Source organism: Manis pentadactyla, chromosome 9 (genome assembly GCF_030020395.1).
Source record: "Manis pentadactyla isolate mManPen7 chromosome 9, mManPen7.hap1, whole genome shotgun sequence".
In the NCBI taxonomy this organism is placed as follows: domain Eukaryota; kingdom Metazoa; phylum Chordata; class Mammalia; order Pholidota; family Manidae; genus Manis; species Manis pentadactyla.
Window position 1 is genome coordinate 16087555 of NC_080027.1, and position 68548 is coordinate 16156102.

Sequence of the window (68548 nt, forward strand, 5' to 3'; positions counted from 1 at the left end):
CCAAATGATGCACGCGGCCCCACAGGTTCCGTCCTTCTAGCCCTGGATTGTGACTGAAAGACGATGCAGCGACAGTGGGATGCGGAGAATGACACGGAAGGCGGGAAATATCCCTCCAGGCTCCGGGAGGGCAGGCAGAGAGGAGGGAGGAGGTGGCAGGTGGGGAAGGAAGGGAGGTTTTAGAAAACTGGGCAGGCGGAGATCCTGTGACCCTGGCTTTCGTTTCTCTTTCACAGTCCAGTGTGCCACGTGATGCAATCCGGTCACAGAAGGAGTGAAAGGGGAAGCGGGGGGCGCCCAGAATTGCTCAAGAGGCAGAGAGTTGGACGGAGGCTGAGCCGGGGGGGGGCAGAGCCAGAGCGGCCGGAAGGGGAGGCGGTGGAGGCAGTGGGGGTACCAGGAGGAGGAGTTAGGAGACAGCCAGGGCCGGTGGGGGCAGAGGGAGCCCCTGTGGGGGGCCCCTTCCCCGGGGTGCAGGCCAGGTGTCACAGGGGGAGGGGACATAGGTTAAGAAAGGGCGGCCAACCGGGAGACCAGCAGGAAAGGAGGTGGGGCGGCAGCCAAGTGGAACGAGGGAGGGTCGGCCCGAGGGGGCCAGAGAAGAGGACGGAGGGGGGGGGAGCGGGTGGGAGGAGCGGAGATAGAATCTGGGAGCAGCAGAAGCCCGAGGGCTAAGGACAGGGGGCACAGGGGTGAAGGAGCGCCAAAGGGGGTGAGCAAGGGGCGCGGCAGGCGGGGCGCCGCAGAGGCCGCTGGGGGGGGGAGGCGGCCCAGGATGCCCGCGCCGCGCGCCCCCGGGGGGCCCCGAGCGCCCGCGGAGCGGAGGCCGCTGCTGGGGCGCAGGCCGCGGGGGCCGCGGCGGTGGAGGCGGGCGGCGGCGGCCGCGGTGCTCCTGGTGGAGATGCTGGAGTGCGCCGCCTTCTTCAGCGTCGCGGGCAACCTGGTGCTGTACCTCAACAGCCCCGACTTCCAGTGGGCCGGCGAGCAGGCGTCCCGCGCCGCTCTCGCCTTCCTGGGCGCCTCCTACCTGCTGGCGCCCGTGGGCGGCTGGCTGGCCGACGTGTACCTGGGCCGCCGCCGCGCCATCGCGCTCACGCTGCTGCTCTACCTGGCCGCCTCCGGCCTGCTGGCCGCCACCGCCTTCCCCGACGGCCGCCGCTCCTTCTGCGGCGAGGTGCGCCAGGCGCCGCTGGGGCCCTCCTGCCCCGCGTCCGGCTGCCCGCCCAGCTCGCCCAGCTCGCCCTCCCCCTACTGCGCGCCCACCCTCTACACCGGGCTGCTGCTGCTCGCCCTGGCCACCAGCTCCATCAGGAGCAATCTCACCTCCTTCGGTGCCGACCAGGTGAGTGGCAGAGGGCCGCGCCCCATCTATTGCAGCCTGGGGTGCAGAGGGGAAGCAGTGGACTTCGGGCTGAGATCCCGGAGCCGGGAGGCCCTGCTGCCAGCGTGACCTCAGAAAAACCCCTTGCGCTCCCTGCGCCCAGTGCCCCTATTTGAAAGAAGAGCGCCGTGCTAACTCTAACAACAATAAAGATGGCAACGATAGTAATGACCATAGTTGGCCTTCTTTGACTAGGGCCACTTTCAAAGTTTTAGCTCATTTAATCCTCTCAGCTACACAGGTGGTAGGTGGTATTCCTATATCCACTTTACCGATGAGGACACTAAGCTTTCAGAACGTTAATTGAGCTGCCCAGGGTCACGTAGCAGGTCAAGAAGCTGTAGCTGGACTTCAGGCCCCACCAGGAGCCCCATCTTCGTGGGTCATAGGGGCCTAGGGCCGGAGCAAGCCTCTTGCTTCCAGCAGTACAGATGAAGTCAGGCCTACTGGTTCAGATCCTCAGTGGCAACAGCTCCTGTTCATTCTCCCTTCCACCGAGCATGGACTTTGGGCAGGGCTGGAAGGCAGCCGTAAGGCTACCCCAGGGCTCTGAACCTGACCTCAAGGGCGGTTCAGAAACACTGAAATGATCCGAGGCAGGGATGGACATCGTTAGATTTGGGTTCTTTAAAAATGGTTCTGGCTACAGTGTAGAGGGTGGATGGGGGTAACACGGTGGGTACATGAGAGCAATGAGGGGGCTGCTGCAAATTCAGGGGGCAGGTGGGGATGTACAGGTGCAAGGGGTTGGCATTATCTGGCAGACAGCTAAACCCAGGAGCTTCATGTTCAGCACAATTGCTCACTTCAGAAAGGGCCATCCATCATTGTTGGCAAAGAGCTCATTTTGGAAGAGCTCATTTATATCCTGAATGGGCTGCCTGGTCTTACCCTTTTAGTTGTAATTGTCATATCATTTACATCCAATTAATAAATGCAAGTGGCTGTCCATAATGGTACTTACTCAGTTTTCTGCTTGAAAGTTTACATCAGGGATTCTCAGTGAGTGGACATAGCCCTCCCTCTCTGTTGCCAGGAGGACCCTCAGAATCTCCAAGGGAACGCACCGGTATGGACTGTAATTTTACATTTGGAAAAGGAACAAAACATTTACCTTTTTCCCAAAACAAGTGCAGAAAGTAAAGCTTGACAAAGTCACCTTGGCTAGTGGAAATATGTGTCTCTGAGTATAAGGACTGCAGTGGATTCTGAGATTTGGGGACTTACAGACAGGATGGCAAGTTTAACAGTGTACAAGATCATTTATCTAGAGAAGTGACTGCCTGTCCTCGCTGCCTTTTAGAAATGCATATGCCCAGACCTGCTGAGTCAGAATCTGGGACCAGAGTCTAGGAGCAGTAGGGGCAGCCAGGGCAGCTGACCTGAACCAGCAGACCAGAAGGAGGCCTGGGGCCTGTCTGTTGCAGATCGATCCAAATCCTGATAAAGATTTTCTGCCTTTCTGTCCTTGCCAGCAGAGGGGGCGGGGGAGCCTGAATTTTTTTTTCCACCAGGCCAGAACCCACTCTCGGGGTTGTGTCCTGGATCACCTCTGCTTTCCCTGATTATGCGAACATTGTTTAACTGAGTGTATATCAGAGGGAGGCAAGTCAGGGGGGGAAGGGATGGGTCACAATAGAAAACTCTGTTTGTATCTCCAAACTGCAGAGGAAATTCTCAATTAGCCCTCGAACTGCTCTTTCAGTACTGTGCGTCTATTTATTATATTTAATGATGCAGAACAAACCTGAGATCTTTATTGGCTTTTTTTTCTGATAATAAAGGTGATACAAATTGTAGGTTGTTCAGTCAAAGACAAAGGGATAAATCAACCAGAAATGAACAAAGTAGCATCAGAGACATCTGTTGTGTGCGCTATTTGGTGAAAATAAAAAAGTGAGGTGTGCCATGGGCATGAAGAGACAGCTGTGCCAAAATGTCCCGATCACTAACAAGTGACTCCCAAGAGAAAGGTTTAGTCATTCAAGCCACAAATATTTACTGAGCATCTATTGAGCCATCAGGGACTTGGAAAATGCCAGAATGCCTGAACCACTGACCCAAGAAATGTCTCTGCGGGAGAGGGGGTGCAGGTACAGAGAGTGCGTCATGGCAGGGTGCCCCTGGACTTCCTTGGACCTCAGCCTCATCCCTGCCAAACAGGTGATGGAGCTCGGTCGCCATGCCAGCCGCCGCTTCTTCAACTGGCTTTATTGGAGTATCAACGTGGGTGCCGTGCTGTCACTGCTGGTGGTGACCTTTATCCAGCAGAACGTCAGCTTCCTGTGGGGCTACAGCATCACCGTGGGCTGTGTGGCCTTGGCCTTCTTCGTCTTCCTCTTTGCCACCCCCATCTTCATCACCAAGCCCCCCAAAGGCAGCCAAGTGTCCTCTATGCTCAAACTTGCTCTCCAGAACTACTGTCCCTGGTTGTGGTGCCGACACTTTGCCAGGTAAGGAGGGGGCTCTGGGTGAAGGGCATCGAGCTGCTCCTGGGGAGGTGTGTCCAGGAGATGTTCCAGTTCAGCTGCAGCGGTGACCTGCCCTCCAGCGGGCCTAGCTGCCACTGTGACTGAGGATGGTGATGAGGTCAAGGCGGTGGTGGTGCTGGCCGTGGACTCACCACAGAAAGTCTGAGGACACCGATGGTCTTGGCAGTGATGGTGGTGATAGATAGGGGTGATGGTGTTAGCAGCCGCAGTGAAGAGAAAGGCCTGCAATGGTGATAACAATGGCAGGAGGGACGATGATGGAGATGATGGTACCAGTGAAGGTTGTTGGGATATAATATAAATAAATCAACACTCCCCTGATATTAAATAGAACGAAGTCTAAGGAATCAGCCAAACGTGCTTCTCCCCCATTAGTTGGCATTCAAGGGAGGAAGGTTTGAATGTCTTTGCATATGCACCACGGCTTTCTCTTGCCCTGTCCTTCCCAAGTTCACTGATTACTTAGGCTAAGCAAACCTGTCTCCAGTTTCAGCTCCCGTATGCAGGATCTAGATGGAAAAGAAGGGGAACGTGCTCTCCCCCAGCCTGGTGCATCACTGAGGGCTTTGTCTTAATGATCCACTGCTGCCTGGCAAAGCACCCCAGAACTCAGTGGCTTAGGCACTGTGTGTGACTGCGCTCAGCTGGGTGATGTCACTGGGGGCTGCAGTCATCTGGGGACTTGAAGAGGCTAGAACATTCAGGATGCTTCCTTACACAGCTGGCCGTAGATGTTAGCTGTCAACGAGGCAACTCGGCTCCCCTTCATGTGGCCTCAGAGTGTGGCTGGAGCTTCTCACAGCAAGGTGTCTGGGGTGCCAGAGCGGGGAGCTTTCCAACGGTGAATGTTCCCAAGGGAAGGCAGTGGAGGCTATTGGTCCTTTTAAGGCCTTGAGGTTTGAAATCCTAGATTCGCTTCTGCTCCTTCTGTTGGCCAGCACAGTCACACAGCCAGCGCAGAGGCAAGGGCAGAGAAGATAACTCCACCCGTTAGTGGAGGAGTGGCGTCACACGCTGGGAGGGGAGGAGCCGATGGAAAGACCACACTGGTATTGTCTCTTTTGGCCTCTCAAAGGATGAGGCAAGGCTCTCGGGCAAGAAGGGACTGGAAACCTCGAAGGACAAAGGGCAAAGGGGAAGGTCGCAGCAGCGGTCCATCCACCCTGTTTCCTAACAATTTTCCCTCCCCCCACCTCTTTACTCTCTACTCTCCCTCCCTCCTGCTCATGCACAGGGAGAGTTGCCTGGTGAGGAGGATGGACTTGGAGAAAGCAGGCTGAGGAATTTAGGGGCGTCAAACCTATGACAGGCTCTCTGTCAGGCTTAAACTGGGACCTCCCTGGTTCCTGTGGCAAATTGACGCTATGAGGCAAAAACTCCCCAATGCTCTGCTTGCCGCAATCTTTGGTCTTACTTCCTCCAGGACCCAAGGGGCTGCAGCTCCAGGGTGGAGTGGGCATTGATCAGCCACCTTTGTGACAAAGGAGAGGGTTGTGGTATATTGACAGTGGCCGTGCCTGCGCTGCACAGGGAGGGTGAGGGCACTGGGAGCCCCACAGAGAGGGCTCCTCGGTGACTGATCACCTCACTGGTGGTGATGACGCTGGCGTCGGTGGTGATGGTGACAGTGGCTAAGGTGATGGTGCTGGTGGGGAGGAACAGATACAGTGGTGATTTCTGCGGTGACGGCTGTGGTGCCGGGTGAAGGGGAGTAGGAGTAAATTGGGATAATGGTGGGGGCAGGGGTGCTGATGACAATTGACATCTTATCTGCTGCTCTTATGGCCCCACAGAGATGCTCAGGATGCCCAACTGCCTACCCAGCATTCTCCCCAGCCTGGCCTGTCCCCGCAGGAGGATGTAGCCAACTTCCAGGGGCTGGTGAAGATCTTGCCCATCATGGTGACTCTCGTACCCTACTGGATGGTGTACTTCCAGGTGAGTGCCCCATCCCTGCACTCTCGGGGGACTGGCTCCCCACCTCTCTCTGGTCTCCCGTCTCAGTGTAGACGCCCAGGGCATGTGGAGAAGGGGAAAGGGGCTCACAAAGTGAACTGCGGCTCTGTAGCACCTGGTGCAGGCCAGGCACAAAGCCAACCCAACAGCTGAGCTCCCTTTGGTGGTAGAGCATGGGGAATCCTGGAGATGGGTCTGAGGCCCGGTGACTTGAGTAAATCACCTCCACTTCTCTGAGCCTCAGTTTCTTCATGTGTAAGATGGGTGGCTTAGACAAGAGGCTCTATCAGACGATCCTGATTCTCAGCCAGGTTTGTGAACCACTGCTTCCCACCTCTCCCCCGGTGAAGGTTAGCTGGGGGCATGTGCATGGTGTGTCTGTCCCTAACCCCAGACCTCAAGGTCATTGCCTCCCATACCTACTTCATAGGAACCTTGTTTAAAGCCTCAGAAGATGGGGGGCATGCAGCCTGCCTCTTGGGGGTGGCACAGATGTAGAAAGTGTCCATGATGAGACAGGGACATGGGTAGGCATGTGTCCATGGCTGACTCTAAGTCACACTGACCTCAGCACATTGAATCCTTCCATACCAGTTGGTAAACAGCGGCTGTCCTCAGCAACCCAAATGCTCTCCCCAGCCTCAGACCCTCTCGCGGGATTCTCCCAGGTCCCTGCACATCACATAGCAGCCAAGGGGACAGCGCCTGGCGTGGCAGGGGCCCCTGAGCCTGCTCCTGTGGCTATGTCCGGAGCCACTCTGGTGGGTCAGTGTCTATTCAGTTCCTGGATGTGTCAACCTGTAGGACCTAGCTTGGCCCCAGTGTCGTGAGAGCTCCCTGTGGGGACAGTTGTGACATTATCTTCCCCATGTCAACAAACATATCCATGCCTACTCTATGTCAGCCCCTGGAGACACAAATATGAGTCAGACCAGCTGTGCCTGGGCTCTGGAATAAGGCTGCACACACAGCTCACAGGCTTGGGAGCAGAGCAGAGGAAGCTCCCCAGTAAGCCTGGCTCCCAGGGATGAAGGGGGGAACACTTCCCCCTGAGGCTGGGACTGCCCTTGTACTCCTGCTGCTGAAGCTGGGGGCTGGGAGCCTGCTGGGGCTGGAGGTGTGGTGGCCAGCTCTCTCCAGCCTGACCTCCATCTCTTGGCAGATGCAGTCCACATATGTCCTGCAAGGTCTTCACCTCCACATCCCAGACATTTTCCCAGACCCCCCCGTCAACAGCTCGGTGGCTCTGAGCACCCAGCACAGCAAGTACAAGGTGAGAGACGAGGCATTGTTTAGCCCCCACCTCAGGACAGGCCAGGGCTTCCTCTGAGAAGAGTAGGAATGAAGCCACCCCACACTCCCCTCCCATAGCAACAGGGTGTCCTCAGGGTACAGGAAAAGCACCTGGAGGTTTGAACTCCTGCCATAGCCTCGGTGTCCTGCCAGATGCTCAACTGCTTGCAAGAATTTAGGGGACTGTCACTCCTACTCGCTGCTGCTCTGAGGCAGGCCCCTCAGCCCTATCTCATTCCCTTCCTCTCTGGGACCACTGGATGCCCAGATCCCTTCCTTTCACCAAGACTTTCAAACAGGTTCAGACTCCTAAAATCAAGCATCTTCAGAGCTGGCAGATGAATGACACGTTCACCACTATACCTCTCTTGCCCTTGGCAGACATCACTAATCAATCATGAATTTTTTTTTCATGCTGAACCCATGAAAGTTTCAGGCAGCCACTACCAACTGATAGAAATTACAGGAACCTATTTGCCATCCCTGATCTAATCCCATCCCCTAGTTACACAGCTAAGGAGTGTGCATTCCAGGGAGAGGGGATGCTTGGCCCTGGGCCACCCAGGGGCAGTGTGGAGTCCAGGTCTCCCAACTCCAGTCCAGAGCTCCTCCCACTCTGCTAGCATGCCTCCAATGCCTTCTCTTGCCCAGATCCCAGAAGCCTGGCTCCTCTTGGCCAATGTCGTGGTGGTGCTGATCCTGGTACCTGTGAAAGACCACTTGCTCGACCCTTTATTGCTGCGGTGCAAGCTGCTTCCCTCGGCTCTACAGAAGATGGCACTGGGGATGTTCTTTGGTTTTACTTCCGTCATTGTGGCAGGTGTGTGGGCCGCAGTGGAAGGCTGCAGAAAGAAGGCTGGCCTTTGTCTGGGACTGGGGGGAGGCTGGCTTCCCTATGGGCAGACGCAGGAGCCTTGGGCTTGAGCCAAGTACATCCTCACCGTGGGTGCCTGTCTTGGCCTCCCAGAAGGTGTGGACTGGAAGGAGACCCTCCTCACTGAGTGCAGCCTTCCCCCATCTTAACATATGAGGAAATGTAGGCCAGAAAGGAAAAAAGACTTTCCCTAGTGGTATGCAACCTCTCTGAAGACAGGAACGATTTTCTTTTTTATTTACTGCTATGAATAATGCACATGGCAGTTGAGTGAATGGTGCAGACACAAAGGACACTTAAAAATATATTTATTATTTATTATTTATTCTTATCCTTCCATTTCATAAGGATTCGAAGTCACCTGTAAAAAAAGGGCTCCAGTATAAAAAAAAAAAAAAAGGGCCCCAGTAAAGAAGGCTTTCATGCTATTGCACAAACCCCAGCCCTTTTCACTTAGTAACTTGACTTACAGCCTCCGAGCCTCGTCTTAAAAGTGGGCACAGTAATTCAGTCAGACCTGGTGTGGAGCCCAGGCTTTGCTGTCAAGGAGTCTACTCCTCAACACAGGCCAGCAGGAGCGTCCTGAGAATTAACAAGATGAAGTCTGTAAAGCAGCCAGCACTGTGCCTGGATCACAAGGAGGAGCCAGAGAGATGAAAGCTTAATAAACAGTATGATGTTGCCCAGGATGAAAACCAAACTAGATTCTTTGTTAGCTCCATGATTTAATGCATTTTGTCCTGTCTGGTCCTCACAATAATCTTGGGATTTTTATGCCTACTTCTTGCATAAGGGAACTGGGTTTCAGAGAGGTTAAGTGATTTGCTCAAGGTCACAGTTAGCCTGTGGCAGGGCCAGGATTGGAACCCAAGTCACCTAACTCCACATCCCGTGTTTATTCCACCATAGCACACCTGTCTCCTAAGCAGTGAGGGGGAAGGAGATAAACTTGAAAGCCAGCTTAGAAACCGTACTGGAATGCTCGATGCTGCAGTAGGCGTCATGTGATATCATGGAAACTAGGCCAGCTTTCATACCAGGCATGCTGGGGCTCAAATCCAGCCCCAGCCACGTATCAGCTTGTGACTCTGGGATGGTTGTTTAACCTAAATTTTTCCCTCTATATTTGCAAGAAATGCATATTAAATGCCTAGCACAAAACAGGCTCTCAATTAATGACAGTTGTTATTGCTACTGAGTGCAAAACCTAGTTCTAAGCTTCCTAGCAGCCCAGGCACAAGGGGAAGAGTTGGAACTCCAGCCTTGGACACACCCCTAACCCCAACACTGCTCCCAAGTCAGTATTTTTTCCTTACCTTCTGCCCAATCACTGGCTACTTAGTCAATACCCACCACATGTCAAACTCTGCCCTGGGCTAAGCTACCTAGAGTAGGCCTCTCTGTAATCTTTGTTTCTCCCCTACCAGGATTCCTGGAGAAGGAGCGTTTAGAGTACATCTATCACAACCAGACCGTGTCCCAGCAGATCGGGCTGAACCTGTACTACGCAGCACCACTGTCCATCTGGTGGCAGATCCCTCAGTACCTGCTCATCGGGATCAGTGAGATTTTTGCCAGCATCCCAGGTACCCTGGATGCCTCCCCTACCCTCGCACCAGTGATGGGCTCTGCCCAGGGCTGCCTTGAAATCAGAGGTCTCAGGGGCACAGCCTTAAGGCTCATCTGCAAGGAGGAAGGCGGGGTCTTCTGAGCGCAGTCCTCCAGTGGGGACTTAATTGTACCTGGTTTGTGCCAAGCACTGTCATTGGCACTGGGGGTTGGAAGTGAGACACTTTCCATGCCAACATCCCCCACTATCCCCTTAATGTTCCCCACCCTGTGTGTCTGTGCACTTGCTGTTGCCGGTTTCAGACTGAAAGTGAAGCCGTATTTCCCCTTTCCTTCCGAGCCTCAATGCCATCTCCTACACGAGGCCCTCTCCAAGGCCCCTGGCCAGAGGGGTTCACTCCTCCCTTTGTTCATCTATCACAGCACACAGGCCACTGTGCTGTAATCATTCAGTTGTATGTTTGTCCCCTCGCTGGGCTGGGCGGGCTTTTCAATCAGCCAGGCAGCAAGGGGTTTCACTCTGCTCCAGGCCCAGGGCTAGGCTCAGGTGGGACTCATTCAGGGTTGGGGAAAACAGTCGTTCTGACAAACCCAGTGGAGTGCTGGAGAAGCGGCCATAGGGTGTTGGGGAAGCCTTGGGCTAAGATGGGGTGGTGGCAGGTACAACAGGTGGCAGGAGGGATCTCACAGGCAGAGGGAAGAGCAGAAGCAAAGAGCCAAGCCTTGTGGGGGGTGTAGGGGAGAAGGCTGGGGAGGCACAGGGCCCTGGGGGCCAAGCCTGCATGTTGAGGTTTCTCCTGAGGGCAACAGCCACCCCTCAAGGGGACTTTGGTAGGGACAGGACTCCATTGGAGATGCGTCTGGCAGTGTGAGAACAGGAGACTGGAGAGTTTAAGAGGCATTTGCAGGGGCTGAGCAGGAAATGAAATGGCCAGGGCTGGGGTTCAGTGCAGGGCAGAGGCAGCAGAGAGGAGGGCAGACATTGAGAAGAAACTTCTGAAGTTGAATCAAACAGGTTCACAGATGACAGTGACGAGGGGGCAGAGAGGGTTGGGGAGAGAACGGGAAGATCCTACTGGCTCGGAGGTGCCCCTGACCTGGGAGACCCAGGCGGAAGGGGAGGATGGGAGGACAGCACCGGGGGAGTGCCCAGGTGGAGGTGTTCAGCCACCGGGTGAATGAGCAGGGCGGAGGCAAGGCGCCATCACAGCCACGGAGTAAGTGGGCAGTTGTCCAGGGGAAGCCAGGATGGGGACTTGGTGGGGGTTAGGGGCAGGCTGTGGCCCATCATCATCTGCTCCCCCACCGGCCCCTGGGGCTGCCCCCTCCCTCTCTGCAGGCCTGGAGTTTGCATATTCAGAGGCACCGAGATCCATGCAGGGGGCCGTCCTGGGCATCTTCTTCTGCCTATCTGGGGTGGGCTCGCTGCTGGGCTCCAGCCTGGTGGCACTACTGTCACTGCCAGGGGGCTGGCTGCACTGCCCCAATGACTCTGGTGAGTGTGGGGGCCTCCCTGGGGGTGGGACACTGATGGAAGGAGGCTTGGAAAGGAGGTGGCAACTGCTAAGTACTTTCACCTCAGGCGGAATGAAGTAGCAGGCGGGACGGGGGAATGAGGTTATAGCCCAAATCTGGCCAATCGCCCACAGTGTGGCCTCCCCTCCTTGGGCCTGTTGCCCTGAATGTAAAAAAGGAATCCACGAACTCCATGGATGTCCAAGGCTCCTTCCTGCTTCTGGAACTCTGTCACCCTGGCTGAAGGGTCACCTTTCTCTGTGGTATTTGTGTTTTAAGCCCCTGAAAGAATAGCCAACAGGGATTTATAGACACCACTGGAGATGCCACGGGCAGCCACATGCTTTAGGCCCCTCAGATCCCACCCACTGGCCACGGCGGTTAGGCTGCCGCCCAGGGGAACCCTGCCCTGATTCCAGGGCCAACCCCTCCCTTCCCCAGGGAACATCAGCAATTGCCGGATGGACCTGTACTTCTTCCTGTTGGCTGGCATCCAGGCCGCCACGGCTCTCCTGTTTATGTGGATTGCTCGCCGCTATGAGAGGGCAGCTCAGCGCCCGCCCGCCCGCCCAAAGCTGTCCCAGCAGGGACCGGGGCTGAGCACGCCCCCTCCCGTCCTGGACACAGACAGCAGCAGCCCCAGCCGGGGTTTCCTTCCCAGTTTATTCTGTGCCCAACAGTAGGGTGAAATGTTCCCATAAATAAGGGGCAGGGCCCTTCCTCACAACCATGGTCCATGACAAGGGGCAGGGCCGGGGGGCCAGGGGGGAGCCCTTGCAGGGGCCGAGGCAGGGGGCTTGGGCCAAGAGGCACCAGAGGGAGAGAGCAGGCCGCCTGGGCGGGCGGCTGCCAAGGCCGGGCGGGGGTCAGGAGCTGCCCCGGATCCTCTCCATGTAGCTGCGCAGCTCCTCGGGGTCCTTCAGCCCCATGTCCTCACACACCCAGCGGATGTCCTCCTCGCCCGCCACCAGGATGGACTGCACAGCAGGGGCCCCTGCAGGCTCCTCGGGCAGCTGGGCTTGGGGAGCTGGCGCGAACGTCACAAACTCTACCCGCTTCCGCCGTCCCCCAGCTTCCTTCCTGGCCAGGGTGCCCGAGGAGCTCGTGGTGCCCCCAGCAGGTGCCTGGGCCAACTCCCCCCTGCCCCCACTCTCGCAGGGGCAGCCCCCTTCCCCCTTGGGTGGGCCAGGGGGCTGCCGGTCCATCTGGCGGCTCAGCTCCTCCTGGTCGGTGCCCAGCCAGACCCAGTTGTGTGGCTGGGGAGAGGCAGGGTCAGTGGCACCGTCGGGAGGCTCCTTGCGCTGGTAGCGCAGCACGAAGACCACCCCGTTAACCAGGAAGATGAGGATGGCTAGACAGAAGACGCCCAGGAGGGCGTACATGCCCAGCTCGAGTTCAGTGACCTGCTGAGGGGCGGGGACCATCTCCTCCTCCTCCTCCTCCTCCCCCCCCACAGCCTCTGCCTCCTCATTCCCGGCCTCCTCTGTCCGCTCGAACTTGCCCCTCACACCCCCGTGGTCGCCCACGCTGCCTGCCGCCCACCGTTCACCACCGAGGCTGGCGCCCGTAGCTGCCGAGCTCCGAGGAGGGCTGGGTGGCAGGGCAGGGGCCGGCGTGGGAGCAGGGGGCAGCCCTAGCCAGGCAGTGCCAGAGGCCAGGGGCACACGGTGGCGGCCCCGGCGGCAAGGCTCAGGTGCGTGCAGAGCCACATGCAGGGGCAGCCCCTCGGCGCCTGCCCCACTCACCACCACCCCAAGCTGGGCACCCTGCTCCTCGGCTGGCAGGATGGCACCAGGCTCCTCAGTCACGATAGACAGTCCCAGGTCCTGGTGGTCGTAGAGCTCAGCAGGGGCCAGAGTGTGGTCAGAGAAGGACAGCCACAGGGAGAGGGCCACCTCCTGTGGGGCACACGGACACAGGCAGAGACACGCGAGGGCAGGCACGCATGCACACAGAGACCACTCCCACAGAGACAGGCCACACGGAGGAGGAGAGACCAGAGAGAGAACAGACACAGGCAGATGGACAGAACACAGGGAGAGAGGGGGCATGTGTCAATCACCTGTCACTCAGCCCCAGGGTCTGAGTCATCAGGAGGGTCCTCGGTTAGAGCCATCTAAACCTCCCACTGCCACACACTCCAGCCAGCCACTGCGTCATCACCTCCAGTCGCAGAGAACTCACTACCTTACAGCACAGTCAGTCCTTGTTCTGGAAACCCTAGGGTGAGGGCTTGAGGTACCTCCCATTCCCCCCATCGTCAGTCCCCATCTGAAGATGTTCACCTCATCCCCCTGACCCCCGGCTGTCACCTGCTTTGGGGCGGGAGGGGCTGACTGTGCCCAGCACGTGGCTGTGACCTCCCCAGGGTGGGCAGTGCCCCGGCTCAGGGCCAGTGTGATGCCCATCACGGGCTGCACCTGCAGCTCCAGCACCGAGACCTTGTCATCCGTCACAGTCAGCGCCTGCTCGCCCAGGATGGAGTCAGACAGCGGGGAGCGCACCTGGGGGTGAGAGGGCGCTGGAGGGGTGCTCCTCCACAGACAGCCTCTACCCTCCGAGCCCCTGGCACCCCACTGGGGGATCTGTTTGTTCCCAGCATCTGCATAGGCTGCTCTCCCCTACCCTTTGTACCCCAACCATACGTCCTCTACATACCTGAACCCCAACTCCACACCTAGGGGGAGTTTCCTCCTCTCTCAAGACCTGGCCCCCACATACCCAACCCCAGCCCTTCAGACTTGGAGGACTTCCCCGGCACTTTATTCTCACCCGATCCCCAATCCCACTGAGCTCACACCTCCCCTAGTACACTCGTCCCCTCTGGCACCCTTCACACCTGCTGATGAACATTCTAGGGCCACTTAGTTCTTTTCAGGGGGTCTGCTCACCTCAATGGAGGTGACGCCAGGCTCCCGGCCCACCAGGACATGGCCGCGCTCCAGAGAGGCCACGCGTACATCCTGCACGCGGGCGTGTGGCACCACGAGGTGGGACACGTCCAGCAGCCAGTCGGGGCCGAGCAAGTGGGTGAGGCGGTGGCCGCCGTCCAGCGGGTGGGCCGCGAAGGGCACAAGGAAGCGCACGCCAGCGCGCTGGTACTGCAGGCGGCAGCTGCGGGACCGCCTCTCTGACTCCTCTGCCACAGGGGCAGCCTCAGGCTCTGGTACCCTGGGGAACAGCCGGGTGGTGTCAGCGTCAGCGAGGGCCCCGGCCCCTGGAGACCCCAGAGTCCACTGGGCGCGCGGTCCTCTGCCCGCAGCCGCACCTCTGGGGTCAAGCCCTTCCACCTGCAAGCTGCGCCCCAGCCCTGTTCTTTCGGAGCTCTGTGCCTGCAGAGGGGGCGGGTGGGCCCTGAGACACCATCCCCTCTGCATAGTGAGCTAGTTACCCCCTCAGGCTTTCAGAACACTGCAGTGGACAGAATGCACACCCCTGCCTTCACGGGCTCATGTTCTAGGAGAGGAGTGCGGAGGGGGAGACAGACCACAAACAAGATCCATCAGAGTATACAGTCCCTTAGAAGGTGATGCGTGCTATAGAGAAGTGGGACGGGGAAGGCGGGGAGGGAATGTGGAGGTCGGCAGTTATAATCGAGTGGTCAGAGGCTGGGTGGTGAGGGGCGGGGATGCATAGGAGGAGCCGCAATGGGCAGTTTTTCAGATGCCAGATCGACCCCATGACTGTGTTCCCTGCACCCTCTCGCAGTTCTAGAGCGATTTCGCCAAAGCTGCCAGTTTCCCCAGGCCTCCACTCACCCGTCAGCTGTGCTGGGTACCCTCCAGCCTCGGACCTGCTCGAGGGTGGTGTCGGTCAGCTCGATGCGCAGGGGAAGCAGTGGGGCCCACACCGTCATCCGCAGTGAGGCCCGCAGCCGGCGCCACCAGAAGTCCACCCGCACCCCCTGAGCACCGCGGCTCTCCTTGCCAGCCACAAACACAGCATCGCAGGCCTCGGACACCTGGGCAAGGCAGAGGGCGGCGGGTGAGCTAAGCCGCAGAAGACAGGTGTGGAGCAGAGAGGGCAGCCCTGACCCCAGCCATAAGAAGGGGGTACAGCTGAAATTCATTGTGTAGTTTACTGTAATGGACATTCTGAGACTAAGATTTCACCATCGTCCAAGATTCGTTCCTCCTGGAGGAACCAGCCATTCCCTGTGTTCATCCAGATTCAGTTGGGGAAACTGGCTGCAAATCTTTCCTTTGAACCCACTAATTTGGCAGATCTGTCCACCCCAGAGCCCTCGGGGAGAAACCAGTTACATAGGGGCAAAGTGCCGCCACAAGTAGTAAACAACAGCTTCTCCTCGCGGGTGGCCAGGACTTAAGAAATGCGGGTTCCGGGCTTCCCCTCTTAGAAGTTCAAAATGGGAAAATTACCCTGCCCTTCTTTTCATCTCATGGGTCATTATGAGGCTCCAGTAATAATAATTAGTATTTACTTGCCATCATATAATATTTATATTATGTATAGCAGCAGTAGCTACCATTGTTTCAGCAACTGCTCTCTACTGGATACTGTCTTTAGGGTGCTTTTAATTCTTACAACATCCCTAAATTATACTCCCTTTTTAAGCCTAGGAAACTGAGACTCAGAGAGGTTAAGAGACTTGTCTATGATCACACAGCTAGCTGATAACAAAGACGGGTTTCAAACTAAACCCTTTTGATCCCAAAGTACATGCTCTTAACTCTCCTACGCCAGTTCCTTTGCCGGTGCAATAATGAACTTGAAAGTGCCTGAGCTGATCTGGGGGTGCTTGGGGTTCCATAGCTCGCACCTGCCTCTGGGGACAGGTAGTGGGATCAAAAGAAGTGAAAGCTGTGGTTGCCCCCGTGAGGTTTCTGGTGTCAAGAAGAAGCTGTTCTCCTGAGGACCTGAATGGGGAAGGACGGTGGCCGTGCAGCACTGCGCACAAATGCGTACTCACGGGGCACACGCTGCTTACCTGCAGAGCCTGGGTGTTGGCCGACTCACAGCCGATGTGCTCTGTCACCTCCGCCAAAGCCCCCCCACTGTCCACAGTGACAAGGCGCACAGGGACACGCCGAGGCACTCCAGTCAGTGGCGCTGTGTTCACCAGCTCCTCGGCCTGGGGGTGCAGGAGGAGCTCAGCCCGAGCTCTTCATCTCACTCAGCCTGCAGCCTGGCCGGGCAAAGGTGGGTACCCCTTACCTTGGCCAGTGGGATGAGGGCTCTTACGTCCCGCTCTGACACCAGGATCTCCCACACCATTTTGTCCTTCTCTGCTTCGGGGGCCTGGCCTGGGTACTCCAGCTGCCAGGTGACAGGGCGAGTGGTGGCCACGCCCCCACTAGTGCCATTCTCCACCAGGAAGTCCACCCACAGGAACTCGGACAGTTCAAGGGGGCTGCTGGCCAGAGGGACAGAGAGACTGAGTGCTTGTTAGCAGCCGGGCACTGTCGTAAGCACTGCGTGTATTCATGAAGTAGGTCTTGTAGTTACCCCCATTTTACAGATGAGGAAACAGAGGTTATGTAAGATTGCTCAAGATCAGGGCAAGGATTAAATCCCAGCATCCCGGCTCCAGAGCCTAAGCTCTTACCCACCCTTGGTCTCTCTACAAGATCCAGAAAGCCACTTCATCTGCCCCTCACTTCCTGGATGCTTGCGTGCTCTCCTGCCTTCCTAGGCCGCCTCTGCTCAAACCTCTGCCTTCCTCAGCCATCAGGGTGGCATAAAGCACCTGATGCCAATTTCTACCAAGGAGGAAGACTCTCATTCAAGCCCCAGAACTGACACTCGGCCCCATGAATAACAGCCCTTACAGCTTCCTTCCTTCCAGGAGCTGGCCGAGATGCTTTCTGTGCACCACCTTATTTCCACAAACCTTAAGTGACCCATATTATCCCATCGTATAAATGAGGAAACTGAGGCTCTGGTGATGGGGGTGGGGGAGGTTAACTGGCTCACCCACAGTTATCCAAGAAGTGTCAGAATAAGGATTCAAACAAAAACGACAAAGCCCATGGCCTTGACCCAGGCACAGGGCATGAATAAGATTTCATAAATGTTAAAAACTACTGGGCTTTTTGGGGGGAATATAATGGTCCAGAAAAAGGGATCCATTTGGTGGCGATGGGAGGCTGGGTAGTGGCTCTGAGGGCTGTAACTGGAGAGCCAGGATAGGTTGGCATTGCCTGGAATGAGACTCAGACATTCACTATACCTGGCACGTGGCTGGGGATGGAGAACTAGTAGCTGAGTGCGGGAATGATTCAGCTTTGCGCTGCTTCCTTGAAAGGCTCTGTTCTTGTGTCTGCTCACATGGGCATATAGAGATAAGGTGGCAGACCCCTACCCTTAGGCCCCCAAAATCTGCCCACCAGCACTCTAGGACCAGCCCTCCCTCCTCTGCCCCCAGGGGGAGGAGCTGCTCACCTGGAGTCCGGCCCTGTGGACCCAGTTCGGTGGCACGTGATGAGGCTGGTGTGGTGCTTGGAGCCCTTGAAGCGGTCCAGCTTGGCACTCCAGAGGGCAGGTTGGGCTGGGCGTGCAGCTGTCACATGCAGCCCCTTCTTCACTTTGATCCTGGGGAGTGGACACAGGGCCAGTGTGTCAGGGTGGGTGCTGAACTCTGGACGGGAGGATAGGCAGGACAAGGGACTAAAGATGGTTCGTGCATGGCCTCCCCCGCTCCAGCTGAATTTCCTTGCCAGCCTCCAGCCCAGAGGACCCATCTCTGTGCCAGTCATGCCACACAGCTTTCCGCCATTCAAAGACCACTTATGATTCCCCACGACCCACACGGTCTAGTTTTATCCTGGCATTCGAGGCCCTCCAGGGTCTGGTCTAGTTTCACATTTGGCTGAGACACCTCCCCATCACTCCGCTTCCGCTACGCCCAGAGTTCCTCCCCCAGCACAGAGCCCATGATGCCTCTGAGCCTTTGCTCAGGCTGTGCCTTCAGCCCTTCCTTTCTTCATCTGCTCATTTTTCAGCCTCTAGCAACAAAAACACCATTTTCTTTAGAAAGCTTTTCCTGTGGCAGGATGAATGTCCCGCTCCCCCCACCCCGGATCCAAGCCCCCTCATCAGACCTTAGGGTCTGGGTCACGCCCAGCCAGCTTCCTTCCCTAGCACTGGGGGTCCTTTAGCTCCAGATGGGGATGGGGCTTTGCTCCTCCCTCTAGCTCCAGAGTGGAGAGACGGGGCTTGGCCTATTTTAAGTGTCCAGAAAAGATCTAATGACTGTGAGGACTGTGAGCATAGGAGGGCATGAGAGACAGGAAGATGGGAGGGACAGGCGCCTGAGTGACCCACAGGGACAGGACACACAGCAGCCCGAGTATGGGAAAGGCACGTCATTCTCTGCAATTCCTTGTCTGTGGGAATAGGCTGGGGGGCTGCTCTGGGGGGATCTTCCTGCTGGGAGGGACACAGAGGGGCCTTCCTGTGGGCCGGAGCAGGCTCTGTCTGAAGCCAGGGACCCACGGTGAGGGGGTGGGGGTGGTAAGCAGGAGAGCATGTGGATGAACGTGCCTGGGGCAAACACCTTTCCTGAGGCACTAGAGCATTAACTACCCCCAGCACTGAACTTTCCAGTTTCCAAGCACTGAACTTTCCAGTTTCCACATCCTCTTCTGTTTCCCCTCACTGGAGCCTCACAGCTGCCCTGTGAAGTGGGCAGCGTTAGCCCTACTGGACCAAGGAGTCTCAGGGAGGTGCCAGAAGGAGGGGAGCCTCCTCCTTCTGGCTCCGGGTTCAAGGCTGTGCCCATCACTGGCTCCTGCCTGTGGCCAGGGCAATCACAGCTCTTGGCCTGGAGAGGGTTGGTGGACCATGTTTGCAGAGATTAAGGAGTCCAGTGAGGGCCTGAGAGCACAAGATACCAGCCCCGTCTTCCTGCAGAGGCGTCCACCTCCGACCCACCCCCGGGGCCCAGGACTCACCGCAGGGTCAGAACTTTGGCTGTGAAGTTGTGCCGAAGCAGGAGGGTGGCACTGAAGAGCTGGCTGGGCCGCACAGGCACATCGGGCACCCGCAGGGTCACTGCCTCATCCAGGGGCACCTCCTGGTACTGTGGGGGGGCTGCCGGGCGCAGCTCCACATCTCCCACTGGGAGGGCCTCTTCCCCGGGGCCTTCCTCCCTGCCGGGGCCACAGCCCCCAGGGCCCTCAGCCGCAGGCTCCAGCGTGTAGGCCAGCTCAGCCCGCGTGGGGGAGCCCTGGGAGAACCAGTGCGAAGGGAACTCCAGCTCCACCACACAGGCGCCCAGAGATGGCTGCGGACACACAAGAGCTGTGGTTGGCACAGCGGGTGAGTGGATTCCCAGCACCCATGGCCGGAAACCCAGAGATGGACGGGCCCGTGAAAGGCAGAGCCAGCATGTGCCAGAGACACATCACAGGTGACACGGCCAACTGGCGACAGGACTGGGACCAGGTCTGAGAATGCATCCACAGTCCATGCCTCTACCTTTGGGAACTGTCTCATTCCAAAGTGAGCTACTCCCAACACCTCCCCGTAACCATGCCTAGGACCACCCTGACTACAACTCGAGCTTAGAAGAATCCCAAGCCTGCAAAAAAGCTCTCTTGGGTGGTTGTATCCCGTGCCCCAAATAACCCTTTCCTGGAGCGCCCTGACGGCTGGCAGGCCAGGCATGCAGTCAGGTGGTCTGTGATTCCCCAGCTTCCCAGAAACGGCGAGCCCTCTTTTCCCTCGGGCTGGCACAGCAGCAGGGCCAGCCTAGGTGGGGCCCGCCCCCTCACCTGGAAATGGCAGGCTCGGTGAGCGGTGCCTGCAGGGTGTGTGGCATGGAGCCGGGCACAGGGCAGGCTGCCAGGCCCTGGCGGCCAATCTTGCCCTTTGAGGTGGAAGAGGACGCGGGCGTGGGGCTCTGTTGGAGTCACGGTGGCTTCCACCGACACAGCCCGTACGTCCCACGGGACTGGCTGTTGGTGGGGCTCAGTGACTCGAGGAGGGACCACCTGGAGAGAGAACAGGGGTGCTCAACAAAGCAGGGGGGCGGGCAGAAGTGAGATCTGGGGAGATGGGATGCCGGGCTTCCAATCCCACCCTGGCAGGAAAGATCCTTGATGGGCCTCAGGGTCCCCCTCCGGAAAATAGGGAGCAAGGCTGAGGCAGGAAAAGGCCCCTGAGTTACACACAGCAGACTTGGCTGAGTCCTGTTAGCCTGGGAGTCCCCAGTGCTCCCTCCTTACCTGCTGAGTGGCAAAGGGTGGGTAGGAGGCCCGGAGAAGTGGCTGGGCCCTGGGCCAGGGCTGCAGGAGCAGAAAGGTCTCAGACCGGGAGCCCAGAGAAGAGTTGGTGGGTGGGTAGTGGCCCACCTGCTGCACACGGAAATGCTCAGGGGCATCCCGAAGCTCCAGGGCTGCCGGCAGGTATATAGGGTCCAGGAGGCCCTGGTCGCAGTCCACTGAAGAGGGAGAATGGGCAGAGATGGTGACAGCTCCAGAGCTGGCAGGGGCTGAACTGAGCTCCATCCTGGGGCACAGTGGTGGGTGGGCAGTGGAGGAAGAAAAGGGTTATAAGTGTCCCTCCAGATGCGGGGCTATCATCCCATTTCACCAATGAGGAAACTGGGGCTCAAAGAGCCTCACACAGGTGGTATGTGACAAAGCCAGGGTTTGAATGTATGTCCTCAGCTGGATGCCAGCTTCCAACCCATTGCACAGACCCAGAACTTCTTCCAGCAGAATCTTCTCAATGTCTCCTCCTACCCTGTTTCTGCCCTCTTCTGACATCAAAGCATTTGTGGGGTACAGCTCTCCCCAGACAAGGCCTATGCAGTCAAAGATGGTGACAAGGTGAGCTGTGTTGGAGTATACACCCTTTCCCTGCCCCTGGGTCCTTGGCCAGCCTTGGCTGAGCACACCATCCCTATGGTCATCATGGCAACCTCACCCTGGTTTCCTAAACTTGCCTCCTTCTCCCTTGTTCCGCCCGGGTACTGAAGGGCAGGAGTGGACTGGTGTGGGGGTGTGGGTAGGAACTAAGAGCCTGGGGAGAGAGACCATATATTCAACAGTTGGAAGGGCAAAGGACCCCTGAGACCATATTTGGTTCGCACCAACTGACTATCATCCCTAATAATAATAATTAACATTTTTTAACACTATAGGCAGGCTACTATTTAAAACATGACATATATTAACTCTTCAGTTTTTGTAGTGACACTGGGAACTGAGTTCTATTACTATTTATCCATGTTATAGATGAAGAAAATAAGACTGAGATTAAGGACCGCATGCCTGGGGTCTCACCACTGGACAGTGGTGGAGCCAGGAGGCAGGGCCCAGGCTGTAACCACCGACAGTCCTGCCTCTTCACCATCCACCTCTCTCCACCCTCTGCTGCTTGCAACACACCTTAGGGCTTCACTCCCTAGACTGTGGGTCTCTCCCTTCTCCTTCTACAGGAAGCCCTCCTTGACTGCTTGCCCTCCTGAGTCCCCTCAGTCTTTGTGCACCCAGGGTTGCCTCCTCTGAATTAGCTGTCTTGTTTTACTCATTCCAGAATCCTCCAAGCTGGGCTGCTGTCCCTGGAGAGGATGTCCTGGGAGTCTGGAGACCTTGTTTCCATCCTCACTCTGCTTTGATGAAGCTTGGGTCATTTAACATCTTTGGAGCCTCAGTTTCCTCCTCTGTAGAATGAGCATTTAGTGACACTGTGGACAGGGGAGGGCTTTGTAGACTGCCGCGATGCCTGGAGGGGGAGCTAATGCTGCTCCATAATGGATGTGACAAGGCTTTCCTCATCTCTCCGTGTAAGGGGTTATTAGGGCTCTTCCTGGGTCCCCTGGGGACGGGAGCAGGTGGCTGAAAGCAGCCATAGAGCCAGATCTTTCTCAGCCCCCCAGCTGGGCTGGGGGACTTGATGGTTTCACCCTTCTTCAAGACCCTCCCCACCAAGGAGCGTGCATCTGAGATGCTTCACCCATCCCACCCCCCAGGTGTAACAGGTGAGTGACTGTGGCTCTCTGGGGGCAACTCCTGGACTCAGTCTTCCTACTCCATTGCCTGCATAATTACAAGATGATCTGTGGCCTGACTCCCACCGACGCCCATCACCCAGAGCTCTGCTCTCCCCCTGGGGGCGGTGGGGGGGAGGTAAGAGAATGCCTCACTAGCCCCGACTCTTCTGTGGCATCATCCACCTAGCAGCCACAGCCCGAGCCAAGGGCAGTCTGCCCCCCATCCCTGGCTACGGGGAGTCGCTGTCCTTCCCTCCAGTGATGGGGGTCGCTATTAAGGACTAAGGAAGACACGGGTGGGCAAATCCCTGCATACTCTTAAGGTCAGAGGGCTCCTTGGGGGCAGGGGCGGGCGGCAGCGTTTCTCACAGGTCCCAGGCAAAGGGGCTGTTTTGCGTCCCTGCGAGGGCTGAGTTGATGGTGGGGGGAAGGAGACTTGGAGCCACGGGGGCGCAGCTTAGGGACCGCAGATTAGGGAGCTGGTGCGCCTGGGGCAGGGGACAGCCGGGTTGGATGCCCCGGCTGGAGGGGAAGCTCCGGAAGATGCGGGAACCGGACAGGGGTCGGGGGACGGTACTGAGAATCCACGGCCCCGGCTGGTCCTGGGTCAGGAAGGAGTTGCGGGTTACGCAAGTGAGGGAAGCGGGAGAGGTGCGCGCCCGGGGGGCCGATCCTGGGGGTGGGACCTCTCCAGCCCTCCGGGCACGCTGCAGGGCCACCCCGCTCCGGGCTCCTGGCTCCCGGGCATCCTCCCGCCCGGCCTCCCCCACCCCCGCCGCCGCCGCTGACCTCTCCTGACGTCCGAGGCGAGGGCCACCAGGAGGCAGAGCCAGGGACCGCAGGGCCCCCGGAGAGCCGCTGCCACGCGCCTCGCCATCCGGCCGCACATCCTCCCCCGGAAGGCGGGGGCTAGGCGGGGGGCTCAGGCGGCCGCGGTCCGCCCGGCATCTCCCGCGCCGGTTCCGACCCGGCCGGCAGGGTTCCGGCCGCCACCCCCCGGCCGCCCGGCTCGCGGCTGCAGCGCCCAGACAATGGAGCGGCGCCGGAGCAGGGCAGGAGCGGGGGCGGCGCGAACGCAGCACGTGGGCTGCCCTGCGCCCGCTGGGTCCTAGTGCCCTGCGGATTGCAAACCCCTACTCCCCTGGGGTCGGCCCGACAGGGGACTGACCCGCTTCTGCCAAGACGGTCGCGACTTGTTCTATTCATTCCCTCTTGGAAGCTCCTGGCCAAGAAGCAACCAGGCACTTCCTCTTCCTCACTCCCTTCCCACAGGCAGCTCACCTGTAAAAGCATCTGGTATCTGAATCAGAACCAAAATTCAGGGATATGTGGACCCCAGCGGTAGGGGTGGAAAGGGGGTTGGAAGGGAGCTAACAGAGCCAGGTGACAACCACCTGCGCCTGTCATGACGGAGCCCTGGGCCACGCCTGTGTTGTAAGGGCCCCAGGTGCAAGCAGTTGAGGTTCATGTCCAACCACATCCCAGGGAGAGAGGAGTGCCCGCCCAGGAAGGGTGAGGGCTCCCCCTGCTCCTGAGGGAAGGCCAGCCTTCCAGCTCCTGGCCTGCAGCCCAGTCCTGCCTGCCAGGCAGTGTCAGCAGACGTCCTGAGCAGGGCACCTGGCTGCATGTCAGCATCTCCTAGGTAGCTTAAAAAGAAAAAACCACACCCGGGCCCTCCACAAGACAGGCGATCCAATCTATGGGCAGGGCTGAGAACCACAGCGCAGGGACCTTGGGCTGGTGGGGGAAGGAGGGAGGGCAGGCAAGTCTTCCAGCTGCCTTTGACACTCCCACACAGGCAGGGAAGGGGTCCCCTCCTCCTCCTCGTCCCCCCACCACATACACACTATTCCAGCAGTGCCCTCAGTTCTTCGTGGAGGATTTACAGTGGGGGCATGCCTTCCTCACTCCTCACTCGCGCTCTTTTGGAGGCAAGGGTACCCGGTACAAGCTGCCTTTGTGCTGCTTTCCCTCCCTCCCTTCCTACCAGCATCTCACTGCCCCTGCAGGGAGAGGCCAAAAGCACTGAGCAGCTCTACAGAAATGGGTTCAGCTGTAGAGGGAGAAATCAAAGCAATGCAGACTCTGAATAAATACATTTTATACAGAACAACATAATAAAATAGCGTGCATTTTATTTAAAACCAACCAAGCGCTGATAAAAATATAGAGATCACTGTAGCTGGGATTCCACATCAAAACTGGGCATTAATTTATTCTTCACGTCATATGCCAGGCCTGGCAGAGGACAACCACCTCCATCAGAGCCTCAAAGGAAGAATGAGGGCCCCGGTGGAGGGCTCAGCCAGCAGGTTCAGCCTGTTCCACGCACAGTGTGGGGGGAAGGGGCTGTGGCGTGCATCTCTGGTGTGTCTGCTGTGTGTTCCTCCGTGGACAGTGGACACTGATCAGTAACTCACCAGTGGCCACGAGTGGAGAAAGAGGGATGGAGAACCACCTGGAGCTGCTCAGACAAGGAGGTGAGTCCTCCCTCCCCCATAGGTGTCTCTGAAATCCCCACAGGGGATCTGATGGCCATTGCAGGGTCCTACTTGTGGGCACAAGCCTACGAAGCAGTCATCTTTTGCTTTGGCTGAAGGGGAATCAGGATTGTAAGAGGGACCATTCTCTTCTTGAGACCAAGTAGCCACAGTGCACTTTCCTACATACAGTACAGCAGCAGGCAAGCAGAGGGCTAAGGCCCCACTGGCTTGCATTAAGGCACTTGTAACAGACTCAATGTGCATTCTTGCCCCCAGCTCCATGTGGGGTTGCCCCCATCCTTCCCCTCAGGTCCCACATGCCCTGCCTTTTCCTTATGCTGGGCAATGAAGAGGACAGGAGTGTTCCTGGAGGGACTGTGGTTTGGCTGGAGTACAGGGCTCAAAGGAGACAAACAGGAAGGGAGCCAGGGACTGGGCAAAGGAGGAGCTACAGGCCAGGACAGCAAGCACCTCAGGAGGAAGGCAAGGCAGCGGCAGAGAGCTGGCTGAGTCCCAGGACCAATGGAGCGATACTCACTGAGAGCAGTTGCAGAAGCTGGAGAGGAGGCCCCCTGACCTGCCCTAGATGCAGCAGGCTGAGTGCAGAGAAAGGGTTAAAATACCAACCCCAGACAGAGAACCTCAGGAGAAGACAGAGCCCCCAGGGAGCAGCAGGGGGAACAGTCTTCCTCTCTCAGCCAGGGGGTCTAGAGCAGAGGTAATGGTTCTGGAGGTTCAGAGATGGGGCAAGAAAGGGGCAGGAGGCTAGAAGGAGGGCTGCACGACCCAGATGCAGTGCAGCTCTTTGGCAGGACGAAGGCGGCGTGGTCCACGTCCTCCTCACTCCTCCTCCACGCTCCGGGGCGCCTTGGCCACTCTCCTCTGCCTCCAGCGCAGCTCCTCCACCTGGCGCTCCAGCCCTTGTACCTTGGCCTCCAGTTGGGCCCCTGAGGCCCGGGTGCCAGTGAGCCGGCTCAGCAAGGCATAGAGGGTCAGCAAGGCCAGGAGGAGCAAGGCCCGCATGGAGGGGTCAGGCACCGACCTCACCAGGGCCACAAAGCCGGCCAGGAAGAGGACAACCTTCAGGCCCCACAGGATCCGCCCCAGCAAGGCCAAGACCAAGCCCAGGAGCAGGGACAGAAGCCAGTAGACGACCAGGGCCCCAGCTCCCCACAGCAGGAAGGTCTGGACCTGGCTGGGGCTGAGCTTCAGGCCTTGGGTGAGGTGATCTCCTGGAAGGAAGGAGAGTCACAGAATCAGCCAACCTGGAGTGGTGAGGAGTCAGGGGGGAATGAACCAAAAACGGTGGAGGAGTTAAACCCCACTGCAAAGGGAAAATCCTTTCCCATAGGGTCATGAGACACGAGCTTGAATTTCAGCTCTGGTTCCTGCTGGCTATGTGTAGATTATTTATCTTGGTTAAGCCCGTTTCATCTAAAAAAATGGGAGTAGATCTCTGGGTTGTGGGAAACAGTGAGATATTGGGCTTAGCACAAAGCTCTGCCTGACATGAAGCCAATGCCCGGTAGTGGGTGGTGGTCATTAGCCTGCTCTTGTACTTGACTCTGGGGAGACCCGGAAGATGTTGAGCAGCTGGGGAAAAGTCTGGACCCTGAAAAGATAAACTCCCCGAAAGAGGAAGTGACCAGCTAAGTTCCAACAGGCCTAAGCAGTTCTCTGCTACTCACCATCCAGCGCCAGGGCATTCAGCAGCTGCGCAGAGATGCCGGAGAGAGCGAAGAAAGCCACAGAGATGGCGGAAGAGATGGCCCACATCACCTGAGACAAGGTCTGTGGAGAAAGCGGGGTGCGAGATGAGTCCAGCACCACTGATGCTCTTCTGCTCAAGCCTCGTCATCACGGCCCAGGTGACGCCTGGCAGGGACGTCTGACGCCTGGCAGGGACGTCTGCCCCCTGCTTTTCAGCCAGGTTTGCTCAGGTGGGCCTGGCCGAGGGGTCCCTCCCGCAGCCGCCTTCCAGTGCACAGGCATGGCAAGCAGGCAATTTCTCCTTCCTGAACTGCAACCCAAGACATCTGGGCCCTAATTCAACTGATATGGTGGAATACATTTGTAGTGGGAGTAGGTGAGCATGTGGCGTGGGGGATCATCAAATCCCTGTAAAACTGGGGTCCTTCTAGACTCCCAGGGAATCAAGGAGTTGTGTGACATAACATCCTGTGAAGAGCTAGGATGTTTCAATGAAAAAGAGTCAATCATCTCTACTATCTTATGGATTTTATAAAAGATTGCTTCAGCCACTTAGTATGACCTATCAGAAGTATGTGACATCATGCCTGGGGTGCCAATAGGCAGATGAAACAGCCCTGCCCAACTCTACAGGTGAAGAAAACATCAGGTCTGGTATTTTGCCAGTTTGACTTCAGGTCAGATTTAGACCAGAGTCAGACAGTACAGTCACCCAGTGAGATGGGTTTATAAAGATGGCCCATTTCTTGGCCCTTTTGGCAAGAAAGGGAAGGACCAAGGGAAAGACAGGGGTGGAGCTACAGGCCTCAGGGTAGGATGCAAACCATGGGAACATAAAAGGCAGGTACTGGGCTGGCTTCATTTTGTGGAATTTGGGCAACCAGAACTACGACACAGAGGATATGGAGTCAAGACAGGGTGGCTGTTAATGTTGTCTTCTTCTTGGTGTTTCCCGAATGAGTGTGGTCACAGCAGGGAACACCTTTCTTACCTCGGAAACCAGGTGCACGGTCTCTGGCCCCACCCAGGCATCCAGTGCTCCGCGCACAGATCGGCCCATCTGGCTCAAGAGATCAACAGGGGCCTCCCTCTTCTGCTGGCCAGGTGGTGTGAAATCCTGATGGGGCTGTGATGATGCTGACTGGAGGAGGACGAGGGCCACTAGGACCATCAGGACAACTTTGAAGAAATGCCTGCCCCGTGGCGAGCTGCTTCCGAAGCCTGCCATGGCTGGGTCTGTGAGGGGGGAAGCACAGGGTGAGCAGAGAGCCAGACTAGCCCAGTGGCCACCTGTCCCAGTTCTGACCTGCCCTGACACTCCCCTCCACCACTACCCTGCTAGCTGAGAAAGGCACAAGGGCTTTCTGCTTAATCTGGGCACAACCATCTGACTCACAGGTTCCTCTTTCACATTCTTTACCACCTGCATATTAACTAACTGGCAAGTATTATTCAGTGCCTCAGGGTGGACGGGAAGATCTCATTAAGGCTTATTCCAGTTCTAAAAGTCTGAAGGCCTGTTTCCATGTCTTAGGTGCTATGGGCATAAAAACATTTTAAGACTATAAGGCTTTGTTCCCAAGGAGGTTATCTACTTAAGATAAAGCTGACAAAGCAAACAACTTAAAAATAGCACACAATAGGATTACCACTGTATAATAATGTAAAGAAAAGTGCTCAGTTATGTGCTCAAACAAGAAAAATCTGCACATATGCCACTGGCTTGGTTGGCAGGGCTGTGATGTGAAGCAGGATTATCCTCCTTGCCCCTATTGGAATGATGAGAAGAAACTGAGACTTAAGAGTTAAGCATTTACCCAAAGTCACCCAGGTAAATAGAAAGGCCAGGATTTGAACCCTAGCTTCTCCTTCCAAATCACACATTCACTGGGAGTGAAGGTAATCCAGTGGATCCCAACTGTGGCTGCTCACTGGAATCACCTGGGGCTTCACGAGGCACTGATGCCTCTATCCTGAGCCCCGAGGTCCTGATGTCACTGGGTGTGGCTTAGGCTTAGACCTGCAGGAGCTCCCAGGCGATGCCACAGTGAAAAGTTGAGACCCACTGACACAGAATGGCCTCACCTCCCAAGCCCCCAGTGCAGACAATGGGTTAAAGCACAACCTTTAAGGCAAGATATTTATCAAAAAAAGCCTAGCCATGTGTCACCTCTCATTTAATCCTCACAACAACCCATCAGGCAGGCACTGTTATCTCCATTTTGCTGATGAAGAAACCAAGGCAAGAAAAAAAGATAAAGAAATCAATTTGAAAGTGGGGAAGCCAGGATTGGAATCTAGGTGCATCTAATTTCAGATCCCTCGCCATACCATCCAGTAGTATCATTGCCCACATAAGACTTAGAGGTGATTTAGAAAGTCATGCAATAGATTATTCATGAGCAAAGTAAGCTTGACATCTACCAATCATCTCCATGAATTGCTGGTGACAATTAACCACTTTGTGCTCTATGCTCTGATCTGGTCTATAACATGGTGCTATAGGCAAGCTAAGACCTAACAAATTCCAATTCATTGAAGCAGGTGAAGATCGACCAAGAAAAGTGTTTGCAAGTACAACTTCTATTTGTCACCATGCTTGAGAAATGTCAAACAGCACCAGCAAATCCCCTGTTCTCTTCCAAGCTCAGAAATGAATCTGCAGCTCCAGGGAGCTGCCCTGATTCACACCCAATGATCAGAGGCTAAGCGACGATCCTGAGGTAGGAGCAGCCAGGTGTTTGAAGTGTTTGCAGTTACCAGGTGTAGGGAAAATGGAAATTCCCACAGCCAGGACCTTCACCTGACATTAATCTATTTGCCCACTGCAAACATACAATGGTGTAAACTGGCCTACTGTGCAGGCACATGCTTGCACACATGTTGGCAATGAGCCATGATTGTCTGTTGCTACATAAAGACCTCTGACCAACACTGCACGGAGGTGGACTGCAGACTTTCCAGATGCAGACGTGATTCTAGCACTCCACCTACCACCATGAAAATAAAACTTGGTATAAGACCTTTACGCACAATGGTCCCTTGTTGTTATTTGGTCTCACTGAATCCAGAGTGAACTTGCCTGGGGCTGAAACCCTCTGGTGCTACATTTGGTGTAGTCAGCAGGATTTGCTGTAGACTGAAAAAAATGTAATAAGCTGCCCTCATGGGAGGGGTACTTCAGCGGGCTGCCCCTATGGATGGGGAAATACTGCAGGATACCCCTGTGGGGGAGGAGATATTTGGGTGTCCCCCAATGGGCATGTGGTCTGAGGTGGCTTTCCTACTCTACCAGGACTGGGGGAGGTGGAGGGGACACCTGAGGCAGTGGTGGAGGCCCTTCACAAGATTGGGAAATCCTTAGAGAAACTGAGTGCCCACATGGTGGCAGGAGCCATGGGTTGGCTATTTCTCATAGTATTAAACAATGCTGTAAATGAGAAGGAGGTGCTCTTGTGAGAAGCATGAGAAGAGGCAGCATGAGAACGTGAGAGGCAAGGCACTGGAGGAGGCAAAAAATATACCGGTGACTGAGATAGTGGTACTCTGCAGAGCAGCAAGAGGGCTGCCATCAGCCCTGGAAGGGGTGGAGGATATGTTGGAAGAGGATGAGGAGGTGGATGTTGTGCTCTAGGCACCAACCCCTCCTCTATTGAAATTCCATTCTGTTGCAGCCAAGAAAATAAAGACACAGCCACTGCCGTTTCCCCCAGGAGAGGTGCAGCACACGCCCCGCCCCGCCACCGAGGTTGTGGAGCACTCCAAGTTCTACCCCTATACACAAATGGAGCCAGTAGATCTGGGCTCCCAGTTTCAGCAGAAACCCTTGGAGTCCACATCAGCCTGGCTCCTGTGCCTCTGGCATGTATGGATGGATAGTATCCTCCTGTCTGGATTAGAGATGGGAAAGCTGGCTTCCCTGACAACGCATCCTGCCTTGCAGCAGTGACTACAGAATGCACACCAGACTCCAGGGAACCATTCACTTCTCGAATGGCTTATGGCCGTCCTTTGCACTGAATGGCCTAATCAGGGTGACTTACCATCTTCCCCAGCTGGATGGCAGATGTATGCCGAGCTCTAACAGGTGTTACAGGAGTTGGGCATGAAAAATGCTATTCATAACCTAGGAAATTAGGCCCTGACGAGGAGCTGTTAACTGCTGCGATGAGGGATACAGTGCTGTATCTTAGAATGTAGACATTCTTGCCCCTCATTTAGGGCAGCCAGTAAATGCAGTTACCCATGCTGTGGGGGACTCTGAAGCAACGCAGGCATGGAAAGGAGGGCACTTTGCTACTGAGAAGAAGGGCTTAAAGGGCCCCGTGAAGGTCAGAAGGACTCAGATGTAGGTTGATTTGATAAAGGCAGGAGCAGACAAAGAGAAATTGGATGGCAAGTCAAATAAAATCTTACTGGAGCTGTGGTAACACCTGAAGCCAGAGCAGTAGGACCAAGAAATGGAAGCCAGAGACAAAGCCATGGGTCTGGCCTGTGCACCTACAAGACTTCCTGCTGGACAGTGGAACCAGCCTTGCCTAGACCTTCACAGGAAGCTGACTGGGTGATACCGTTTGACTGAGGGGAGGGTCAAGGCACCTGCCTTGAGGGTCCAGGTGGAGACCAGAGGCCACATGCTGAAACACCTATTCATTGGTCCCCAGTGAATGTATGTGTCCTGGCTCTGGTAGACACAGGAGCTAAATGATCACTGATTTATGGCAACCCTTAGCGGGTTCCCAGGACCCCCCGCTGTTACAGATGGATATGGGGGTAAGGCTGTCAGAGTCAAATAAGCCCGAATCCCACTGGGAATAGGGCATCAATCCCCAAGGAAGGATACTGTGTAAATCTCTCCCATCCCTGAATATATTTTGGGGGTAGGTATCCTGCAGGGCCTGTGGTTGCAGACCACTGCAGGGGAGAGCAGACTGAGGATCTGTGTGGTGCAGGCAGTGCTGAGGGGACATGCTAGGCACCTGTGCACAGCTTTGCTTGTGCCTCTGCGGGTGACTAATACTAAGCAATACAAATTGCCTGGGGGGCATAAAGAAATTGGCGAAACCCTCCAGGAACTGGAGAGGGTGGGTATTATAAAGCCCACCCATAGTCCTTTTAATTTCCTGCTGCAGCTAGTAAAAAAGTCGGATGGTTCCTGATATGACAACGGATTACAGAGAAGTGAATAGTCATACCCCTCTGCATGCTGCCATCCCCTCTATTGCAGCCCTCGTGGACACCCTCACTCGTGAACTAGGGACATATCATTATGTTATGGATCTTGCTAATGTCTTCTTTTCCATTGACATAGAACAAGAAAGTCAGGAAAAATTTGTCTTCATGTGGGGAGGATGGCAATGGACTTTCACTGTCCTTCCACAGGGATACCTCCACAGCCCACCAGCTGTCATGGGCTTGTAGCCCAGGACTTGGCAGCATGGGAGAAACTGCCAATGGTGTGGCTGTAACATTACATTCATGATGTCATGCTTACTTCTGATTCTCTTACAGACCTAGAAGGAGCAGACCCAGACTGCTGCAACATCTACAGAAGAAAGGAGGGGCTGCAAACAGCACCAAAGTTCAGGGACCTGGTTTGTCAGTCAAATACTTGGGGGTTGTCTGGTCGGGTAAGACCAAAGCTATCCCAGAAGCAGTCAAAGATAAAGTCCAGGTCTTTCTTAACCCTGAAACTATGGCACTACTGCAGGAGTTTGGGGTCTTTTAGGCTACTGGAGAATGTTTATCCAACACTTGGCACAAATTCTGAAGCCCTTATACTATTTGGTATGAAAGGGTGTCAGGTAGGACTGGGATGAAACACGTGCATCTGCTTTTGCTACTGCAAAATGGGCAGTCAAGGCTGTGCAGGCCTTGAGTGTGATAGACCCATCAAGGCCCTGTGAGCTGGATGTCCACGTGACTGAAGACAGTTATACCTAGGGTCTCTTGAAGTGGCTTGAATGAACTTGCCAACCTATTGGATTCTGGTCACAACTCTGGAAAGGAGCAGAAGTGTAGTACACCTTAAGAGATAAACAATAGGCTGCTGTGTACCCCGCCTTGATGTCTATGGAGCCCATTACTGGAGAGGCCCCAGTACTGGTTAGAACCACCTATCCCACTGCAGGGTGGGTATAAGACTGGACCCAAAAGCTGTGGAGTGGTGTGGCACAGATGCCTACACTGGCCAAGTGGGGCACATACCTACAGCAGTGTAGTGCCCTCGCTACCAGCCCCTTGAGTGGAAAACTCCAACTCTTACTGCGGCCAGTGAGACATACCAGTGAAAGGCCATAAGAATTTGTTTTAGAGCCATTTAGCAGAGAGCCGTTATTGGAGGGAAGAACCCCTATATGTGAAGATGCATGGTACACAGATGGCTCCAGCCATGGGCAGCTTTCCATCCTAAGACCGAGACAATCCGGATGGAAGACGGAGAGGGGAAGAGCAGTCCATGGGCAGAGTTGTGAGCAGTATGGCTTGTGATCACCCAGGAACCCTCCCCACTAGTTGTCTGCACTGACAGCTGGGCCATCTTTTGGGGCTTGACTCCGTGGCTACCGAAGTGGTACCATAACAACTGCTTGGTTGGTCACTGGCCCCTTTGGGGCAAGAGCTGTGGCAAGGCTTATGGGCCTGTGGTCAGACTAAGACAGTTACAGTATATCACGTGACAGGCCATTTGCCAGTGGCATCCCTAGGAAATGATGAAGCAGATGAACTGGCCCAGGTATGCTGGCTGGAAGAAAGCCTGCCTCTGATGCGGCCCAAAGGTTACATCAACATTATGTGGGCTAGGTAGGGCCTGCCTTCAACGTTTGAAGAAGTCAGTAGAGCCCAGCAAGAGTCCATTATGTGCTCTAAAAGGGACTTACACCAAGTCCCACAGCAACCTGGGACAATAGCTCAGGGGCCAATACCCCTTGTCAGGTGGCAGAGACACAATATTGGGCCTCTTCTCATATCAGAGGGGTATCGATATGTCATGACTTGTGTGGACATAGCTACTGGACTTCTGGTTGCTTTTCCTCCATTTTGCACAGACCCAAATGACCAAAAGAGCCTAGGGCATCTCTTTGTAGCCTATGGCTAACTGCAGGGAATTGAGACTGATCAAGGTACCCATTTTACTGGACATGCACTACAAGAATGAGTGCAACAATTAGGGATAAAGTGGAAGTTTCATGTACCATATAATCCCACCAGGGCAGGCATGATAGAGAGGTACAATGGTTTGTTGAAATCCAGCCTAAAATCAGATACTAATAGTCTACAGGGACAGTCAGTCCACCTATGGACAGTGCTATGGTGTTTAAATGAGACGCCCAAGAAGGGGGCATTGAGCCCTGAGACATGCTAACACACATTGCTGCCTTCCCTATATAACCACAAGGACAAACCAAGGAGGAATCGTTAAAGCTGAGGTTGGCTACAGAATAATATCTTGCTGCCAGCACCAATCACAATAAATCCCAGAGACTCTGTTCAGTGGATGTGGTCTTGGACATTTCAACACATGGACCAGTGATGGCTGGCTTCCTGACACCTTGGGGATAAAGCCTGGAAGCTGGCCTCCTGTGTATTCGTGGAGTAACAGCAGAGTGGACCCCACAGATCATGACAGTGTACCCTAAACAGCCAGAAGGTAAGAGCATCTTACTGGGGAGTTTTATCTTCATGGCCAGTGCATGCACCTCCAGGAGCACTACACAGAGATCCCTTGGTAACCCCTACAGGGAGAGGGCTAAAGATACGGTGTGCTAAACCTGGATGGGACCCCCCTTCCTGCCACAGTTCCATCACAGGACAACTCTCTTGCATCCATCCTACCTGATGGACAAGATTTGCCTAGTGTCATTGTTAGTGTCATTAAAACATGTGTCTTATTGCTCTTAAGGTTAATCTCCTCTAATGCCTTTGTATATTGGGCACACACCATAGCAAAACTGCTGCTTGCTGGGCGTGCTTGGAGTTCCCTACCTGATCTGCTACTGGTATCCCATGGAAAGTGTGAGTCGTGAACTCATCTGAGTGAAACTGGTTTGAACACAGCTGGAATGACCATTTGGGGGCAATCAATCTCCTCAGGCTTGAGGATGCCTCTATTGCTTTGTGGAATCTGGTTAAAATGTTCCAGCCTTCTCACATAGGGACCACTACAGAAGACTGAGGGTGCGTAGACTGTGAGGCGAGAATCCTGGAAGGGTGGAGTCAGGGAAAATGGAAGTTCCCATGGACAGTATGCTCACCTGACCTTAATCTACTTGCTCACTGCACATGTGCAATGATGTAATATTGGCCCACTGTGCAGGCACATGCTTGCACATGTGTTAGCAACGAGCCATTATTGTCTGCGCTGGTCTATAAAGACCTCTGCCCAGTGCTCTGCAGCAGAGGTGGATTGCAGACTTGCCAGATGTGGATGTGTTTCTAGTGCTCGACTTGCCGCCGTGAGAATAAAGCTTGGTATAAGACCTTTTAGCCCTAACGTTCCATTGTCGTTATTCAGTCTCACCGAATCCAGAGTGAACTTGCCCAGAGCTGAAACCCTCCAGTGCTACACCAGGTCACTCAGGAGCTGGCCAGAAACAGAAGCCATCAAGATGGAAGAGAGATGCTCCCATTCTTTCTCAGGGGGAAAGAGGAGGGTCCATCCAAGAAAGGATCATAAAAATAGCACATTTAGGACACTCTCTGGCCCAGAAACAGCTGCTTTAAGTCCCTCTTCAGGGCTATGGAATAAGGCAGGGCTGCAAAATACACACTTCACGTGGAACAGCCCCCAGCTGGGCAGCCTTCTACTCTCCGACTCTTTTTTGGCACAAATCAAGAAGCAGATGGTTCCTGCCTGCCAGTGTTCAGAGATGAGGAAAGCACAGGTTAGTTCCTGAGCTACCTGGGTCATAACCACAATGGGGACTGAAAAGAGCAGGGTTGCTATCTTGGGTTGATCCTATATCCAAAGATTTCCATCAGGAAGGATCAGATGTCTGTTCTAGAAGGTCACAGTGACAGGAGCTGCTCCCCCCATGGCAGCCTCTGCATTATGTGCTCCCCTTTGCTTTCAAGTGGTCATCTGCCTCAGTCAGGGGGAGCCGAGAGACCTTGGAATAAACCCTCAATGGTGAGGTCAGCACTGCCCTGCCAGCTGACTCCTAATGTGCACTGGACACCTAACAGGATTCTGGAGCATGCCCTTTGCAGATAAGAGCACAGATTACTGGCTGGTGCATTTCTTCACTGTTCTTTAACAAGACTTCTTCTCATTTATTCCAGATTAATCCCAGGCAGTAAGAATTGGACCACTGCCATTATGCTTCCTCACTTCAGTCCAATTAAATACTTTTAATAAAGAGAAGTCATGGTAGCTGTAGCACCAGATTTCAGCTCCTGGCAAGTTTACTCTGGATTCAGCAAGACTGAAAAATGACAGGAGAGCATTGGGAAAGTGTTCATACCCAGCTTTATTCTTGTGATTGCTGATCAATAGCTTAGATTACATCCCCTGAATCTGCATGCAAGTCTATAATCCACAATCCGCAAAGAGCACCGGGAGGAGGTCTTTATATAGCAACACAGACAAAAAATGGCTCATTGCCAACATGTGGGTAAGCACGTGCCCCCACAGTAGGCCAGTTATTACGTAAGCAGGTGATAGCATTGCACTCATGCAGTGGGCAAATCGATCAGGGTCAGGTGAGCATCCTATGGGAACTTCCATTTTCCCTACAGTAGTCAAGAGCCAAAGCAGTATAGAGCTCTGAGAGGAAGTATGTCTTAAACACCTTCACCTCCTGCAATGCCCAGCCTCAGATAAATAGGAGGCACTCAACACAAAGTGTGTGTGTGTGTACATTTTTCATTTACGAAGTGCTTGGTATTTCACTCTCATTTAACTCTTACAACAGTCTTATGAGGTATTGCTGCTCTCCACATTTTACTCATACAACTACTCAACTTACTCATAAAACATAACGTCCATAAAACTGGATTAGAGAGGCCAAGTGACTTGTTCAAGTTCACCCAGCCGAACTGGGACCTGACTTCAGAACCCAGGACTTAAATCTTGCCCTTTTGCCAGTCTACACTCCCGCACTGTCAACTACAGAAGACAAGCTCCCTAGCCTCATGGCACTTAAAGTTCTGCCAAATATCAACAAGCTCAAAGTGAGATGGCATCCAGACTCCCCCAAGGGGACCACATACCAGGAGGTGACCTACCGCTGGGCTTACAGGTCATGGTTTCATACAAGGACAGCAAAATACGGGGATTAGACCTGCCACTTGTGTTCAGGTAGATGCAATACGCCTCAGGCAGGGCTGGGAGAACCCAGCAGAGCTGGGGAAACTGCTTTTCTTAACTGTGGTAGTGAGAAAGCACTGTTTAGCTACGGTTTGCTCAGAGGGCAGGGTGGAGCAGTCCACCCCCACCCTCCACCCAAGACTCTTTCCTCCAGTTGTTTCCTTTCACACTATGAATCACTGCACAGCAGGAGGGGCAGCCGACCTAGTGCCCTCTGCTGGCCCTTATTTTCCCATCATTGCTTGGGGGAGCTCCAACAGAGCCGCGCGGTTCGCAACTCTAGCCACCCATCAGAACCGCCTGGGGAGCCTGATCAAGCAAGGGCATCTGTCCTACCCAGGACCGACTTTACTTTCCAAGAATGAGGTTCAGTCTTTTGTTTTTAGACCTCTTCAGCATAAAGATAGCTGCTACAAACGAGCAGCAACGCCAGGAAAAGTCTACTCCAAGCAAAGCCCTCAAAGTGTAGCAGAGTACAGTAGACTCAATTCTGTCACAAACTAGAAGCCACTACCTTATGTCTACTACTTAACTTGTCCGTACCAGTCTCCCAGTAAAATGTAAATGCGGGCTGAGAGGGGTTAAGAGTTATTGCAAGGAGTTAACATGTTTTTTCAAGAACCTTGTAAACGTAACCACCTATAGAAATGTTGCAGTTACACAAACTGCCAATACACCATTCATTACATTGTAACATAATTTAGCGGTTTATTTGCCTATCTTCCCCCATTTGACTGTGAGCACCTTCTGGTCAGACTTGACAACTAACTTTTCTTGGAATGCCCAGTGCCTAGCACAGAACGATGACTAATAAGTGCTTATTAAACGAATACTAGAAGCGTGCCAGGAAGCCGTGAGGGTAGCAATGCAGAGCCATGGAGAGGCAGGGAGAGGGGGCTTATTTTAAAACTGATCCAAATATGCAGCGGCCACCCGAGAAGCACAGCTGCGTTGAAAGGAAGCGCCTAGGCGGCACGAAGCTACCGCTGAGAATGAAGTCCAGCGTCCGGGCAGGTGGGGGCGGCCCCCGCTAAACCCCTGACAGCTGCTGCCCAGCAACTGTTTGGGGGCAGGGCGACGGGCAAAGGGGCAGCTTACCCAGCCACTCCGCGCCCTCCCCAGGCCCAGCCTCCCCGAGACCGGGTGTCAGTGGCATGTGCTATTTCAAACAGCGCTTCCCTTGCCAAGCCCTGCTGGGTGGCGTCGCTGGCAAGGGATGTGGCGTGGCCCATGGGTTAGGGGTTATCCCAACGGGCTCCAAGCGAGGCCGCGGGAGGCTGGGTCGTGTGGTGGGGGTCGGAGACGAGGGGCTCAGCGCTAGCGTCTTAGCCAGACTGGCAGCTGCCCCTCCTCAGCTGGACCTCGCTGCAGCTCTCCGAACCCTCCTCTCCCCGGAAACGCAAGCCTCTGCTGTTACCTAGTAACGACGCCCCCTGTTGCATAGCAACGAAGATGCGGGTCCCCCGTTTGTTTTCTCCACCGCACGACGTCAGACCCCCTCCCCACTCTTGCTCGCCAAGCCTGTCGGCTCCGCTCTGGCCCCGCCTACAATGGCTGCCACCTCCCCTTCTCGCTTGCTGCTCCCGGGCGTCGGTCTCCGCTCACACTCACCGGGCTCCAGATACCGCTGCCCTTCACGTGCAACTTCGCTAAAACGCGCCTCCAAACCCGCGCCTCAACTCCTGGGCGTTGGTTTATTGTCTGCGCACGCGCAAGGCGGGCGGCGCGGGGCGGAGGGACCAGCCGACCTCACTCCAGGCCCGAACCCGGAGCCGTGAGCGCATGCGCCCTACCCCTCGCTACTGTTTATTCCCAAACAATCCCACCGCGAGGGATTGGGGTCGGAAGTTCGAGCTGGGAACGGAAGTCTGTCAGGAAAGGGGAAAGAAGTGACACTGTATCTGGGCTGTAGAATGGATACACTGAATCTTTGAATAAGGGGTCAAAGCCTATCCGCTTCTTCAAGCCTTCGGCGTTTTGGGCGGTGTAGTTCTCGAGCTACGCGGTGCCTCGTGGGCACGGTGGGAAATGTAGTTCTTCTACCCAAGACGCGCCCTGGAGCACCTGGTCTTCTGAGAAATTTGCCGCGCTAAAAAGGCACAAAGGGAAGAGGTGTTACAGGAGCAGTTGGAGACACACAGCGGCGGAAAACGCATCCGCTCCCTCTGAGAGCAGTTCCATGCCGGAACTCTGTAGATGGCTTCCAAATGTTCACTCAATTTCAGGGAAGGAAAGGAGCCAACTAACTTCCTGACCCCGTTTCTACAAAAAAAGGCTGCATTCTGAGGGGAACGGATCAGGGGTTTGGAATGAGGTGAGCCCTTGCCTGCTTTGTGATTCTAGACATGTCACTTCAGCTCCCTGCGCCTCAGTTGTTTCAACTTTACTACAAATTGCTATGAGGTCCTAAAAATACCGCTTCACTCCACGGTAGGTGTGGAGATTCACTGCAACAGCTTGAGTTAATTAAAAAAAACAAAAAAAAACTTAATCCAAGTTGCTGTCCGAATGCTTTTTTCACACTGGCTGCCATAGGAAAGCTCTACTTTGATGTTTAAACAGTTCCTGAAACTCAACACTCTCTAAAACGGAACTCTTTTACACTCCTTGAATCAGGCTTCTCATTCTGCCTTCTTCCCAGACTACACTTTCGAGTAGCAACCGTGTCACCTCATCCAGTTGTTTCTTTCCGTCAGATGTTTCTCAAACGCATCCATCGTCCTCTTGAGCCTCATCACTTCCTTCCTCAGATAAAGGTCTCTTTCAGAATAGGCTCTGGGAACATCCTGACCATCACTTTCCAGGCTTTTTAACAGCTGCAGCTTTACATTTGCTTGTGAGGTCGTTTCCGATTTGTAGGACTACCAATCTCAAGTGACAGATTGTCCTATGCAAGAAACGTAACATTTTTTTTTCCTATGACAAGTTAATTTCATTTCAACTCTCTCTTCCATCTGAGTGGTGGAAGCAGGTCTCCTGCAGTTCAGGGTTCTTCCCACCCTTGATTTACGGGTTGTAAATACCTTTTGGAAAATTAACACAGGGCCAAAGGAGGGGTGTGAGGAGTGGAGGGGAGAATTCCTCTAATCCTCAGTATCAGTTGTTTGAGCTACATCACCTGCCTAATCCTCTGTCATTTGTCCACACAGTTTGCCACCGAATCTACCTAGGAAATGGAGCTTCTGGGTTATTGGCCAGTGTGTCCCCTTGCTTCCTAAGCAGCAGCAGCCTTGGCCTGTGAGAGCAAGGCATAGAGAGTTCCTTTCTCAGGGACCCACCAACCATCCCTTTCTCCCTCTCTCTCCCTTCTCAGCTAGGGAATCTATCTCCTCTGTGGGGAGGTTGAGATTGGGAGAAGTGGGAAGGAATCTAAGATCAAGTTCTTGCCTATATTTACTCTGAAATCAATTATTACCCTGAATCCTTTCTATCCCTTAGGATCTAGCTTTTGAAACTCAAATTCTTGAAAGGTCTCCCTTTTTCTTCCATTCTTTTGTCACAGCCATAAGCTCTCCATGTGGGACTTGGTGACAAGTTTCTCTCTAGTTTTGCTCACACAGTGGTAACCCCAATGCCCTACTAGTACAGTGCCTGACTGGCACACAGTGGGTACTCAGTAAAGATTTGGCCAACAGATAAATTACTGGGTCTCTCTCCCTCAAGTCTGCCCCTCTGCAACGCAATCAGTACGTGCATTCCAGAGGAATCTTCTGGAAGTGCAGTCATCACTCCGTAGCTCAAGTGCTGTTCTGCTGCCAGCCCAATCAAGTCTCACCACCTCTGGTTCAAGGCGCCACCTAAACAGATCCATTGTATTTCCTACCACATACAAATACTTAAGATGCATGGCCTGTCAGGCAGCTTGGCATTTAACCAACAATATTCTTGCCATGTGTCAGGGACTGCTAGTCTCAGAAACAACAGTGACCAGAACAACTATGGTAGCTGTCATTAGGGAGTTTATAGTCTAGCGGAGAACCCAGACATCAGACAGATACTTGGTAAACTGAATGATTTGAGTCATCCCAAGTGGCTCAGAGGAGAATCACAGGGTGTTGTGGGGACTAAACGTCAGTCAGAGGTCAAGAAAAAGGCTCCAGAGGAAGCACCATTTGAGGTGAGTTTGAAGTTTAGTTTGGAGAGAATGGGAGAGGAAGGGAAGGGAGGGAGTTGAGGAAAGTGTTCCAGGGAAAAGTACTGGTACAAGCCAGTGGGGGTAAGTTTGAGGACTTGAAAAGCCAGGGTGGTGGTGGTGGGAAGATGCGGTGAGACTGTGGAGGTCCGCATGGGCCAGATGATGCGGGACTTGGTGACAAGTTTCCTCTGCCAGAACCGCTGTCCTCATTCACATCTCAGCAAAAATGTCACCTCCTCAGAGATGCCCTCCCTGAATTCCCTGCCTGAAGAAGCCTGTTCCTCCAATCCACACCACCTACCCACCTTACTCTGATTTTATTCTTAGCACTCACCACTCTGGAATTTTCTTCCTATGTTGATTGTCTGTGTACTCCTCTCCACCTCCAATAGAATGTAAGCTCCAAGAGAGCAGAAACCTTGTCTTTTCTTGTTCACCATTTGTATCTCCAGTAATCAGAATGGAGCCTGACACCTAGTAGTCAACCAATCAATATTTGTTGAATGAATGAAAAGACTGGAGAGTAGTGGGCATAGATTTTCACTGAAAGTAGATCACTGGCTGTTCTGTGGAAAGTGGATTCAAGGGAGGTCAGGTTGGAAGCAAGATCAATTAGAATGTTATTTTATCCGTGCAGGGGAGAGATAATAGTAGTTTGGACAACCTTGCTTGGCTTTAGGGATAATGATAACAAGCATGAATATTTATCTTGTACTTACTATGTGCCTGGCTTAGTTCAAAGCACTTTTTAAATATTAACTTCTCAAAACTACCCTATGAGTTTGTTCAACTCTTGTTTTCATCACTCCTGGTTTTACAGATGAGGGAATTCGGGCAGAGACCGTTCATCCAGTGTACTAACTGGAGCTGGGATGAGAACACACACAATCTGATTTCAGAGTCCGTGCTCTTGGCCACTGTGCCACAGCATACCTGCAAGTTTTAATGCTTCTCTGCAAGTCTTTGCTTATGCCATTCCTCCTCTTACCTTGAATCCTTTCTATCCCTTAGGATCTGGCTTTTGCGTTCTCTTGTACGCGTTCGCTTCTATCTGAATATTGCTCACATGTCAAAGTCCAGGTCATTCACACCTGTCTGCGTGATCACAGACACAGACCACACCTGTCTGTCCCCTGCTTTGTCTGGATGCCTGATAGACCACACATGTTCTGGACCTGATTCCCAAAAGCTATCTTACAGATACCCACAAAGAACCCTACACGATCTGAGCTGGAGGGGACCTACAACTCATGTAGGAAAGGGGCAGAGAAGCTGGTAACTTGCCTAAGATCATAGGGCAAACTGGTAGTAGAGGCAGTGTTGATTTCTCTACCCGTCTGCGTCTGCGCTTTCTTCTGCGGGTCACTTAGCAGTGTCTCTCAAAGGATAGTCCAAGAAACACTTGCTTCAGAATCACATGGGACACGCTCCGAAAATGCAGACTTTCTAAGTCAGAGCTTAGGAATATACTTTTGAACAAGTTCATTAGGAAATGCTCGCGCGGACCAGTTTGCAAGACCGCGGTGCCACCGGCCAGCGCAGTGGCGGTCTCAAAAGACGTATTGCCGAAATGCGGCGGCTTTAAATTCCCACTGCATTGTGGGAAATGTAGTTTCGGACCGCCTCCGCAGTGAGACCGTTACGGAAGGAACCGAGTCGGCCCGGAAACAGCCGAGTGTTCCCTGGCGGGCCCTTTCCTGCCCGCTTGCATTCTGGGAAAGGGCTGTTTCCGTTAGGTGCTGCAGGCTGGGGCCCGCTACCGACCGGCCGTAGTCCCACGTGAAGCCCTACGCGAGCATCGCTCGGCAGGGCAGCTCTCCGCTCGCCGCAGAGCGTCCCGGAAGCAGCGGGGCACCGGAAGCGGTCTGCGGCTGCTCTGAATCTAATCCCAGAGCTCGGTGTGAGGCGCCCTGCAGCGCAGCGACGGCGCCATGTCCCTAATCTGCTCGAGTGAGTATCGGTTGCGGCCGATCGCGGATTGCAGGTGGTCCGAGAGCTGAGCGGGGGGGATTTGCGGACCGCTGCAGCGCCGGGGTCGGGGCGGAGGTGATATCAGTGCTCCTGGGAAGCAGGGCGGCGGTCTGTCAGTACGGGGGTCCTCCTCCTCAGCGTGGGGTGCATTTGCGCACGGCTTCGCAGTTTACATGACGCCTCAAGTTTATTGTCGCAGCCATCATTGAGGCCAACCACCTCGTTTACGCAGTAGAACTGAGGCCTGGGTAGAGGGAGCTGGTGCAGGGAAACAGCTCTGGTATAGGAATCGGGCTTGTGCAAGGATCTGTCTCCGATTGGCTTTGTGATCTGGTGCAAGGTTCTGGGCCTCACTTTCGCCACCTGCAGAATGAGGGCATTGCACTGGGTGTTGTCTGAGGTCCCGCTCTGGTAGTCAGAGCTTCTGCAGTTTGCGAAGGTCACACAGTGAGTTAGGGGCAGTGACAGGGCCGGAAGCCAGGTCTCTGGCACCCAGCCTCATCCTGTGCGATGCAAAAAACATCGTATATTTATAAAGCCTTTATTGGCTTATGACGCGCTTCCAAGTCTACGACGTCATTTTGTCCTCACAAGAATTCTCTGAAAAATAAGTAAAGATCCTGGTTTTACTGATGAAAATGTAAGGCTCAAGGAGAATGTGGCTTCTCTAAAGCTGCACAGCTAGTAAGTGGCAGAGCTGGGTGATCGGGCTAGGCTCTCTAAATCTAAAAGCATGAATCCATGCTTTTTTCATGCCTTGTTTGTCTTTGCTTTGGTGTCTGTGGCATGCAGATGTTTTCCGTTCTTGTTTCGTCTCATCACTAGTTTCCCACCCTTTTCTCTGTTTGCTTCCTAATTCTCAAGCCCTTTATTCTTCTCAGAACTTTTCCATAAATTCAAGAAGGGGGAGGAAGGAAGGGAAATGATGACTAGAAAAAGGTATCCTTCATGTTGAAGAAATTACAGCTTGCGAGGTATTTTCACCTTCGTTGTTTCAATCTTGAGGAAGCTCTTTTTGTATGCCCAACACTATCTTTACTTTCCTTCCATCATCTGTTAGATGTTTACCTAGATATTTACCGAGTGCCTGCTGGGCATCTGCATTGTGTTGGCAGTCAGAGACCAGCTGTAATCCCTATCGTCTAGGGCTGCAAGTCTACTGAGGCAGGCGTGTAAATGATACCTCCGTTGGGGGCCTGTTGTGAGGATGACTTAACCTATGGAAAGGGTTTACAATTGTGCTTGGCATCCAGGAGACACCGTACAAATATTTTTTATTGTTACAGCATTCGTCACGTTGCTTTGTAATTTCTCTGTCTGGTAATCCATCTGGACTCTAGACTGAGATTTATGTGGCTTCACGTATCCCTCTCTGTCTTGGAGTATAATGGATAACTAAGTATCTTTGTTCAAAAAGGAGATGGGCAGGGATTACTGACTGCTCTCTAGGTGCCTGTCACATAGTAGTTGTTGATTATCTGGCTGTCAGGAGACTGAAGGAGAAGCTAGTTACACGGCTGGAAAGCATGCTGGGGGCAGTACAAAACTGGCTTGGTGTCCTGTCTTGCTTCCTCTTAGTTGAGTGTGGGGACATGTGGTTTTGGTCGGTCAGTAGCAGGTGAGACATCCCGTTGGCCTAGGTCCTTTTCACCACCACAAGCTCACTGCCTGCCTTTTCTCCGCAGTTTCCAATGAGGTGCCAGAGCACCCATGTGTGTCCCCCGTCTCTAATCATGTTTATGAGCGGCGGCTCATTGAGAAGTATATCGCAGAGAATGGCACAGACCCCATCAACAACCAGCCTCTGTCCGAGGAGCAGCTCATCGATATCAAAGGTGCCTAGTGGCTGACCTCCTTCCAGGGCCATCTTTGCTCAGAGCCTGAGAGAGGTTGGGGGTGTAGCCAGCGTGCCTGAGGAAGAGAGGGTGGTCTGTTAATGCAGGCTAAAGGTAAAAAGGTTGGGGGGAGCAAGAGTGCCCTGGGTTGTGGTTCCTCATACCTGCTTTTCCTCTCTTTCAGTTGCTCACCCCATCCGGCCCAAGCCTCCCTCAGCCACTAGCATCCCAGCCATTCTGAAAGCCTTGCAGGATGAGTGGGTGAGTCAGTCCCTGGAAGAAAATTGATGTCGTCCCTACACGCAGAGGATGGATCAATGGACTAGGACTTGGGGATGGGAAGGATGGAGCATAATTTTATTTTCTGAGGAGCACGATGGTAACAGAAGAGGAGCTTGGTCGGTGACGTCACACAGATCAGGTTCCACACTTAGCTCCTTTGCTCACTTGAAAAGTGGGCATGTGACCTTGGGAAGTTGCTTGTACCCGACTCCTGATTTTCCTGACTGCACAGCATGGATCAGTGTCTGTCTCTCGGGGTCAGGGAGAACTGGAATAAGATTAGAGTATAAATTTCGTGCATCAGGGACTTGTTTTATTCATCAGCAAACCCCTGGCACTGAGAGTGGCACCTGGTACATAGTGGGTGCTCTAAAATATGAATGAATGGAGCCGTGCTGAGGGACTGTGTGGCACAGTTCCTGACACGATGAGGGCAGTCAGTAAAGAGCAGCAGTAGCGTTATTATCCCCTTCTGGTGAGATGACGGCATGATATCTGAGATCTGCTGGTAAATTACAGAAGATGGGAGGGGAAGGCTGGCTTCCAGTCCTGTCTGTGCCCAGTGTTTGGTGTGGCATAGGAGCGCGGCAGCGACTGCCAGCACATGTAGGGTATTCAGAAATGGCTTGAATCGCTGATACTGGTCCAGGCCGTCGGATAGGAGGCAGCGTCCTCTCACGTAGGGCTGACTCTTCTGCTGGGTGCTCCGGGATCTCCCCAAGGCCTCACCATGGCATTCTCCTTTCCCAGGATGCGGTCATGCTGCACAGTTTCACTCTGCGCCAGCAGCTGCAGACAACCCGCCAGGAGCTGTCCCATGCTCTGTACCAGCACGACGCAGCCTGCCGTGTCATTGCCCGTCTCACCAAGGAAGTCACTGCTGCCCGAGAAGGTGCAGCCCTTCCCCGGCCTTCCCCCACCGCAGGCTGGCCCTGTTTTGCAATGTCCCATTTCTAACATTATCTTCTCTTTCAGCTCTGGCCACCTTGAAACCTCAGGCTGGTCTCATTGTGCCCCAGGCAGTGCCGAGCTCACAGCCCAGTGTTGTGGTGAGTGGCCCCCAGCGCCGCCGGCCGCCCCCTGTGTGCAGTGTCTCCTGTGGTGCCCCTGCAAGCGTCCGGCCTCCTGTGCCTCTCTTACCTCCACCTTTCCTTTCAGGGTGCAGGTGAGCCGATGGATCTGGGTGAGCTGGTGGGAATGACCCCCGAGATCATCCAGAAGGTAAGTTGCACACTCACGTCCTGGGAATGCTGGTGGGCCCTCACTTTTCACCATCTGCCTTTAGTCCAATGTCAACAAAAATCGCATCCATTTGAGGCTAGAGTGGTACACAGCAACAGACTCGATGTATCTTAATGTCACCCCTTAGAAGCTTTATGGCCTTGAGCTGACTTAACCAGTCCTGTGTCTCATTTTTCTTCTAAAATGAGAATAATAGTGTCTACTTTATAGGCTTGTGGGAATTTAATAAAAGTTCTCAGTTACTGCAAAGAGTGGCTTGTAAGCTCTTATTGTTATTAGGGTTCTTTGCAGATGATAGAACACTTTGTTACATGTTTTCGTGATTTTTCCTTCTAGGGAGTACAGGATAAGAACGATCATTTCTATTTAAAGATGAAGAATCTGAGACTCAGATTCAGAGGCCTGGCTCACAAGAGGCAGAGCTGGCCTGGTGCCAGGCCCAGTGTTCTGTTACACTCAAGGAATCCTCCCCAGGAACTGGGCACTTGTGTCTTTCCCATGCAGTTCAGCTTGGGAGCATGCATCTCGGCCATCGGGGGCACAGACCTGGTCTGAGAGCTCCGCAGACCTCGTACATATCCCCACTCTGCCGTTTATCACTTCTCTGGCTTTGGGCAAGTGACTTCAGAGGCTCAGTTTCCTCCTCTGCGGAATAAGGTCATTGACACCTGCCTCACCAGGTTGGGGTGAACGTAAGAAGAGATAACGCTCAAAGGCCTTTAGCACAGAACTTGGGAGATCACGAGTTCTGGCGACGTGTGTTAAAGCATAGATGTGACCGGTGTCTGGAAAGCCACAGTCCTAGCAAAACAGTTTGTCTCACATTGAGATTGTTCCTCTCTCTCTACCCCAGCTTCAAGACAAGGCCACTGTGCTAACCACGGAACGTAAGAAGGTGAGTCTCCTTCCAGAGCCAGGAGAGAATTGGCCTAGTGGGGGTGGCTGAGCCCTCAAGAGACACAGAGAATGGCTGAATCCTGCACTCACTGCTGCTTTGTGGGGGGCTTTTTTATTTTCTCAGAGAGGAAAGACTGTGCCTGAGGAGCTGGTGAAGCCAGAAGAGCTCAGCAAATACCGGCAGGTGGCATCCCACGTGGTGAGTGGGAGACGGAGCGCTCCCCTGATGTCTTGGGCTGGGGCAGGCCAGCATGGAGAGCCGTGGGTGGAGAGCTGTCCCTGGCCTCTGGCCCCATTTCTGCCCTTGGCTGCTGATTTGTTGGGGCTTCTGTGCCTGCCTGTCTGTTGCTTTCCCAGTAAGGCAGTGAGGGCGGTTCTGCATCCAGGCTGAAAGCCGAGTGTGATAGAATAGAAGTCGCTGTTGTTTGCCTGGGCTGAGGATGGGAGTGGGGCCGCTGCATGGCTTCGTGGCCTGCCCTGATACAGTGGTGACTGGATTTGGGGTGACTCTGCACAGGGGCTGCACAGTGCCAGCATTCCTGGGATCCTCGCCCTGGACCTCTGCCCCTCCGACACCAACAAGATCCTCACTGGTGAGTGCCAGCCTGGCCCAGCCAGCCTGGAGGGAGGGTGGCCGGGAAGGTGCATGCTCCTGTCCTCTGCATGGGCCAGAAGCTCCTTCCTCAGCAAAGGAACCTGGGTGGGCGTGACTCATTGGGGGTATCATTTGGGTCCTCTCTAGGTGGGGCAGATAAGAATGTTGTTGTCTTTGACAAGAGTTCTGAGCAAATCCTGGCCACCCTCAAGGGCCATACCAAGAAAGTCACCAGTGTGGTGTTTCACCCTTCCCAGGTAAGGGGTTCCACTCACCACCCTCTGTCCCCCATTCCTGAGCCCTTTCAGTGGTGTAGAGCCCCAAGCCTCCTTGGTGAAGCGGGCCTGAGAAAGCGCTTGGACTCCCTGGAGTTGGCATCGAGGGGCCTCTGTGTGGGGTGCCTTTTACCTCATGTCGGACCTCCTGAGGCACTGGCCTTCTAACCAGTGGAAGAGAGGAAACATGCGGCTTGAAAAAGCATATCCATTGAACTAGTTTATGTTAGGAAAAGGAAAAACTCTGCTTTTAATGCAAAGTATAGGAGACAAAGCTCAACGAAATCGTGAGGCATGTATCTGAGGAAAATAGATGTAGTCTGTTTCCGTGGTCCTCCAGGGTGGGGGCGAGCAGCTTGATACTGACTACTGCAAGTCGTGTGGGTTCAAGCAGGTGGAGAACTGCTGGGTTAGAGGGTAAAGGCAGCTCATATTGACGACATTATGGGGTTTGAGTTGTTAGGTCTAGGACAGTTTGGGTTGGGGGCTGTAGGACACTAGCTGTGTCCCTGCTTCCTTAGACTGCCTTTTCACTGTACCTTAAGGAAGTTAGAAATTGATGAATAACAGTTTTTGTCAGACTAATTAGTGTATTTAAATTGAAAGCACTCCTTTTTTCCCTGCTTATTAGGCATTACTATTATTTCTCTTAGGAAATTGCATCGATGAAAGGTGGCAGTTGGTTTCACCTTACAGTTTCTAGTGTCCTAACTAACCAAAGTAATGGTGGTTTGGTGACACTACATAACTTCTCTCCGTGCCCCAAATTTTTCTGAGAATTAACTTGCCCCTGAAATGCCTAAGGGATGTGCTGGAACACGCCCTCACAGCCCCTTCCAGATCTGGTACTGTTCAGGCTTGCGCCATCCCATACAGTGGCCGTTTAGCCACGTCTGGCTGTTTAAGTAAAGTAAAATGAAACTGAAACACAGTTAGTTCCTGGGTTGCACTGGCCGGGTTTCTCTCCTCGGGCCTGGAAACGGCCTGGGAAGTCGCTTTCTGGTGCAGTTACCCTTTTTACCGCCAGATGGCGAGGCTTCCTCCCTGGGCAAATGCCAGCCCTTCACCTTTTAGTAGCATTTACGTTTGCCCTCTGGGCTTCCTTCTGGGAATGGTTGGTTCCAGGCAGGGCAGGGCTGAAAGGAGAAGCAGTTTTTGGGGTTGTGGCCACACCCAGATGCCTTTTGTAAGATTGTTACGGTCTGTTGTTTCTGCCTCTGATATTCTGCCTCTCTGCTTTCCTGTTAGGAGTTGGTGTTCTCTGCCTCCCCAGATGCCACTATCAGAATTTGGTCGGTCCCGAACGCCTCTTGCGTGCAGGTGGTTCGGGCCCATGAGAGCTCTGTGACGGGCCTCAGCCTCCACGCCACTGGTGACTACCTCCTGAGCTCCTCTGACGACCAGGTGCGGCCCCCGCCTGGCCCTGAGGAGGCCTGCTGGTCCCCAGGCGTGGACATTCTGGGGGGCGGGAACATCTTCCCAGCCCCAGCCGGTTCTCCAGAGCCCTGGAGGGGAGCACTGCCTCTGCGGAGGGCAGCTGGCTTTGCCAGAGTTAGCCCGCTGGGGTCTCCGCCTTCCCGGCAGGCGCTCGCTCTCTTACTGGCCCTGTTGTCTCTTTTTCAGTACTGGGCCTTCTCTGACATCCAGACAGGGCGTGTGCTCACCAAGGTGACAGATGAGACTTCTGGCTGCTGTGAGTTGCCTCGGGCACTGGGCTCTCTCTCCATTTGCTGTTTATCATTTATTTTTATGTTTTATTTAGTCATTTGCTCAGTTGTTCTTCCAAAAATACATTGGCTGCCAGTACCTGCTGAGTGCCAGGCATTGTGCTGGGCGTGGCGGGGAATGTGAAGAACGAGGGACCACCTTGCTGGGTTTGGTCTCTCCCAGGGGCCTCTGACCACACGTCCCTCTCCCTTTCTTTACAGCTCTCACCTGTGCGCAGTTCCACCCTGATGGACTCATTTTTGGGACAGGAACCATGGACTCCCAGATCAAGATCTGGGACTTGAAGGTAGGTCGGGGCTGCCTCCACCTGAGGCCCAGGGCCAGCGCTCTTGCGGCTACACAGTGTGATGAGGTGCTCCTGGCGCCCGACCCTGGGCATGTCCTGAGGGTGGGGAGACAGTGGTTCTGTGGGTGTGGCATCAGGTGTGGTCTGGGGGCCCTGGGCTGGGCCATCCATGCCTGCTATTCCAGTTGGTTGTCCTTCCCGGATTGGCGGAGGAGGATGTCTCAGGGGTGGGAGTTGGGGACTCTGTCTCCCTCTCTGACCTGTGGGTGACAGTTCACTACCCACCCCCCATCTGCAGGAGCGCACCAACGTGGCCAACTTCCCTGGCCACTCGGGCCCCATCACCAGCATTGCCTTCTCCGAGAACGGCTATTACCTGGCCACAGCAGCCGATGACTCCTCCGTCAAGCTCTGGGATCTGCGCAAGCTAAAGAACTTTAAGACACTGCAGCTGGATAACAACTTTGAGGTGGGCCTCCGCGCCCCAGCTCTCAGTCATCTCTCCTCCTCTTTTGTCAGTTATTCACTCAGTGAATCTAAATTGCTCCTACTTATCCCCAGTTACCCATATTTCTGTTCCCTGGGTGACTCTCTCCTGGTTCTGGCAGGTGAAGTCACTGATCTTTGACCAGAGTGGTACCTACCTGGCCCTTGGGGGCACGGATGTCCAGATCTACATCTGCAAACAGTGGACGGAGATTCTTCACTTCACAGGTAGAGGCTAGCCCTGGGATCCTGACGTCTCCTGGTGCCCTGGCCCAGAGGGAAGAAGGGACATAGTCACTGGGTTAGGAATTTCTAGGCATGAATTTGCCTACACAGCTTTAATCACTACATAAGGCCAGTGGAGTTCAGTGGCTAAGAAAATGAACTCAGGATCAGACTGCTTGGGCCTTAAATGCTAGCGCTGCACTTTAACTTATGTGACATTGGACAAACTACTTAACCTCTCTGGGGAATATAGGTCTGTGTGTGTGTATGTACGTACGTAGATGACTGTAGAGAGGATTCGCCATTGTTACTCAGTATTGCATCTTCCTCCTCTTGTGAGATTAGAGCAGTGGATAAGGAAGACCAATCTTCACACTAATAAAATCTCGAGTGAGGTTAGGAAGGCAGATTAGAATGATTAAGTGCAGTTGTAAGTGCTAGAGAAGAAAAGTACGAAATGCTGAGATGTGGCTACCAGGTCGCTAGCCTCCCAATAGTTGTGTGGCCCTGGCTGTGTGACTTCCCTTTCCAGAGCTGCAGCTTCTTCATCTTTAAAATGGGTATGTTGGCACCACTTTGCCGGCTGCCAGCTGGTGACGTGGCACTGCCGTGCTTGGTGACGGGGTGCCTGCTGCACACGCGGGAGCTGAACCAGCAGCACCTGCTCTGTCTTTGTTGATGAAATCCCCATCCTCATTAGCAGGTTGTGGGCAGGACGCAGGAGACATTTCCCACCCCTGTTTCTCCTGAGCCCGCTGTGTGTGTGTGTGTGTGTGTGTGTGTGTGTGTGAGATGGGGGTGTCCAGGACGGACTGTGTGTGGCTGTTTTAACCCTTCACTGGGCCCTGGCATTTTGGTTTGGAGCTGGGTTAGGTGGAGTTGCAGGTTGGAAGCACTGTGCAGGCTTTTGTCTGCAGTGCTGGTCGGCTTCGGGTGTGATTCTGACCTGGAAGGCATTTGCGCTGGTGCTCAGCAACTCCCTGAGTAGGGAGGAGCTGCTTGGCCTCTTCGGCCCCAGCCCAGCCCAGCCCAGCTCTGCCCTGTGTTTGACCCCAAATTCTCTAGAGTCGGAACCCCATGAGCTCAAACCAGCTAACAGGCTATTTCAGTTACAAGCATGGAGTTAGAACTAAATATTACCAATAAGCTGAGCACTGAGAAAACCAAACAGAAAACTCAGTTACATTTAAAAAAACAAGGTTGTAGGTTGTTGAAGAACAGGACTGTGTCTGCTTTGTCCCTCAGGGCCACTGCCTGGCTCACAGTCAGTACCTGAGCTGAGCAGCATCGCAGTTGCCCAGGGGGCATAGGTGAGGGGCTGACATGCCTCTGTTCACTTAGCCCACCCTGTGCCCTGGGGGGCCTGCTGTGTGCCAGGGTCGAGTGAGGCCCTGCGGTAGCTGCCTGCAGGTCAGACTAGAACCCTGACCTTGGGAGTTTATAGCTGACTTGGGGAATGTGCAGTGTGATAAGCTGTGAGTGAGGAAGGACGGGGAGTGGAGCACCAGGGTCGGTGCTCAGACCCGGAGGAGGAAAAGCGTCACCATGGCCTCTTGTCTCCGCAGAGCATAGTGGCCTGACCACGGGGGTGGCCTTTGGTCACCACGCCAAGTTCATCGCATCAACAGGCATGGACAGAAGCCTGAAGTTCTACAGCCTGTAGGCCCTGTCCTGCCCACGGGAGCTGGGGCTCATCTCAGTAGGGGGTAGAGTTGGGGTGGGGGTGGGGGGAGATGGGGAGAGACTACTGGGGGGAGGGGGGTCCCTGGGGCGGGACATTCACATCATTTCACTCTGGTCTGGGCGATGGCCTGAGAGTCATGGCGGCGTGGACTGCCTGTATCCATGCTGCCTCCAGGCCTGCCGGGAGTGGACATGGGTGGGAGGATTGGTGCCCTCTGAAGGCATGGGGTCGGACAAGGCCTCTCCCCCGTGTCGTCCATTGAGCTGGTGGTGGCAGCTGTTCCACACCCACCTTGTTCAGTTCCTGGGGGATGGGGAGAGGCTGAGCCAAGGGAAATGTGAAGGGGATGGGTGTGAGGGCTCATGCAGGTTTTTGTAAGCAGTGATCTAGTTTCATTAAAAAAAGAACAATAAACACTGCACCTCCCTGTGTGTGTCTGTAGCAGGATCGCCAGAGCTGGGGAAGGCCAAGGGGAGGGGGCACAAAGGGGGTCACTGGCCAGTGGGAACCCACCATTCCTTTCCTTTCAGTGCTTTTACCTGTTTTTTTCTTCTGTTTTCTTTCCTTGATGGCACAACAAATAAAATACAATGAAATCTACAAGCCATTTACCAGAATGAATCTGCCCAGTGCAAGCAGGCCTTGACCTATGTTTACAGGATCTCATTTTTCCCATGCTGCCACTTGCCTCGTGAGGTTGGCTTCCACACGAGCCTGGAAGGGAGGGAAGAGTATGGGGAGGAACAGCCGTGTTTTCTAAGTGACATTTGAAAATTTGAAGTAAGGGCTGGTGCCTAGGGAGACAGCCTGTAAACAACAAATAAACATAAAGGATCACATAGCGAATACCCCACATAGGGACTTAAAGTCAGGTCGTGTGGCTCCTTTAGATTAGTGGTTGGGGAGGCCGCCTTCCGATGAGGACAATTAAGCTGACGCCCGAGTGATGAGTTGGAAGGGTGGAGTATTGCAGACAGGGAAGGTTCTAAGCCTGGAATGATCAAAACGGAGTGACCGGGAGGAGTGTGCTGACCGGGGGTGTGTGCCCATTGGTGTGGTCAGGGAGGTCAGGGTATCCGGGGCGAGAGCCATCCTGGCCTGAGCAAGTGGGTCAAGAGAACGAAGTGAGGGCGGGGGAGTCTGTAGGTAAGGAGCTGTACCGGGTGGGGGATCTAAAACCGGGCTGTTGCCTGGAGGGGCTGCGGGCCCCAGAATCTAAGTCTGCGTGGGTGGAGCAGCAGAGCGCCACATGCGTCTTACCGGCTCGGTGGTCCGTGGTCAGGTAAGTTTGTCATGCCGTGTCTCCCTCGGAGGGTCAGAATGCTTAGCTAGTGAAAACTTCCATAGGAAAGAAATCGTTTTAACTTAAGCCAGTACCTTCAACTATTTCACTAGGATTGCCTTTATGTCTGTGCATCTGTGACCCCGATGAGTGTTCACAGAGCTCGCCTCTCGGTAAACACACCCAAGTTTCGGCTGTTTGTACCTAGTGCTACAGTGAACATCTTCACGCACGCAGCCTCGTTGGCTTAGGTCAGTTCTTAACTGTCACTTGCCAAGAGGAGTGAAGAGCAGTGTTTGAAACACTTAGAGGTTTTCCAACATTCACCATCCCAAGTAGCACCAATCTCAAGGTATGTCTCCATAACAGCTCTATTTTATATATCCTCCACCAATTTTGGCTATTGCTCCTGGTTTGAAAAGTGTATGATTCTCCTTTTTAAAGAAAAACCCATCATGCAGTTGTCCTGAGGGCAAACTTCCGAAGGAGGGAGGGAAGCCTGGGAGTGAAGGGACAGCGCTCGCAGGTGGGGCAGTGGCGTTGGCGGTGGCAGTGGGTGAGGGCATGGGGGCATCCTGGGCTGGGCTGGACCCCATGGCTAGTATGCACTAAACCATCTAACAGTTTCTGCCCAGGTTTTTAGATGCGTTCTTAACGTCTGCCTTGTCCCCAGACAAGTTTAGGAGGAGATTAAGGCAAAGGTTCTCAGGGGATCCCTGGGCCGAGGGCACCATGGTCTCCGTCACATTGTGTGCAGCAGGGTTGTGTGTCCGTGCAGTTGGGGGTGGGTGTTGGGATACATGTCAGTCACTGTAGTCGCATCCCACCCCAGTTAGCTCCAGCTCGCTGCCCGGGAGGCCCAGCATGGGCCACTCTCCTGGCCTCGAGCCTGACGGTTGGGCTCTGAAATGCTTTCATCTCCGCCCTGCCATCTGTCTCTTGTCTTTTGGCCAGGGTGGGGCTGTGTGGTGGACACGACATACATTTTCTCACCTTATTCTTGGAACCACCTTGCTGTCAGCTGTCCGGCAACGCCAAGCAGCTTCCTTGCAGCCCCTGGGGCGTCACGCCTCTTTGCAGGCCAGGGTGGAAGGCTGAGTGTGGGCTCCAGAGACAGACTCGGGGCATCAGAGCCGCGCGCTGGCACTCAGCAGTGCGGGGCTGTGGGCAGATGACTTCTCTCTGTTGCAGTTTCTTCTCCCAGAAGGTAGGGTACCGAACTTACTGGGGAATGGTAAGGCCTTCAGTGCGAGCGCCCGTGAGCAGTGCTCAGAACAGTGTCAGACATAGTCAGAGCTCCTGAGCGCACAGCTCTCCCTGGGGCCTCCCTCCCCAGGCTCCTCCAGGGAGCTCCGCGGTCTGCCCTGCCCTGCCCGGTGAGGGAGCTGCCCCAGGCCCACCTCGCTGTAGCCACGTGACCTTGGGGGGGCTTCCGCACTTGCTTCTCTCACTAGAGTTTATGTTCTTGAGGGCGGAACCGTGCACTCGCTGTCATTCCCTTTTTTTACCTTAGATCACACTGCTGCTAGCAGGCAGGCAGAGATTCAACGCTGGGGCTCAGGGCAACGCCCAGACTGTCTCCTTGAACACAAAAGCCGGGTGACAGACTGGGTTAGTTGAGCCAAGACGGAGCGGAGGGCTGCCACCCCTGCCGTGTCCGCAGATTGGGCTCTGCTGCCTTGCAGAGGGACTTGGTGGAAGTAGATCTCAGTCAGTCGGAGCTTCGCGGGTTCTAAAGGGCTCACCTCTCCCGGATCTGAATTATCCAGCTCATGAATTTTGTATTCAGGGTTCAGGAGCAGGCAATCGTCCTGGGTGTCCGAAGGGAAATGGTTTGGTGATGTAACCGGTGCTTTGAATCCTGCCTGAACCTGAGCCCTGTGATGGTCCGTGCCTGGACCTGTGCCTGGGAACCCAGCCTGAGCCCGTGTGCCTCCGTGGCTGGGCTGAAGGTTGCTCGGCCTTGGAGTACTGACCGAGACCGCCACCTGGGGGCACTGTACTCACATTGGTCTTCCCAGTAAGCCTGGCACCAGGACAGAGCTCGGTGCCACAGGACCACACTGCCAGGTAGGCGCTGTCACTCCCACTCTGCAGCTCACAGTGCCTTGGCTTAGGGCCACCCAGTATGTGATGGAGCAGGGGTCTTAAGCCACTGGCTTTGGAGACCAAGCTGACTGCCCCATCATCGGCTAAGACGGGAACAAGCAGCCCATGACGCACTGCACAATTTCTTAGGAGTGCAGAGCTGTGGTTAGGTGGGCTTGAGTCAGAAGGCAGCCTCGGAGCCCAGCTCAGCAACGCTCCGCGGTTTGTGCCAGTGTCTCAGTTTCCATATCTGAAAAACGGAGCTAATGGTGTCCGCTTTGTAGGGTTTGCTGAGACTGAATCTGCTAATCCAGGGAAGCACTGGCGCATCCAGTGACACTGCCGGGGTCGTGGTAGCCCCTCACACTGAGCCCTTTGTTACAGAGGCTTGGTCTGACTCTTCATTCATAAACATTAAGGCTCGGGTGACACAAAGTGGTCAGGAAGTGACCCCGGTGGGAGGTGGGAGTGTATGGACATATACACCCATGGGACTGGGGTTCTGACTGAGGCACCCACATGGAGAAGGGGGTGCAGCTGTTTGGAAAGGCAGGTGTGGAGAGAGGTGACCTGGCACACCAGAGAAGTAGGCGTCCACTCAGTGGACAGACAATGGAGGGACAGCCTCAGGGCTGGTGTGGGGAGAGGAGCGGGCGGCCCCACTGCCGTGCTGCAGTAGGGGGATGGGAGAGCAGGTGCAAGGAAAAGCCAGGAGAGGAAACTGTGGGAGGTGCAGGGCGAGGATGGTGGGGACGCGCAGCAGATTGTAGTGGGCACGCTGGAGACTGCTGGTCTCAACCAGCAGCATCAAGCCAAAGATCTCATCTGAAGATATCCAGCATTTGGAACTGATCTTTAACTTTTTAAAAGTCTATTGTGAAACCGTAATTCCAAAGTGTCTAAAACATAACTTTTCTGTTTCAAGAATAGTGAACACCCTGTGTTCACTGCCCAGGTTAAGAAGGACAGCCTTGGGGACTCTCTGTGCTCTTCCATGAAGGCACCCCTGTCCCCAGCCCAGTAGGCCACTGCCCTGAAATTGGGGTTGATTGTTCTTTTGCTCCTCTTTATGATTTTACCACTAAATCGTTCTTTTGTTTTTGAACTTCACGTAAGTGAAATGATTCAGCTTGCTTTCTTTGACTTCATTTGCTTAACACTATTCTTGAGATTTCCCTGTATTGACATAAGTAAGCTGTCTTTCATTCACTATTGTGCAAACGAAGGCAAATGGCCAAACGGAACCCCCACCAGGCTGCTGGAAGAGCCTTCAGTGGAGACGGGAGCAGTCAAACCTGTGCAGGTGCCGTGGGGCCCATTCGGCCCAGGGCAGTGCACTCAGGCAGAGGGGTCCCCACTACTGGGCGGTGGAGCTTTTAAGCTGCATGGTCAGGAGGCACAGCACTTTCTTTGTCACCAGGGGAAGGGTTCCAGCTGTAATCTGCCAGCTCAGGGTTTGTGTTTGGGGGGTTGTACCAGCTCTTCCCCAGCAGCATCATGGATCTAGGGTCCCAGTTGTGCTGTGGCAACCTTTGATGTGGCCGGGCAACAGCAGGACTCACTGCATTACACTCATGCTTGGAGAGGTACCAGCCCCTCCTCTGGCAGAATGAGAGAGCTGGGATCCCAGCTTTGTAATTGTTCAGTGTTTTCGGCCCTTGGCAATGCCTGGATTCCATGGAACCTTATAAGAAGCCAACTCCTTCTCTGGGAGGCCAGTGTGCATGGGATAAACCTTGGACAGGTCAACACTTACCTCCCATTCATTGTAGGATTCCATTAATAAGGAACACAATGCTTTGCTAGGTCCTAATGTTGGTAGTGGACATATATGGGTTGTTTCTAATCTTTTTGCTATTATAAACAATGTTTCTGCAAACATTCTGGCGCAAGGGTTTTTCCGAGGATATCATCTAGGAGAGAATTTATTGTATAGATAATGTTAGAGGTAATGGCAAACTTTTTCAGCATAGTTGTATCAGTTTGCACTGTAATTAGTGTGGATAGGTGCTCCTGTCTCCATATCCTCACCAACTCTTAGCATTTTCTGATTTTTTTCATTTTTGCCCATCTAGTGGGTAAAGTTCTCACATCCATGATTACCAATGAAGTTGCTTTCCACTCATAGGCCTTTTATCTTTTTTACAAGATGTCTGTGGTGTCCTTTGCCTGTTTTCATTTTCCTATTTGGCTTGTCTTTTTCTTAATGATTTGTACTAGTAGTTTTTAAATACGTATTTTTTTTTCCTTTTTGGGGGGATCATAATCCTTTGTCATTAGGTTGCAACTATCTTGCCCATTTGGGCTGTATCTTTTCACTCTAGGGAGTGCTGTAACTTTGGTTTGTGAAGTGCTCGTTTTATTTGTGACCTTATTTAGGAGAACTCTTTGAGACTTTGGCTGAAGTTACTTTCTTTCACACAGGATTTACATTTGCTTCTGCCTGGAACCCGGGGATCTCTGTATCACCCAGAGATCACTACATTCAGGGCTTGAGGTTTTTGCTAGATTGAAACTCTCAGAGTCCTTCCCCTTGCCCTAGTTGAAGAACTTGTTCTGCACACACCAAAGAGGGAATTGTCCTATTCTCGGGAGATTTTTTTTTTCCATTCATCCATCTAGCACCAAGATCAAGATAGGCAAGATCTCTTGCCTCCCCCATCTGTGCAACAGGTTTATTTCTCCTTCATCTCACCCTGAAGGCAGGCTCTCTGGAGTCCCAGCTCCGATAGGAGGCCTGTATCTAGACCCCACCTTTGGCGGGCACCGGGCTTCATCTGCAGCCCCCTCACTCATGAAAGCAGAATGCCAGACTCTCCGAGGTTCTGCAGAGGGCCCCACAAGCTGGTTTTTCTCCCCAGAGTTTTTGCCTTTCTATTCAGCCTACTTGCATGCCTTTGTTTGTTGTTTCTCATGGTAGTTCAGTGATGGTTTAAATGTTCAAAAATACATATATCATTTATTTTATAGAAAAACTTTTATATATTTAATATATAGCATATATTTTGTAGGAAATATATATTTTATGTATATGTGTTTTTAGATGTATATATATCAAATCTGGCATTTTAGTGGTTTGCTTCAGAAGGTATCTAGTCTCCCTGCTGTGGGAACACAAGTGGCACTTTTATATGAAACATCCTTACTTAAAGGTCTGGGCACGGAGCCACCTTGGGTCTCACCCAACTGCAGCCACAGCCCTTGTCTAGCTCTCCAAAAGGGCAGGAAGAGACAAAACCTGAAAGCCTGATGGGCCCCTGGGCAGCTCTTCCCTGCACAGGTCAGCAGCAGTGGCTTGTGATCGCCAGCAGGTCTGACTCGTCTCAAGGCCCAGGCACCTGCTCGAACTAGGAGGCAGTCTTGGGGGAAGGAAGAAGTTTTAACTTGGGTAAAATTTGAACTACATTTTGCTATCTAGGAAAGTCAAAGCTTAGACTGCTTCCCTGCAGGGAAAGCTTTGGGAACCTAGTGCTGCAGTGACCCTCACTGTTCATATATTGTGTACATTTGTTTCTGTAAACAATTTAAATTCTACGTACAATTTAAATATCAATTCCCAAAGTTACCTGTTGTACGTCTATACACGGGACAGTAGGGGAGAACTACTACATTGTCACAGGAGTATCACAAAAACGTAAATGGATACTTTTATTAATTATATAGGGAAGGTGGTCTTTGCCACATTCAAAGATAAAAAGATGAGGGAAAGAATATTCACTGTTACGTGATCCTCAAACAGCGAGATGGAAGAGCTCCACAGAGGAAGCAAATAGCCAACTCAATGGCAAATTTATTTTTTGACATATCTTTAAATTGAAATATAGTTAGTATACAATACTATATTGGTTTCAAGGATACAACATAGTGACTTGGCAGTTTTACACATTATAATTAGTGTAGTTACTCTCTGTCAACATAGAAAGATGTTACGTAAGTATTGACTATATTCTCTATGCTGTACTTTCATCCCCGTGGCTAATTTGTATTATGATTGAGATTTTGTGCCCCTTTATCCCCTTCACCTATTTCACCTCCACCCCAGGCCTGTTAACGGGAAATTTAGTTCATGAGGATGTTGACCCCATGGCTTGTGAAAGCTCTTTATTTTAGATGAGAAACAAATTCGGGAGAGCAGATATAAGACTTAAAGATACAAGACACAAGTGACTATAAAGATGCTTGGCTTCTAATCAAAGAGGTCCATTTTCAATCAGGAGCTCAGACAGGCATCAATTTCGAATGATATTATTTGTAGTGGCAGGGCTCTCGGGAGTGGGCACCCTTACTTCCACAGAGCTGGTACTAGAAGGGGTATAGCTTTAGACACAGCAGTTCTAGCTAAGAATTTCTTCCAAGAAAACAATACAGAAAGAATGATATGCTTATATAATTGTGTTTGACACTTGTTACCCTTAACGACAGACTTGGTTCCCATCAAACAGAGATCAAATATATCATAGTTCAACCACAATATGGAGGCGAATGTATCTATTAAAAATGACAGGAAATGCCACAAGATGTCTACCTTTGTGTTAAAAAATTAAAGAGAGAAGTCAGTTACACGATGTGATTCCAATTGGTACCTATGGAATCATGCTTTGTTTCAACACAGCATCGATGCCATTCATAGAACCACCCTTAGTGCTTCCGATGGGTTTGTGTTTTTATGTTGATGACGACAGTGGTAAAAAGGAAGAATGGGCATGCGATGCAGGCAGAGCCCTGACGCCGCCGAGCACATCAGCTTGGCTCCCGCAACTAGCAACCAAGCTCAGGTCCCCACTTACTCCCCCTGACCCCAAAGAGTAATCCTAAAGCCCCGAACAAGCCATGAAGGCGGGCAGGACTGGCCATCCCCAGCCGCAGATGAGAAGACAGACCCAGATAAGGGAAGGTTCGCACCTTCCACAGCGAGTGTCTGGATCTTCCGGCCCGAGTGTTCTATTCTGCTGCCTCCAGCTGGGCTGTAAACTTGTCCTCATACCAAAAAATATAGACTCAGGTACACATTAAGTTTGAGGGCAGGAGGACAAGAAATTTTGGCCTTTAATAGCATTCCGTAAATGTTGGCTCATGTACCATTCTAAGGATTCTTATTTATGAACTCATTTTATCTAACAGCCCTATGGGGTCAGGAATTCCCATTTTACAGATGAGGAAACTGAGGCCCCAAGAAGTTCTGTAACTCTATCACGCAGGTAGTAAGGGGCAGAGCCAGGGCTGTAACTCGAGCAGCCTGGCTTTGGAGTCTGTATCTGAGCAGTAGGCCGGAGCTGGGGGCCCCTGCATAGCGTCCCGGCCACGGGCCTGAGCCCAAGAGTTCCCTTTGTGCCAGGTCTCTCAGCTCATGCCCGACCAAAGGCCCAGACAGGCGTCTGAAGCCATGTTCTGTCTTCCCTTCCAGATTGTTCTCCCTGTCTGTGAGGTTCTGAACCCTATCCTCTCCCAGCTCCTCCTGCTTTCCAGCCCAGGCCATCTCCGTGTCCGTCTGGAAAAGTCTTTGCGGCCGAGTCAGTGATGAAGGCCCATGTCATACATGGGCAAACGAAGGTTAGTGGCACCCCACGCGGGGACCAACCTGTGTGGTGGCTGTGCCCTCTGTGGCACAGGCTGCTCTTCCCCCTTGCCGACCATTCCCTCAGGGCCTAGTCCTTGAGTGCCAAGGCAGGGGGAAGGGCTGGGGATCAGCAGGGAGCCCCGCTGCTGTGAGGCTCAGCACAAGCCCAGGAGGAGCTCCCTCAGGTCGGGCTCAGCTCTCCTGGCTCTGGGAACTCGGGGTTCCCCTTGTCCACGACAGCAGCTGGGAGTGTGCTTTGGGGATTCCTGGTCAGACTGCCCGTGGCTGCGGGAAGGTGACAGGCCTTCACACCCGTGAGCCTGGCCTGCTTCCCGATTCCCAGCTGCTGCGGCTCTAGGACTCCGCCAGGATCTTACCGCCCTCTCCCTTTGCTTGTCCTGTTTCCTCTGCCAGGAATGCTCCCTCTCCTTGATGAGAGGCAGAGTCCCCCAAATCCATCCCAAATTTGGGAGACCTTGGACCCTGCCTAGGGTGTGGCATATCGTAAGTATTGGTAATAGAGGCCACAATTTGGAAAGGACAGAGCTGATACTGAGACAAGAATGAATTCTGAGTCTCTCCTGCCTCCCAGAGGCTGAGATGATGGCTTGTTGAGCCCAGGCCGTGAAGACACTGTCCCCTTTTAGGGCCTGGTCAACAACCACCAGCTAACGGAAAGGCCCTGGGTTGGAGCGCTGGTGGCGTCCGCTGGAGAGCAGGGCTTGAAGATGGCAGGGCTGGGTGAGGGCCCTCTGACTCTCTCCTCCATGCTAGAGCTGAAGCTGCCTTTCAGCCGATACTGTGCACATGCCCGTCCTTGCTCAGTTCCCCACTGAATGCAGTTACACCACCTCCTGCCCTCACTACCCTTTCCTGTTTGGTCTGCACATCCTGGGGGCCGAGGCCTGAGGGCCCCGGCGCAGGCTCCTGCCCCTAAGAATCCTCAGAGCCTCCTGGCCCTGGAGAGCTCGCCATGCTCTGGGGCCTGGCAGGGTCGTGGTGGCTGTGGGATCTTTGCAGTCCATCCAGGGGAGGAGTGTCATCTTGGGCTGGTCTCCTGCCCCTAGTGGCCCAGCAGCCAGGAGCAGGACTGCGGACAAGAGCCAAGAACACGGCACCCGGTCCCCCACCCCACCTGCAGTCCCAGAGCTGCACGTAGCCAAGCAAGTCTCCAGCCGTGGTGGGGATCAGGCAGAGGCGCTGCAGAAGTAAGCCTGGTGGGAAGACCACAAGGCCAGGGACTGGCTCAGAACTGTGGGCAGGACGCACTGAGGCAGGGACATAGGATCCAGGACCCAGGCCAAGTTCATGCTGCCGCTGGCCAGGCAGGTGGGCTGAAATCTGGACATGTGGACCCAGACCGAGACCGCAGCCTCTCCTGATGAGACACAAAGAGCCATGTGCGTTGCTTCCCACTTTGGAATCTGTGCTCCTGATGGCTGAGTTTGCAGTTGAGTGCTTTGCAGGCAGGAAGCTCTGCGCATGGCAGAGCCCCAGCCGTGGCCCGCTCTGACGCTGCCTCGGACAGCAGAGCCCCTGGGAGGGCTGGCTCGCTCCCTTTCCTGCCTGATGATAGAGAGGGAATTCCTAGGAGGTGGGGCTTCACCAGACAGCAGGAGAGCAAATACCTGCAGTCCTCTCTTCCTGGACGCAGGCAACCAGTGACAGAAAAGGGAGAGACTTCCAAAAACACAAGGCCAGGGGAAGCTCCCCAAAGGACTAGAAGCAGGAGTGACCGGAGCCAGCCCTCTGTAGGCCTGACCAAAGAGTGCCCCTCCACCCAGCCGCTCAGGAAGAGGCACACAGCCGAGACGAGAGTCAAGCCAGCCTAATGGGAGCTCACCACTGAAATCTGTCAACATCTGATGTAATAATAGCAGGCAGCTCTTTGAAAACACAGAGATCTTTGCGCATTAATGTGAAAGATATATATTGTTAGTAGTACTATTTGTACATATACCCTAGGCTTATCCACATTTACATTCTGGGGAAATTGCTAGGTTATAAAAATGCACATCAGGATAATGTGGAACACATTGTTTCCAGAGTCCAAAGTGAGGCCACTCTAGAACACAGTGACCCGTGCTCAGATTCAGGGTTCATGGCATCCGTGGCCACTGTTTCTTGAGTTGTTTATGGGTCACCTCTAGGCTGACCTGAGGCCAACACCTGGGCAACCGCTCTCTATAACATTCAGCAAAATCAAGCCCTGTCTGTGGACCTTACCTGCTTTAACTCGCCTGGTGCTGTAGGGATTCCAGGACGGGCTTATCCAGGAGGGGGAAGATGGCAACAGCGAGATGCTGGCTGTGAGACAGGAAGGAGGTCTGCAGGGAGAGGGGCTCGTGAGCCTGCGGGGGCTGTGCCTCCGGGATCTGGGGGAAAAAAGAGACGCTGTACCCTTGGTCATCCACAGTTCTAGGTGCAGGGAGCCAGACAGGGTCTTGGGGCTGGCAAAGGGGGTGGGAAGATGGACACATGAGGGGCAGGAAGTCACTGGCATGGAAGATAGAGTGCACGGGAGAAATCTGAGAGCTGGAGGATAGCGGGAGAAGACACAGCATCCTGCTTACTTAAGAAACCAGATGCCAACTATATGGATTCAACAAGCGGGGTGGATGGCCGCCCCCTGGGCAATTGCTAGGGTGATGCATCCCTCTGCCCCTCTCAACTTCCTGGGACAGCGCAGGCTGGCTGTGTCAGGCCATCTTCTAGGGCAGGGGCACAGCAGGGTGGAGATGCTGGGGGCCTCCATGTTCTGGCATCTGAGGCCTTCCTTTGGAGCCTGGAGGGCAGCCCTGGGAGCCCTGTTGTCTGAAGACCCGGGTCTGAATCTTCTTGGCACTTTCTGGCCATAGGACCGTGAGCAAGTAGTTTCACCCAAGCCTGGGTTTCCTCCTTTGTAAAACGGTGATGACGCCCTCCCTCCGAGGGCTGTGGTGAGGACTGAGCAAGGTCCCAAGAGAGCACCCCAGTGTTGTCACTGTCCTCGCATCCATAGCTGGTCTGCCCCTGGATCTGGAGTCTCGCGTTAACTGAAGGGCCACCACGCACTGTTGGTGGGGCCCACGCCTGGCACCCGGGGCTGCTCTGCGAGACTGGCTGACCCCATCCCATCCCCCTTTGCCACCTGCTCCCAGGTGCTCTATCTGCCTTTGTCTGAGGCAGAGCCCTGGGCTTGGGCCTGGGCTGGGCGCCCTTGGGGGAGACATCTGCCGGTGGAGACCAGGCCTGACACAAACCAGGTGCTAATAGGCGGAAGTGATTCCACCCAGACCCAAGGGCCTTTCACTGAGCAGCCCTCCCGCTTATTCCTGATGGGCTGTGGCCCCCTTTGTCTCCCTTCCTCTGGGGATCCCTGGCTGCTCACATAGCTCTTAAACCCAAGGGTCTGAGCTTAGCAGAGTTGTCTCCTAACCTCTTGGCCCATGGGTATTTAGCATCTTAAAGCAAAAGACACTTGAACCCTGACACCAGCACCTGACCCCAGTCCTCAAGGCAGAAAGGGAGGGGAGAAAGACATGGCCCATCCCCTCTGTACCGAGCACAGAATTTATTATACAAGTAGTAGCTCTGACAGGGTAAACCCCTGAGGTTGGTGCCGGGGGGTTCAAAGGCAGCTGTGATAAGCATAGATTCCTTTGGGGCAACCCCACTGGTCTCCTGGGCACCTGAGTCAGCAGGTCCCACTGGGTGCTTCCCAGCTGCCCCCACCCTCTGAGAGCCTCAGCCCCAGGTATTTCCTGCCCGCTCTGTGGCATCCTAACCTCTGCGATGAGGTACAGACAGCTGTACTCATGGCTTCAGCTTCTTCCGGGGGCCTGGAAAGCAAGGCTTGTAGCTTCCATCTTGCTTGCGTAGCTTCTGAGCTTGGTTCTTAGAGGGGTAAGAACCATGGCTGCTACCTTCCTGGCCCAGGCAGACATTGGATGCAATGTCACATCAACCCTGATGGAGAGGCAATTCCTTTGCCTCATGGGGGTGGGGGGGCGGGCACTGGAACTAAATCGGTCACACAGCAGGGAAATAGCTTTTGGACATGAACCCACATGGCCCCAAAGTCTGTTCCAGGCACACCTGTGCTCCCGTCACACCAAGCCTGCAGCCTAGCCTATTCAAGGGAGGCTCCCTATTACCTGAAGGCACCTTCCTGCATGGTGGAGCCCTGGGACCCCATTTGGACATCAAGGCCAGACAAATGGTTCCCCCAGATGAGCTGGCTGCCAACCACCTGTGGGAGGAGGGCCAGTTGAGGCCCTCCCAGGGGCTAGTCCTGGGTGCCAGCCACTCCTACCTGGATGGAGGAGCCCCAGTGGGCAAGGGGGAGTGAAAGATCACGAAGGATGCCATCTTTCTGGTGACGGCAAAGGCCAGGTGGATGTTGGCCAGCGTGACCCTGTGTACCAAGGCTGTTTCTCGGAACGCCAGGTGAAGTGCCGTTTCTGAGGCACTGGACAGTTGTGGGAAAGGGCAGATCAAAGAGTCTCATCAGGGCCTTGGAGTTGAGTGTCTATCTTGCCTGAGGGTTTCAGCCCCAGGCAAATACACTCTGGATTCTGAGACTGAGACATGACAATGGAACATTCTTGGGATTAAAGGGTTTATACCTGGCTTACCTCTCACGGTGGTAGGTCGAGCGCTAGAATCACACTTCACCCACCAGCCTGCAGGTCCATAATCCACCTCCATCCAGAGCACTGGGAGGAGCTCTTTATATGGTGACTCAGTCAGTAACAGCTCATTGCCCACAGGTGTGGAAGCAGACGCCTAGCAGTAGGCCAATTACATCATCAAGTTGTTATGGGTCAGGTGAGGATCCCGGCCATAGGAACGTCCATTTTCCACACAGTTTCCATCCAGCACAGTAATGGGGTGGGGTGGGCTGGGTGACAATCAGTATTTAAATGCTGTCCTGGGTGTTGGGAGACCCGGATTCTTTCTTACTCCCACCTCTGCTGGTGTTTCCTTGAGCAAACCCTTTATGGACTCAGATTTTCTCATGCGTGGAACATAAAGTTGACCTGTATTCTAAAAATAGGATCATTTAATTTGTCATCTAAACTGGATGTTCAAGATCTAAAGGCAGGGCTACATGTGAAGGTAGAATTCTTAATAGTTCCCTGGGACAGTTGTTATCAGGCCAGCTGCGGCATGAGGTCACCCCACTGGCAGTCCACACGGGACTCAGGCTCTCCTAGAACAGGTGTGAGGCAGTTTCAGGGGTGGGGCCGGGGGCTGGGACCTTGCTTGGGATGGAAAGTTGTACCTGTGTTGCCATAGTAACAGGGAACCTTTCTGGTATTAGGCAGCAACAGGCCTGCTGATAGGTTTCCTCTGAAGTTCTCACTATGGCGGGGGATGTATGCACCCAGAGGCCACCCAGCACGCCTCCAGGGTCAGATGGGTACTTAGGATTGGTGATAGAGTGGTGAGGACATGAGAAGGGGCCAAGCTGAGCAGGAGATTTCCTGGGAAAGGGAGGGAGGTGGCTTCTTGAGCCCAGTAGAGGGCTATCAGGCCAGCCAATACAATACTCCAGAAGGCCCCAGGCCCAGAATGTATACACACAGAGAAGTCCTAGGTACCTATGTAGGCTGGCCTGTTAATCCCTCGTGCTCCAAGGTGCCCCACTGGGGCTAAGCTGGGGTGAGGTGGGTGGGTCCAGGTCCAAGGGATGGTGTGGCAGGGGACGGATGGACGAAGCTGTGCTCTGCGGCAGGGTGGAGGGGATGAGTATGAGGCGTAGGAAGTGAGAACACCATGGGTGGGGCCCAGTGGGAGTCCCGAGCCCAGGTGCGGCCGGGTTAGGGACAGATGAGAGGGACCTCTGACGCTGCATCAGCAGGACAATTAGGCAGCACAGCTTCTACGAACACCGTCAGGTGAGAGGGAGACAGGAGGGCAGCTAGGTGAGGCCACCCAGCATCCCAGGCAGAAGGGGGGGCAGCGGGGCGCAGCTGGCTGACGGCAGGGAGCTGGCTGTGTGGGTGGCTTACAGAAGGCCCTGGTCCCGGGACTCACCAGCTCACTGAGTGATCACGGGCTCCCCTGTGCTCCTGGCCCACGAGGGGCCTCTCTGGCCTGTTAGGTCAATCTGGCTCCCAGTCATGGGGCTCCCCCCTAGAGCACTGCGTGGTCCCCACCTTCTCCAGCACATGGCAGCCTTTGTAATCAGCAGAGACCATGGGTTCCAGCCTTAGCTTTGCCACTAGCTTGCTGTGTGGTCTCAGGCAAGCATCTTCCCCTCTCTGGTGTTATTTTTCACATCTGTGAGGAAATGGCTTCAGCTGGTCTTAGGATTTTTGCAGCTATGCTTCCCTGTTGACAGCACACAGCAGCAAGCAGGGATGACTTTAGTGGAGAAAAGCTAAGTAGGGTGTCGGGCACTGGGCTGAGTGTTTTACAGCAGTTCTTTTAAACTTGGTTATCCACATTCTGTGGGTGAGTCAGCTGAGGCTCAGAGGGTGGGCTTTCTCAGGCACGCACAGTGAGGGACCGAACAAGGATTGGAACCTGGGATTTTGTAGGCAGAGCTCAGCCTGTTCGCCAGGTTGCTTGGCTGTTGCAGTCATGTGGGGACACCTGCTAAGGGTTCACCCACTTGTCAGCCCAGAACATCCAGGGCACCTTCTGGGTGTGGGCATACCTCCTGCACTCCTATTCAGTCCACACGGAGACGTAGGGGTCATTTTCCCCACCTTACAGATAAGGAAACACGGTTTCAGAGAGGTCAGGTCAGTTGTTTAAGATCACATGGCTTTGAAGCTGCAGATTCACATCTCCATTCCAAACCCACATCCCTTTTCTCCCTAGCAGGCCCCACCCACCAGGGCCCTGCTACCCAGAGCCGCCTGCGGGCCAGCAGCCTGAGCATCAGCTGGGCATGGTTACATGCAGAGCCTGGGTCCTACTGAATCAGGACCAGCACCTCAGCAGCATGGCCAGGCGCCCCCCACGCACACTGACATGGGAGCAGCCGCCCTGGGGTGCCAGGGAAATTGTGCTGGCCACTTACCTTCTTCCCTCCTCCTTCCTCGTGTGGTGAGGGGTGGGGCCGCCACCCTCAGGCGGTATGCCTCTGCTCTCCTTGTCGCTGCTGCAGGGGAAGGGTGGATCCAGCCACCCTCACGCACCACCTTGGGGGGACAGTCTGGCCTGGCAGGGGGAGGGTGGGGAGCCACCAGCAACTTCATGCCCTTGACCCCACAGTCCTAGCTGTGCGTAGGCCTGGGAGACCAGCCTCAGGCTGTGGCTGCTGCCCTGGCCGGAGTGGCCACCTGCAGAGCCGTGCAGTGTCCCAGACCATGGCAGACGCACCTGCCATCGGGCACACGCAGGTCCCACCAGGTGAGGGCCCAGGCCTTACCGAAATGGGGAGGTAGCAAGTGCGGACTTCTAAGAGCAAAGGGTCCCACCTGGAGGAGCCCCTTCCTGGCCACCA

The 68548-nt window shown here is 54.0% G+C and overlaps 4 protein-coding genes across 8 annotated transcripts; 2 read left to right on the forward strand and 2 right to left on the reverse strand.

Annotated features, from left to right (window-relative positions):
• Positions 1-348: 348 nt before the first annotated feature.
• Positions 349-11807, forward strand: SLC15A3 (solute carrier family 15 member 3). Its single transcript, XM_036924545.2, is given in 9 exon segments — positions 349-1342; positions 3545-3834; positions 5667-5811; positions 6992-7102; positions 7774-7942; positions 9424-9582; positions 10905-11060; positions 11522-11634; positions 11636-11807. Coding segments are annotated over 9 exon segments (1755 nt in total). The 5' UTR covers positions 349-775; the 3' UTR covers positions 11681-11807.
• On the reverse strand, positions 11725-23985 carry TMEM132A (transmembrane protein 132A). Of its 4 annotated transcripts, none has more exons than XM_036924511.2 (11): positions 22830-23985; positions 20269-20483; positions 19816-20034; positions 18994-19325; positions 17483-17632; positions 16256-16451; positions 16029-16172; positions 14839-15041; positions 13972-14251; positions 13393-13584; positions 11725-12978 (listed from the first exon to the last, which is right to left on the reverse strand). In XM_036924511.2, exons 1-11 carry the CDS (start codon positions 22927-22929, stop codon positions 11947-11949), a joined length of 3063 nt encoding a protein of 1020 aa, XP_036780406.2. In that variant the 5' UTR covers positions 22930-23985; the 3' UTR covers positions 11725-11946. The 4 variants fall into 4 exon arrangements, with proteins under 4 accessions (XP_036780406.2, XP_036780396.2, XP_057363011.1 ...); XM_036924501.2 differs by having other exon boundaries at positions 16256-16454; XM_057507028.1 differs by having other exon boundaries at positions 16256-16454; positions 20269-20551.
• A 149-nt stretch (positions 23986-24134) lies between these two features.
• TMEM109 (transmembrane protein 109) lies at positions 24135-38314 on the reverse strand. 2 transcript variants are annotated; one of them, XM_036924564.2, is made up of 4 exons: positions 38151-38314; positions 27225-27469; positions 26212-26314; positions 24135-25755 (listed from the first exon to the last, which is right to left on the reverse strand). In XM_036924564.2, exons 2-4 carry the CDS (start codon positions 27459-27461, stop codon positions 25364-25366), a joined length of 732 nt encoding a protein of 243 aa, XP_036780459.1. In that variant the 5' UTR covers positions 27462-27469; positions 38151-38314; the 3' UTR covers positions 24135-25363. The 2 variants fall into 2 exon arrangements, with proteins under 2 accessions (XP_036780459.1, XP_036780451.1); XM_036924556.2 differs by lacking the exon at positions 38151-38314 and adding an exon at positions 37957-38141.
• A 4065-nt stretch (positions 38315-42379) lies between these two features.
• Positions 42380-52594, forward strand: PRPF19 (pre-mRNA processing factor 19). Its single transcript, XM_036924475.2, has 16 exons — positions 42380-42624; positions 44331-44480; positions 44665-44741; positions 45513-45654; positions 45738-45811; positions 45921-45983; positions 46858-46899; positions 47026-47100; positions 47419-47494; positions 47644-47753; positions 49020-49175; positions 49395-49464; positions 49700-49785; positions 50084-50254; positions 50394-50499; positions 52062-52594. The coding sequence occupies exons 1-16, from the start codon at positions 42606-42608 to the stop codon at positions 52157-52159; spliced, it is 1515 nt and encodes a 504-aa protein (XP_036780370.1). The 5' UTR covers positions 42380-42605; the 3' UTR covers positions 52160-52594.
• The last annotated feature ends 15954 nt before the right edge of the window (positions 52595-68548 follow it).

Coding starts and splice junctions, on each gene's coding strand:
- TMEM132A (XM_036924501.2), bottom strand. CDS start 22,929: ATGTGCGGCCGGATGGCGAGGCGCGTGGCAGCGGCTCTCCGGGGGCCC. Junction 20,484..22,829: donor CGCCTCGGACGTCAGGAGAG/GTCAGCGGCGGC, acceptor CTCCCTCTTCAG/TGGACTGCGACCAGGGCCTC. Junction 15,042..16,028: donor CCAACACCCAGGCTCTGCAG/GTAAGCAGCGTG, acceptor TGCCTTGCCCAG/GTGTCCGAGGCCTGCGATGC.
- TMEM109 (XM_036924556.2), bottom strand. CDS start 37,981: ATGCAACAGGGGGCGTCGTTACTAG. Junction 26,315..27,224: donor CCGTGCACCTGGTTTCCGAG/GTAAGAAAGGTG, acceptor CTTTCTCCACAG/ACCTTGTCTCAGGTGATGTG. Junction 25,756..26,211: donor GAATGCCCTGGCGCTGGATG/GTGAGTAGCAGA, acceptor CCTTCCTTCCAG/GAGATCACCTCACCCAAGGC.
- PRPF19 (XM_036924475.2), top strand. Junction 44,742..45,512: donor AAGCCTTGCAGGATGAGTGG/GTGAGTCAGTCC, acceptor CTCCTTTCCCAG/GATGCGGTCATGCTGCACAG. Junction 45,812..45,920: donor GCTCACAGCCCAGTGTTGTG/GTGAGTGGCCCC, acceptor CTTTCCTTTCAG/GGTGCAGGTGAGCCGATGGA.